General features: G+C 42.6%; 2 protein-coding genes across 6 annotated transcripts; both read left to right on the top strand.

Moving 5' to 3' along the window:
• Nucleotides 1-1,232: 1,232 nt before the first annotated feature.
• bola3 (bolA family member 3) lies at nucleotides 1,233-7,849 on the top strand. Its single transcript, XM_048605837.1, has 3 exons — nucleotides 1,233-1,464; nucleotides 5,051-5,139; nucleotides 7,541-7,849. The coding sequence occupies exons 1-3, from the start codon at nucleotides 1,356-1,358 to the stop codon at nucleotides 7,625-7,627; spliced, it is 285 nt and encodes a 94-aa protein (XP_048461794.1). The 5' UTR covers nucleotides 1,233-1,355; the 3' UTR covers nucleotides 7,628-7,849.
• Nucleotides 7,850-7,948: 99 nt separating this feature from the next.
• Nucleotides 7,949-32,959, top strand: nudt7 (nudix (nucleoside diphosphate linked moiety X)-type motif 7). Of its 5 annotated transcripts, none has more exons than XM_048605833.1 (4): nucleotides 20,257-20,384; nucleotides 22,400-22,553; nucleotides 30,928-31,086; nucleotides 32,256-32,959. In XM_048605833.1, exons 1-4 carry the CDS (start codon nucleotides 20,269-20,271, stop codon nucleotides 32,607-32,609), a joined length of 783 nt encoding a protein of 260 aa, XP_048461790.1. In that variant the 5' UTR covers nucleotides 20,257-20,268; the 3' UTR covers nucleotides 32,610-32,959. The 5 variants fall into 5 exon arrangements, with proteins under 5 accessions (XP_048461793.1, XP_048461790.1, XP_048461791.1 ...); XM_020516186.2 differs by having other exon boundaries at nucleotides 20,258-20,389; XM_048605836.1 differs by lacking the exons at nucleotides 20,257-20,384; nucleotides 22,400-22,553 and adding an exon at nucleotides 7,949-8,102.
• The last annotated feature ends 22,914 nt before the right edge of the window (nucleotides 32,960-55,873 follow it).

The raw sequence follows: 55,873 nt of genomic DNA on the forward strand, positions 1-55,873 counted from the left end.
GGTGTGGGGGCTGTGCGAGGGGGACCGGGGAGGTGGGGTGGCAACGTGGGTCTGTATCCTTCATGCTGCTCCCTCTTGTTAAAGTCTGGAGTTAATGACAGGTGTCTTCAATAGGATGGGGAATTTCAAGACAGGGTGCACGTTTGTAAGGTTAGAGGGGAGAGATTTAACAAAGACTGAAGATAATTAAAGGAAATGTTAGGGTGGATAAGAGAAACTTTCTTTTGGTCAGAAAATGCGAAACAAGGAGAAGTGATTTTAGAGTTGGGAGTTAAAATGTTCAGGGATGATCATCAGGAAGGACTCCTTCAACAGCTAATAATGGGTTGTGTGTAATAGCAGACCATGTGATAGCAAGGCCTCTCACTTCAGCACACCACCTTGCTCCCTGGCCAACGTCTATCTCAGGCTTGCTGTAGTGCTCCAGCAAAGCGCACCACAAGTTGGAAGAACAGCACTGCATTTTCTGCGTGGGAACTCTCCAGTCTTCTGGACTCGACATCAAGTTCAACAATTTCAGGGCTTGAGGCACCTCCTCCCATGCCCTTACCCCCAACTCCCTCTTAACCAGAGATAACAAGGTGTAGAGCTGGATGAACACAGCAGGCCAGCTCTACACCTTGTTATCTCAGATTCTCCAGCACCTGCAGTTCCTACTATCTCTTCCTCTCAACCAGGCCTTGTTATCACATGAACTCTTATACCTACAACCCATTGCTAGCCACTAATAGTCCCCATTATTCTCCCAAGCTGATCATTGTCCATTCCTTTATCTGTCTAACTGTTCTTCTCTCTCTTTAGGCTCTATCTCTACCTGTCATTTACTCTTTACCTTTACCCCCACCTTATCTTCTATTTAAAAAAAAAAAAAAATTGCTGGAAAAGCTCAGCAGGTCTGGCAGCATCTGTGGACAGAAATTAGAGTTAACGTTTTGGGTGAAGTGACCTTTCCTCAGAACTTATGGTAGCTAAGAAAATGTTAGTTTTTATCTGATTTCCGGCATCTGGAGTTCTTTCGTTTTGTTTTTATTTTCTTCAATCGAAAAGTTGTGCAATTCTGGAATTCTTTCCCGAAGAATTTTGGAAGCTGCCATGAGCTGGAAGTGAAATTGGTCAATTCTGGTCAATGTGGGCATTCAGGATGACAAAGCTAAGATAAGAAAATTTAATGGTGATGCTGATCTTTCTCACACTAGCTAAATAGCGAGACAGACTCAAGAAGCTGAATCACTTGTTCCTAATGTTTCTAGATCATCCTTTTACTGATGGGTGCGTGCTCAATGAGTGCTCTAGAATCTCTGAACAGAACTTGTTAACTGCTGTTCCTTTGCTGTCAGACACTGGCGCTCTCCAACATGCTAAGAAGAAGTTTGTCAGCACAGACCAATGGCGAGGCCCGGATTACAGACATCTTAAGAAGCAAATTTCCACGTGCTTCGGCGATTAAAGTTGTGGATATATCAGGCAAGTGCAGCAAACTTGGACAGCGTGTGCTAACTTTCTGGGAGTGAACAGATAATTGGAAAAATGTGCTGGCAATGCTTTTTACCGAAGTGAGATTTGGGGATAAAAACGCAGTCTAAGTTCAAAAGAATAGGAGGGAATCGGGGTGTTGGGGTGGGGGGGCGCAGGTGGTGGGAATCTTAGCACAGGGTTTGGGGTGTCTCTGTGTGATCAGTTTTAGTTTTGCCCTGAATATGACCTCTTGAAGGGCTGGTGCTATTGCTGTTAACACCAATCGTGGATAAGGCAGCAGACTGCGATGAGGTTTTGATCTGCAGTCTCTGTGCGATTGCTGCACTAGTCCCTACCCAAAAGGCAGTTAGGAGGCCACATTTGGGCTGCGATCCTGAATTGACCTCAGTCACCATGGAGAACTGCAGAAATTTTCCAGGGAACTTACTCCCAATCTAGGGTTGACTGGATTAGAAATTACAAGGGCACAGGGGAGGGGTCTCGGGCCAGATTTGTGTGTTTTCTTGTCTCTTTCATGTTCTGCCAGCATTCTTCTACTCTGTATGTGGACAACAGAGGCCTTAAGTGATATAGTGCAGAGCCTTCTCTTCAGTTAGAAGCCTAACAGAGCTGCATTCATATTTTGAGCAGATGAGCTGGAACAGGCGGGAAGAGTGTAGCTGCTGTTTCATTGCTTTGGGGCGGGGTTGCTATGAGGAGAAAGAACTGTTGAGGGTGTCAGTTTTGGGAGGAATTGCATCTGAGGCACTGTCTAACAGTGATAAATGTGAGCACAGACTATGGTCGGGTGTGCAGGGAAACGATTGACCCTAGAATGTATTTTGCCTTTGTTTCTTACTGTAATTCACTGAGCAACCTCTATAATGAAAACCTGAAAAGATCGTTAAAATAAAGGATGGATTGAAATGACAATTGAAAACAGCCTGTGACAAGACAGTTATTGCAAAATGTAACCAGATTCAGCTTTGTTGTGCAGTTTGAAATTTACTCCGTGTTATTCCTGCCTCAGCATCAGCTGCATGTTAAGTGTATATACTTGTAACATCCTTACCAATAGCAAGAATTAACAGCTGGTTGACGATCAAAGGGAGTTAACTGACTTTGTAACCAAACTATGAGCATTCGGCATTAGAAAGGTACCTGGATGAATCCCCACCTGGGTGGTGGTCACAGGTTCACAGACCTGGACTCTAAGATGTCCTTGAAAGTCTAGTAGCAACCCTCCACCTCCAAATACATTCTGTAGAATAGAATCCGTACAGTATGGAAATGGGCCATTTGGCCCAACTAGTTTTCTCCGACCCTACGAAGAGCATCCCACTCAGACCCATTCCCCCTACCCTATATTTCCCATGGCCAATCCACCTAACTTGCACATTTTTGGACAGTGGGAGGAAACCAGAGCACTGGAGGAAACCCACACACACACAGGAAGAATGTGCAAACTCTGCATAGACAGTCACCCGACGATGGAATCGAACCCGGGTCCCTGGTACAGAGGCAGCGGTGCTAACTGCTGAGCCACTGTGTGACCATTGTTTATTTATTTTTTTGATCCCACCCAGACCCTGCATTTCCCAAAGCTAATCCACCTAGCCTGTACATCCCTATGGGCAATTTAGCGTGGCCAGTCCACCTAACCTGCACATCTTTGGACTGTGGGAGAAACCAGAGCACCCAGAGGAAATCCACGCAGACACGGGGAGAATGTGCAAACTCCATGCAGACAGTCGCCTAAGTGTGGAATCAAACCCAGGTCCCTGACACTGTAAGGCAGCAGTGCTAACTACTGAGCCACTGTACTAAACATACACACATTCAAGGTCCCTCATAGCGCAATGTGACAAATGTCCAACAGATTTGCTTGAGGGGTGCTGGTTTAATGGTAAATGCTGGCTTCCATGTGTTTTCTCCATTGTCGCTGCAGGACCTTAGACATCCACGTAATCAGACAGAATTAACATTGTATCTGAGTAACATTGAAATGAAACATTTTGCTGAAAAGGTACATTGCAGTCTTCCAGTAATCCTTAATTTCCATATTTGGCATTTCAGAAAATGTCTGAACTTTAAGCATTTGTTTAGAATTCGCCTGCAGTGAGATTGTAATATTGCATTTCAAATTTGTACAATGGGCTATTCCAAGTAAAATTTCTAGTCTGCTCTTGCTACAAAGCAAAGACCCAATTGAGGAAAAAAATGAGTAAGTGAATGAAGTGGCTTCCCTTTCCAGCAACTAACATTACACAGTTCTGCAGAAGGATATGTTTTTACCTTTGGGAACAATTTCCTCGAGTATCAGCAATATGTCATTGTGGTCATGAGGTAACGAGAGAGAATGGAATTAGTTCTTTATTTACTCTTCTGATGTGTACAAAGAGGGCTATCCTTTCCTCAAAATATGCTTTCACCAAGTTAAACTTACTGCACCATTCCAAGTATTCAAAGGTACTCAACAGTATTCATTTTCTGTTATACAGTTGAGAAATGATGCTCCCACTCACAGCAGGCATGTTCCAAGGAATGTCATTTTCCCTGTACACAAGTTTAATGTTCCCATTCAGTTAACAACACTACAATTTTTAAATTCTGGCATACCCAATACCATCCGTTTCAAAATCATCAGCAACATTTGATCCATTCCTGATGAAGAAGTTGGACCTCAGATTATTTACAGGTCAGAGCGGTTCACCTGTAACATTATAGTTTGAGAGTTGACAGGACAGTTCTTGAATTTAAAAACTGATAAAGGTCTTCAGGTGCCGTTTGAGAATTTGTAGCCCTTGCTCTTCCCCCATACCCGTGTATTTTTCTCCTTAAAATCATGGTATCCAGCCAGGTTGCAATCCCAAGACAGCTGTAAATGGCTGTTGTTGGTGGCACAATGTTCTGTCTCAACTATCTGCATGTTTGGAGAGAGACTGTGATGTTTGTCTTTTTAACTTTGCTTCCTGTTTTTCTGACCCATGGTTATGCTGTGTATAGCTGTAATGTCACTTGTTTTTCTTCAAGTCTGTAACTAAGGATTGTACCTAGGTACTTTGTACTTAATATGGCCCTTTAAGTGGTGGCTTATAAACTTTTCACTGTACTCATCTGAGTACACATGACAAAAGAGCTAATTCAATTCAATTCAATGTTAAATGTTCAATCCTTGACACAAGCCCAGCAATTTATTGCACTGCAGCAACTTGCCACGGCTACTTTAGCAGTTTCTTAAGAACCTCTGACCTCTACCATCTGCACGAACCAGGGTAATAGATACACCAACCCCTGATCTTGTGCACCTTCCTGACTTGTCACAAAGTCAGAATCTCAGCTCTCTGATTGTCTTTTAGAGCTGAGCACAATGAGTGATGGACAACAGTTGCAGAATTTGCCAGTGGCTTTTGTTTTTGAAAGGCACAGGTTTGTGTATGTGTAGGATTGAAGGCGCCCACAGTCACACTGTTATTTGTGTAACTCCAGTTATACTGAGTGATGAGGCCTTGCCTAAAACTCTCTTTTTGTTCTCTTTGTTAAGGCCCTTGTGGTGATCTCTGAGCCACTAAATATGACGCTTTCTCTCCCATAGGAGGTTGTGGGGCCATGTATGAAGTGAATGTGGAATCAGTGGAGTTTAAAGGAAAACGCGTTGTCCAACAACACCAGATGATTAATCAGGTATTGGCAGCTTTGCCCTACTCTGCGAAATGGGGCAGAGACAAGAGCAGTCTAGCTTAGCACAAAACCACATTAGTTTCCTATTCAACCTAAATTCAGTGGCAAACTGCACTCTCCTCGCAAGACATGAAAATTTCCAAATGCATGTAAAACCGTTTTAATCAACCCTTGCTTTGGCCTCATTTCTGCACAGTGCAGAGTACCACAGTAGTGCTGCTAACCGATTTTATTGCTCGCATCTGAGTCGCAAAAGGTTTTTTTTTTCCCCCCACTCTTCTCTTCCTTCCCACATCAACCCTCTTACTCCCATCCCACACCCTTGTGTTTACCAGAGGCAGCCCACCTTTGCATGAGGGGTAAAGATCAGCTCATCTAAGGGTGTTCCATTGTAGACTCAGTGAAGCATTGTGGTAGACAGACAATACAAACTAGCAGAACAATCTTAAGGGAATGCAGGAGCAGAGGGGCCTAGATGTATATATGTGCAGGTCACTGAAGGTAGCAGGACTGGTGGAGAGAACCATTAATAAAGCACACAGTATCCTGGGCTTTATTCTTAGAGGCATAGAGCACAAGAACAAGGAGGTTATACTGAACTTATATAACACTTATTAGATCTCAGCTAGAGTAGTGTGTACAGTCCTGGACACCATGTTATGGGAAGGATATGAACTCATGGGTGAAAGATTTGAAAGAATGTTTCCAAGTTTGAAAAATTTCAGTTGTGGATAGATTGGAGATGTTGGGACTGTTCTCCTTAAAGGGGAAGAAGGCTGAGAGGAGATTTGCTAGTTTCAAAATTGCTGAGGGATCTGGATAGAGTAGATAGGGAGGAACTGTTTCCGCTTGTAAAATGTCATGACTGAGACTAAAAGTGATTTGCAAACATAGCAAATGAGATATGAGGTAATGCTGGTTTCACACAACTGTTTTGGGTCTAGGGTTTACTGACAGTGGAAGTATGGAGGCACAGTAAACTGAGGGTTCAGGAGGGCATTGGACAATGTGTATAGATAGAATGTGCAAGGATCTAGGGAGAAGTCAGGAGAATGGCACTAAGTCCTTATGGCCTCCTCTCGCATTGTACCAATTCCCTGATTCTGAGAAATGGCTGAAGGATATATGAAGTTGTTGCAATTACTGATCTAGTCAATGTCGGTAAAGACTTGAGGTATTGTTTTTTAGTTAGTGATGCCAATGAGCAACAAATTTTCGCTGAATCAGGAACTCCTGTTTAAATCCTACTCCAGATGCTTAACAGCACACAATCCAGGCTGATACTCCAATGTACTTCTGAGGATGTGCTGTGCTGCACTGTCCTACACAGTCTTTCAAATGAGAGATTATATTAATGCCCTGTCTAATTTATTAAGTGGATGTTAGAAATCTGGCATTGTTTTGAGGAAGAGATGGGGAGTTAACCCCAGTCTCCTACCTACTATTTATTCTTCCATCAGTTGAGTTCTAACCATTGCTATTTCTACTCTCCCTATGTACTGATTTGACTGATTCTCTGAGCCAGGATTCTTTCTCACTGCTACTCCTATGTCACCCTTTCTTATTAGGGCTGCCGTGCCTCCTTTTCCATTTTTACCTCACTTTTACAAAATTATCTGTCTGTCCATCCAAGCACATTGCAGATGTGTACATTTTGGAGTCTTTGTTCTGCACAAACTACAATGAAAACCTAACTCCATTCTGCTGCTTTCAGGGGATTTGAATTACAGGCAGTACAGGGCTGCAGGACTCTTCCCTTTAGTGATCTCATCTGACACTGTTCTGTACGTTACTCATGTCACATTGGGGGAGGCAAAGGTCACTGACATTGAGGTTGGACATGCATTGCTGCAGACCTTTGGACAGTATTGTTCTGTGCCTGGATTGGAGAATCCCATCCACTTTGTTCCCTCTGTTAAATTAGGGAATGGATGAAAAGGATGTCCTACTTTAGATAAAGCCCAGTTTTGTTCCCTGACACTGCTACCTTTACAGTGTCGACTGTGGCTCAGTTAATAGCACGCTTGCTTATGAGTCAGAAAGTTATTGGTCCAGTTTCAAGACTTGAGCGTAGCCTCTGGGTTGGCCCTCCCAGCACAGTAGATGAGATCTACACTGTCAGAGATGCTGGGATATTAAGCTGAAGGCCCATCAGCTCCTGTTAGTGCCTCAGGATCTTGCATCCAGCTATTTTGAAGACAACTGTCTGTGGCATCTTGGATGATAACTATCTCCCAGCACCATAAAAACAGACTATCTGGTCATCTTCATGTTGCAGTTTGTGTGTCCTCATTATGTCCATATTCACTATCGTGTTTACTTACATGACTCCATGTCAAATGTGCTTTGTTGGCTGTGAAAGATAACTGTAAGTTCCCCTTTTCTCACTTTCACTTAAATATAGGCATTAAAAGATGAAATCCAAGCCATGCACGGCCTGAGGATATTTACTGCAGTTCCAAAGGTATGTGATGGAGAGGATTCTCAGTAAAATGAAGCAGACAACGGACAAACAAGCACTCGGATTATGCACCAAACGCACAACATATAAGGAAGAGACCTCGTGCTGGGGAATCTCCCGAGCTGCTGAATACCCCAAGATTACCTCAACCCATCGAATTTTCCTGTCTTCAATCTTGAATGCTGTTAAAGAGACCCTCAGGATTTTGATACTGAATAATTCCAGATGTATTAAAGCAGCCTTTTAAAAGTATTGTAAGAGAATGAAGTCTTTATGGTGAATGAGTCATGACCTTTGTGCTGACTATGAAAGATTTCAAGTTAAGAGTGCCAGGAAGTGTTAGCAATACCCAGTAGGCGAGTTCGTTTTTGAGAAGGGAAAACACCAGGTGAGGTCATCTTTTATAGAACTGGCTGAAACAAAGTGGACGCAGCTCATTTTGGAAAAGACATGAACGAAGCTGATGATCAGTGTCACAGAACTGAATATTCCACAGACCAGGCTGGTAAGCCCATTAGAAGGAGCCAGTGCTCCTGACTCCTTGCCTTGTACTGCTTTCTCCTCTTCCACACTGTGCTTTCCTCCCCCTCTAAAACGACTGCCGACCTCGTAGCTAACCCCAACTTCTCCCCTTCCTGGGTTTGAATCCCACTACAGCAGATGGTGGAATTTGAATTTGATGAAAATCTGGAATTGGGAGCCTAATGATCATGAAATATTGGAATACGCCATCTGGTTCACTACTGTCCTTTGGAGAAGGTAACTGCTGTCCTTATCTGGTCTGGCCTACATGTGACTGTAGACTCAGAGCAATGTGGTGGATTCTTAACTGCCCTCTGGGCAATTAGGGATGGGCAATAAATGCTGGCCTAGCCAGTGACACCCTCATCCTGTGAACGAGTAAAAAAGAAACTGTTGGACCTGCTGGTAGCAATTGCTCTTCTGCAGAATCCAGAGTTGCTGTCGCAATGGTTGACGACTTTCAGTGGATTGCATTGGTGCTGTATTGGACTCTGACCAATGTACCTTGTAAGCTGCATGTGTGCAGCTGTTCTCATGTTGTGCACATGGTGATGGTGATCATGGTATTGGTTTCCGGTTTCTTTTCTCTATTCATTTGTGGGATGTGGGTGTCGCTGGCTGGCCAGCATTTCGTGCCCTTGAGAAGGTGGTGGTGAGCTGCCTTCTTGAACCGCTGCATTCCTCCTGCTGTGGGTTGACCTGCAATGTTATTAGGGAGGGAATTCCAGGATTTTGACCCAGCGACAGTGAAGGAACGGCGATATATTTCAATGTCAGGATGGCAAGTGACTTGAAAAGGAAGTTGGAGGTGATGGTGTCCCCATATATCTGCTGCCCTTGTCCTTCTGGATGGAAGTGGTCGTGGGTTTGGAAGGTCTGAGACAACAAGGTGCAGAGCTGGATGAACACAGCAGGCCGAGCAGTAAGGCTGACATTTCGGGCTGAGACCCTTCATCATAAATGGGGGAGGGGAAGGGGGTTCTGAAATAAATAGGGAGAGAGGGGGAGGCGGATAGAAGATCGATAAAGGAGCAGATAAGTGGAGAGGAAACAGACAGGTCAAAGAGGCGGGGATGGAACCAGTAAAGGTGAGTGTAGGTGGGGAGGTAGGGAGGAGATAGGTCAGTCCAGGGAGGACGGACAGGTCAAGGGGGCGGGATGAGGTTAGTAGGTAGGAGAGGGGGGTGGGGCTTGAGGTGGGAGGAGGGGATAGGTGGGAGGAAGAACAGGTTAGGGAGGCGGGTACGAGCTGGCTGGTTTTGGGATGTGGTAGGGGGAGGGGAGATTTTGAAGCTCGTGAAATCCACATTGATACCATTGGGCTGCAGGGTTCCCAAGCGGAATATGAGTTGCTGTTCCTGCAACCTTCGGGTGGCATCGTTGTGGCACTGCAGGAGGCCCAGGATGGACATGTCATCTGAGGAATGGGAGGGGGAGTTGAAATGGTTCGCGACTGGGAGGTGCAGTTGTTTATTGCGAACCGAGCGTAGGTGAATTTCTGCAGTGCATCTTGTAGATAGTACACACAGCAGCTACTGAGCGTTGGTGGCGGAGGAAGTGAATGCTTGTGGATGTAGTGCCAATCAAGCGGGCTGCTTTGTTTTGGACGGTGTTAAGCTTCTTGAGTGTTGTTGGGGCTGCATCCATCCAGGAAGTTGTTGCCGTTTCCGAGCCTCAGAGGCCTGCACAACCAGTAAGAGTGTTAGAGGGAACGTTGGCTGTGACCCTGAGGCGTGCCTGCTGCCTTCACTACTTTCACTGGGAAGGTGGCATTGCGGGGAAATGTACCTTGTTCTGGTGCTCGCCGTCCCTCAAACCCCAGCGGAGAGTCAGCAGCTGATCGCCTGCCTTCCTGTCAGATGGGAAAGCCTCTTAGACTGTCATCATGGGCTGCTTCTGCAGCCTCAGTTACTGTTGAGGAGATGCTGGCATATCTGTACTGTCTTTGGCCTAAGTGTGCAGAGACACAGGTTTGTGGTTTGGGGACATGGGTTCAAATCCTAACAAGCCAGCCAAAGAAATTGAAAGTCGGTCTTTGTACTGGTTTCCACCTAACTATCATCAGTTGTAAAACCTGATCCGCTTCACTAATGTTCTGGAGGGCAGGGAAGGGGAGCCTAGCACACTTGCCTGGTCTGGCCTACGTTTTGCTGCAGAGCATGGCTTAGCAAGCTACTCAGTTCAAGGGCAGTTAGGGATGGGTATCAAATTCTGACCTTAGCATCGATACCACGAGGTAAATATGAATATGAAAGAAGAGTAGCTACCTCACGGAGTCGGTAGCATTCAGAGTCTGCTGGAGATGGTAAAAATTAGAAACCATGTTAACTTCTGAATTGTTCAGACCTGGGTCAATTTTCTAGATGGCTGCAGCAATCTTTAATTTGGTGCAAACATTAATAATAATCTGCTAAATGCCAACGCTATCGGTGCATGACTCCCGTTTCGGTTTAAGATAGGAATTAGTACACATGACAAATGATTCCTGATACTAGGGTGATTTTAAAGTCCATGGTATTGCAACATAGGAAAAGCATTCTGCTTTGAAAGCTGGTGGTAAATGCATCAGCTCGTCTGCAACAGCCAAATCTCTCAAAGAGCAGGGAGCTGAATGTCCCATTCATCTGTTTCTGAATTGAAGAAATAAGGTCTGTCCCAGACAAAAGCAATAGGGTATCACTGCTAAAACATGACCACTGTGATTCAACTGTACACGAACAGATGCACTCGCATATTGTTGTAGTTTCTGCATTGGCCTTCGAGTCATAGAGATGTACAGCATAGGAATGGGCCCTTCAGCCCGTCGCAACCATGCTGGTCAAAAACAACCACCCGCCTATTCTAATCCCACGTTCCAGCACTTGGCCTATAGCCATTTATGCCTTGGCCTTCCCAGATTTGTTAAAGTAATGAGGGTGCAAATAGATTTGTCATTCTGAGGTAGTCATTTTTTAAGAAAGCAGTTTTTTTCCTCCCCCAGCCTTTCCAGTACACCTTGCAGTAACGTAAATCAGCTAATGCTTCTACAATCAGAGGGAACTCCTAGTTATTGCAGGTGAGATTGCAAATCACCTCTTTGTACACTAAGCGCAACAGCTAGATGTTCACTGCAGAGGTAGGATAGGTCCTGTCACTTCAGATATTTTGGAGAAGTCCTGCTTTTCGATTAAAACTGTGGATGATGTAAATTAGAAACAACAAATTGCTGGAAAACCTCAGCAGGTCTGGCAGTATCTGTGGAGAAAAATCATTGAACGTTTTGGGTTCAATGACCCTTCTTCACTGGACCCAAAGCGTTAACTCTGATTTCTCTCCACAAGACCTGCTGTGCTTTTCCAGCAATTTCGGTTTTTGTTCCTGCTTTTAGATGTTGAGTTTTGACTGACATGTTTCCTGCTCTGGCTGGAGGTGGAATTGCTGATAAACGCAGCCAAGTAACAACAGTGACCAGGACACCTTAGTTCAGAGAGTATCGAGGGGTTGCATAAAAACAACAGAGCTGGAGTGGGCAATTCAGCCTCTTGAACTTGCTCCGCCATTTAATATGATTGTGGCTGATCTCTTCTCGGCCTTAATTCACTTTCCTTTCTGCTCCCCGTGATCCTTTAACCCGTTAGTAATTAAAAATGTCTCCATGCTCCTCATTTATTCAATGTCCCAGTGTCCACCACACTCTGGGGTCATGAATTCCACAGGTTCATGATCCTTTAGAACTAATTCCTCTGTTTTGAATCTGCCATCCCTTTTGCCTAAAATTATGACTTCTCATTCTGGGTTGGCCCAGAAGGGGAAACGTCTGCTCTCCATCTAATTTGTCAATCCCTACTAGCATCTTGTGTACCTCAGTTAGATTTCTTTTATTTCTAGTGAGTGTAGGCCTAAGCTGCTCAATCATTCAACATTCATCTTCATGAGATACAAGTTTCACGTCTCATCAATGGAATAGCATCTCCCAGCCCAAGTTCTTGAGGCTTTGCAATGTCTGGTTAAAGTTCAATAAATGAAAAGCCACATGCTTGATTTTCATGCCGAAGAAAGCTTTATTAGTTAGCGAGGTACGGACCTCGCTCTGAGTCTGAGGTTTAAACCTGTGTATGTGTTTTCCATTCATATCTTTGTGTGGTGGTGTTACCAGTCTTCGCTAGTGCAGGAGTTTGTTTTAATTATTCATAGAATGAGTGTTTCACAGGCTGGGCCAGTGTTTATTGCCCAGAGGGCAGTTAAGAGTCAACCACATTGCTGTGGATCTACAGTCATATGTAGGCCAGACCAGGTAAAGATGGTAGTTTCCTTCCCTAAAGGACGATAGTGAACCAGATGGTTCTTCCTGGCAATCGACAATGATTTCATGGTCATCATTAGCCTCTTAATTCAAGATGTTTTATTGAATTCAAATTCCATCATCTGCTGTGGCGGGGTTTGAACCTACGTCACCAGAACATTATCTGGCTCTCTGAAGTAATAGACTAATGATATTACCACACAGCCATCACCTCAGAGATGGACAGAAATTTATCTTCTTAGCATATGTCTCCCAAAGGGACGGCACGGCGGCTCAGTGGTTAGCACTGCTGCCTCACTGCGCCACGGACCCGGGTTAGATTCCACCCGCGGGCAACTGTGTGGGTTTCCTCCCACAATCCAAAGATGTGCAGGCTAGGTGGATTGGCCTTGCTAAATTGCCTGTAGTGTGTAGGGATGTGTAGATTAGGTGGGTTATGGGGGAATGGGTCTGGTTGGGATGCTCTGAGGGCCAGTGTGGACTTGTTGGGCTGAAGGGCCTGTTTCCGCTCTGTAGGGAGGGATTCTATAAGAATCTTATTTAAATTTATACTTCAATTTAGGAAAGGAATACCTTGTGCAGTGCTGGTACTCAGCAGAGGCTGCTATTGCTAAACAGCTGAACAAGATTTACATATCCAGATCATGTTTCTGTATAATCTTCACTTCTTATACAGGAAAGTTTATAAATCAACAACAAACATACTTCGGTTGAAGAGTCAACGACTGTCTGTCACTTGCAACAACATGACATTTTAAACCATTTCTACGACAAAGCTGTTTTTGTAGTTGCAACCCAGTGTGTAGGGATAGACAGATTCTGCAATGACTTGCATAATCTATTGATGAGATTAAATCTAGCATTGATTAATGGAATGAACAACGCTTTACTGGCTTTTAACAGTCAAGATTAGTTTGGGATACTCTCAGTAAATTGAGTGAAGGTTGGAAGTCCACAACTTGAGGACAATTGCCCATAATTTAGTACAGCAGATGACTAACTTGATATGGGAGGAGAAGCTTCACACTTTTCTCTTCCCTGCTCGGTTTTATGAGGGGATCACATGATTACCAGATTCAGCCCTGTCCTGGATATTAATATGGCTGATTCGTTCAGATGCTGATCTGAGCTGCAGCATTCACTGTTATTAGTCGAATGTTCACCAGGAAACAGACTCTCAAAATTAAGTTTGTACAGTATTGAGGCTAATAATATAATCAGGTTCACTTGTGTGTGCCATGATGATGTAGTTGGGCCATAGATGAGTTCATTTACCTGGTGATGTTGTTCCATCCTGCTGTATGTTTGGATGCCGGCATATGTTACAAGTCCATATTAAATTGTACTGGTATATTTGATGGTTCCGTTATCCCATTACAAGACCTCCTCCTCCCCCCACCCCCACCCCCACCCCCACCACACTCCATTCCCAGAATTCTAACAGTCAGGTCTGACTTCTTGGACCCAGCATTGTTCTAGGCTGTAAGAGGTCAACTAATCACTCATCATACTGTGGGATCTTGCTGTGTGTTGATCATCTGCTTTTTATGATAACATCGCTTCAAAATAGTTCACTGGACTGTTCTGAAGCCATGACAAAGCACCAAATAAACACAGGCTCTCTAATTCAGCTCTGCTAATGAATGCATGGAAATGTAAGTTGTACACATTACATAAATATATCATTTATACAGAAGTCAGTGAAGAGTGACAAAAAAATTATGGAAAATAAAGAATGATTTATTCAATTCCCTATTCCTAGTGATTACTCATGATTTTCCCCAATGTTTTCCCTTGGGTTCTGAACTTTAACCAATCCTAACTGTGTGGATTGTTCATTCATCATGAGCCATTAAGGTAATAAATTCTCCTAAGGTTATAGAAGAAGTATAATTAGGCATTAAGCCACATGTGGCAATGTTGGGGCAGATAACCAAAAGCTCAGTGAAAGAGGGCTTTCAATGTATTAGTGGTAGAGGGAGAGGCTTAAGAAGGGATTTCTAGAGCTTGGGCTCGTGCAGCTGAAGGCATATCTGCCTATAGTGGAGCAATTACAATTGGAAGTACACAAGAGAGCAGAATTAGATGAGAGCAAGAATGGAGGCGGTTACAGAGACAGGGAGTCAAAATATTTGTAAACAATGAGCATTTTAACATCAGAGTATTGCTTGACCGTGGGCCACTATAGGTCAGCCAGCTTAGGTGACTGGGATATGGCATGAGTAAAGACATGGGAAGCACAGTTTGGGGTGACCTCAAGTTTAGGGAGGATGGAACATGGAATACCAATGTGTATCAATGACTTGGGTGAAGAGACTGAATGTACAATTTCTCAAGTTTCAGATGACCCCCAAAGATGCATAGGAAAGTCACTTGTGAAGAGGATACAAGGGGTCTGCAAAAATGATTGGGTAAAAACATTGACACATGGAGTATAATATAGGAAGATGTGAACTTGTCCACGTTTTAGCAGGAAGAATAAAAATGTGTTATATCCAGGTGCATAAATCATAAAATGTTAGTATGCAGGTTCAACACATGATTAGGAAGCAGTTGAAATGTTGTTTATTGCAAGGGGTACAGATTTGTATTACACTGGTGAGACCAGACATATTATTTACTGTTTTAGTCTCCTAATTTGTAAAAGGGCATAACTGCATTATAAGCAGTTCAGAGAAAGTTCACTCAACTCATTCCTGAGGTGAGGGGATTATGATAAAGCTTGGACAGATTTGGAGTTTAGATGAATGAGATGTGATCTTACTGAGACATAAAAGATCCTTAGAGGATTTTTTTAGTGATGCTGGAAGGATATTTCCCGTAGCAGGGGAGGCAAGAGTTAGAGGACAATTTATAAATAAGGATTCCCCTTTTAAGATGGAGATGAGAATTTTTTTTTTTTTGCTGTGAGTAAGTTGTAAGTCGATGGAATTCTTTTCCCCAGAGCGTATGGAGGTAGGGTCCTTTGATATTTTTAAGGCAGCGTTCAATAGATTCTTAATTAACACGAGTGTTAAAAAGGTAGGCAGTAAAATGAAGTGGAGGTCACAATCAGATCTTGAGGCACTGAAATGGTATTGTTCTGCTCTTAATTCTTATTTTTAAATCAGCCGGGAGTGAGTCGAATGCTAAGAGGTGGAAATTGGCAGTGAGACTGTTGGTGTTGTTGAAGCTACCTTGGGGTGTAATATGACAGCAGTGGGTGGTTGGGCTTGGGACTCACCAGTGGAAATGTGGCAAAAACAGAAGCTTGAATTTGGGTATTCACTTGAAGGTCTGTAACCTATAAGACACTGTACCAAGAGCTCAAAGTCAGATTTGGTTGAATAACTCTCTTTTTATCTGGCACAGACGCAATGGGCCGAATGTGCCTTAATTTCCTTTGACTCTATGATATTGAGAAGTTCTGGTCCCCCGGTTCCGTTTCCTTGCAACCAGTCTTACTGGGAACTGTCCAGCAGAGGGGGCACATACTATGATTCAGCTCCAACTGTTGCACCAAATCCTTAAAACAAACCTTTGGCATCAGCTGTCACACCAAGATGAGAATTCAGTGTTAAAAATGGAATTGTATGATCATTTTAATGACATTTCTGAATGTAGGTTTCAGGCTTAGCCAGTGGGTCAATCTCTGAATTCACAAAACTGAGTTCCCTGACACTGGAGTACCAATAGACCAAGGTTATCAGTGAGACACTGCTGTATTGTCAGAGGTACTGTACATCCTTTGAATAAGGTATTAAATCGAGGCCCTTCTCTCGAGGTGAACGTGCAAGGTCCTCCAAACTCGTAAATCTTGTTTGTTGTTGAATAGAGTTTGGAGGGACTCAGACCCAGGTAGACCCATGTTTTTGTTTGTTTCAGATCTCCAGCATCTGTGGTATCTTGCCATTATTTGCATTATTGTCCTGCATCGTTACAGCTTAAGGATCAAAGTTAGGTCAGACGAGGCAATTGAGTCAAACCCGGACACCTTTACAGACCGCACTCTCAGAAATGTATCCTAAAATTTCAGGACACTTGATCAAAAGGTAGAATGTTGAGTTGGAAATAGAGAAACTTTAATAGAGGTGTCTAAAGGTCGAGTGAAGGATTTTTTTTTTTTTGGCAGACCATGTTGAACATAGGGAGAGTCCGAACTGAGTCAGCGAAGGGGAAAAATATTCTTTAAGTCAAGACCACAGTGAATGACTGGCCTCTACCGAAGAAGTTGAAGGACAAGAAAGAACACCAAAAATAGAACTCGAAGTGGATCGTTCAGCCCATCAAGCCTGCTGAACTACTAAATTCAATCATGACTGACCTTGGGCTTCAACTCCGCTTTTCCTGCTCACTCCCCAAATCCTTTGATTCCCTGAAAGACCAAAATCCTGCCTCTCTTAGACGTGCTCAACAATGGAGCATCCACTATTCTCTGGAGTAGAGATTCCAATGATTCATAGGCCTTAGACTGAATGTAATTTCTCCTCATCTCAACTCTAAACGATTGGTCCCTCGTGCATTAGATTCTGTGACTGAATGGGTAAATGATCTCAGTGTCTTCCCTGTCAAGCTCCTTCACAGTGTCTTAATGACATAATTCTGGTTTCCAGTGGTGAGGGAAGGAAGAGTGGAAGATGTACACTGTGATCTGGCTCAAGCTGGTTGCTCAAATTGAATGCTGTGAGCACTGTGCACAGTGCTGGTTTCCAATTTACAGAGATGATGTAGATGCACCGGAGAAGATGCACAATAATTAAAAGATTCCTAAGAAAACACTGCAGTGGTTCAAGAAGACGGTACATCACCATCTTCCCCAGAGCAATTAGAGATGGGCAATAACTACTGTCCAAACCAATTGATCCCATGAATGAATAAAATGTCTACTAAAACCAAAAGGAAAGGATAGAACTATCAGGAGAAACTGAGTCTTAACAAGTTAGTGTACCCAGGCCTGAAATCTGGACAGAGAACAAGTGTGTTTGGCATTCTATTTTTCAGATACTATTATCCACAAACATCCACTCTCTCCGCCACCGATGCTCAGTAGCAGCAGTATGGACTATCTGTAAGGTGCACTGTAGAAATTCATCAAAGAGACTTAGACAGCATCTTCCAAACACATTGTTTCTTCCACCTGGAAGGACAAGGTCAATAGATACATGGAGAGCAAGTTCCCCTCCACGCCGCTCGTAATTCTGACTTGAAAATATATCCCCATTCCTTCAGTGTTGCTGGGTCAAAATCTTGGAATTCCCTCCCTAATGACATTATGGGTCTACCACAACACATGGACTGCAGCAGTTCAAGAAGGCAGCTCACCACCACCTTCTCAAGGGCAACTATCGATGAGTAATAAGTGCTAGTCCAGATGGCGCTGTCCTTTGTCCCATTAGTGAATAACAAAAAACTATTCTAGTGTAGAGAAATGCATTAACCAAACTTAGCACAGAACAATTCCAGAAGCAGCAATTTGATCAATGGTGGTCTGTTTTATCATCTAGTGTCGGCTAAGTGTTGTTTGCTGAATTGTTGACAGATTTGTGCTATTCTTTGAATGGAGCCATTACGTATCTTATATCTACCTGAGAGAGCAGGCAATGCCTTGGTTCAAAGCCTCAACACAAAGGTTGCACATTGGCCAGTATAGAACACCCTCAGTCAGCCTAGATTTTGCACTGAAAACACTGGACAGGTACGAGGCTTGGAATCGAAACTATTTTTGAATTTTTCGGAGGCAAAAGTACATCTATTACACAAAGGCTGAAATCCATTCCAGTGCCATTTTTCAGGCCAGACGTTAAGCAGAGGCACTTAGTGACAGTGAAACTGTGGTAGTGGCCCTAGCTCTAAGCTAGGGGCTCAGGTTCAATTCCCACCTGCACCAGTGGTTTGTCATAATATCGCCAAATAGGTTAATCGGAAAATATTTGCAAGTGGATGACAAAAACTCAGTGCCTTTATTTCAGAGGATTTCTGGCTGCCAGTACTTATTTTCTGAACCAATATCAGTAAATCAGATCACCAGATAATTAGAGATAGTAGGAACTGCAGATGCTGGAGAATCCGAGACAGCAAGGTGCAGGGCTGGATGAACACAGTAGGCCAAGCAGCATCATAGGAGCAGAGAGGCTGACGTTTCGGGCCTAGACCCTTTATCAGAAAAGGGGGAGGGGAAGGGGGTTTTGAAATAAATAGGGAGAGAGTGGGAGGCGGATAGAAGAGGGATAGAGGAGAGGAGAGGATAGGTGGAGAGGAAACAAACAGGTCGAAGAGGCGGGGATGGAGCCAGTAAAGGTGAGTGTACGTAGGGAGTTAGGAAGGGGATAGGTCAGTCCAGGGAGGACGGACAGGTCAAGGGGGCGGGATGCGGTTGGTCGATAGGAGATGGAGGTGCGGCTTGAGGTGGGAGGAGGGGATAGGTGGGAGGAAGAACAAGTTAGGGAGGCAGGGACGAGCTGCACTGGTTTTGGGATGCGGTAGGGGGAGGGGAGATTTTGAAACTTGTGAAATCCACATTGATACCATTGGGCTGCAGGGTTCCCAAGCGGAATATGAGTTGCTGTTCCTGCAACCTTCGGGTGGCATCGTTGTGGCACTGCAGGAGGCCCAGGATGGACATGTCGTCTGAGGAATGGGAGGGGGAGTTGAAATGGTTCGCGACTGGGAGGTGCAGTTGTTTATTGCGAACCGAGCGTAGGTGTTCTGCAAAGCGGTCCCCGAGTCTCCGCTTGGTTTCCCCGATGTAGAGGTAGCCACACCGGGTACAGCGGATGCAGTATACCACATTGGCAGATGTGCAGGTGAACATCTGCTTGATGTGGAAAGTCTTCTTGGGGCCTGGGATGGGGGCGAGGGAGGAGGTATGGGGGCAGGTGTAGCACTTCCTGCGGTTGCAGGGAAAAGTGCCGGGTGTGGTGGAGCTGGAGGGGAGTGTGGAGCGGACAAGGGAGTCACGGAGAGAGTTGTCCCTCCGGAAAGCAGATAAGGGTGGGGAGGGAAAGATGTCTTTGGTGGTGGGGTCGGATTGCAGATGGCGGAAGTGTCGGAGGATGATGCGTTGGATCCGGAGGTTGGTGGGGTGGTACGTGAGGACGAGGGGGATTCTTTTTTGGTTCTTATTGCGTGGACGGGGTGTGAGGGATGAGGTGCGGGAGATGTGGGAGACACGGTTGAGGGCGTTCTCGACCACCGAGGGGAGGAAGTTACGGTCCTTGAAAAACGAGGACAACTGAGATGTACGGGAGTGGAATGCCTGGACTGACCTATCCCCTTCCTAACTCCCTACCTACACTCACCTTTACTGGCTCCATCCCCGCCTCTTCGACCTGTTTGTTTCCTTTCCACCTATCCTCTCCTCTATCCCTCTTCTATCCGCCTCCCACTCTCTCCCTATTTATTTCAGAACCCTCTTCCCCTCCCCCTTTTTTGATGAAGGGTCTAGGCCCGAAACGTCAGCCTCTCTGCTCCTATGATGCTGCTTGGCCTGCTGTGTTCATCCAGCCCTGCACCTTGCTGTCACCAGATAATTATCTCACTGCAGTTTTTGGCAGCTTGCTGTGAGCAAATTGGTTGTTGCATTCCCTACATTGCAACAATGGTTACATCTCGAAAGGTACTTTATCAGCTGTAAAGCCACTGGGGGCACTCTTTTCCAATTAAAGACTGGCCTGTTTGCATAACACTCTACATGGTAAATCAAAATAAATGGGAAGGAGCAGCTCAGCCGGAAGGCCAGATGGCGCTGCATTGGGAGGTTGATAGCAGCACTCCTAAGCGCCAGGGGGCACCGCTTCGGAAGGTGGTAGAACAACTCCGCGATGCGAGGTGGCGCTGCTCGGGGAGGTTGATATTATTACTCCAGGACACCAGAGGGCGCCGCTTTGGGATGTTGGTAGCATTACACCGAGCCGCTCGAGCTCCCTGCCGCGTGGCATTCGGTTGGTCCGTTCGCTGGTCGTTAGCCCGTGTGGAAAACAGCTCGGCGGTGGCATGGCACAACAGGGAAGGTCGCTCTCTCTCTCTTATGTCTCCCGATATAAGACTGCGGCAGGTTTGACCGGGATGGGGTAGGGGACAATGCGGGACGAGAGCCCAGAAATTCGATGGGAGGTGCCAGGCTGGGCGACTCGAACGGAAGGACGAGCAGGCGGCATGGTGGGCGCCCCGAAAGTTATTGCCATCCCACCTCCCTTCCCCAGCCCCTCTCATCCCCACCTCTTTGACCTGTCTGTCTTCTCTCCCACCTATCTGCACCTCCAACGTCACTGCCAATACCCACCACTACCTACCTGCACTCACCTATCACCATCCCACCTACCTTCCCCCGCCCCACCCCCCCCCCCCTATTTTTTTCAGCCCCCCCTTCCCCTTGCCCTCCCCCATTTCTGAAGAAGGGTCCCGACCCGAAACGTCAGCTTTCCTGCTCCTCTGATGCTGCCTGGCCTGCTGTGTTCCTCCAGCTCCATGCTGCGTTACCTCTATCAATGTGATGCTCCTTCAATATAACTCTAAAATACCAGACAAGATTGTATGTTATAATCCCTGGAGTGAAACATGAATCCACAGCTTTCAGACTGAAAGGTAATAGTGCTAATCACTGAGCCACATTAATCACTTCCAACAATTTCAAAAAAAAAAGTATATACAAGGCACAGTTGCAAAAATTTGAAAATGGAAACTGGTATTGTGGGAGTGGTTAATTACTGGGTTTAGGGCTGTGCTCCTTGCTGTGGGCTTCTTGTGATTCTTGAAGTGATGTAAAGGGTACTTGCACTACTTTGTGTTTGAAGTTTGGGCTACTTGTGAAAGGAGCACCGTGGTGCTGATGGGTGTAAGGCTCAGTTAGTTTGAGAACATTTCCTGATAACTATTTATTTATAATGTGTTTTTTTGTTTTTGAGCATTCTGCGTTTGTTGCCACTGCTGCATTGTAACTGATAATTTACATTTTGTCATTGATTTATAATGATATTCAGTCAAAAAGATTAATGATAATGGGGTCATTACTTCAATGTAAGAAGAAGTTGTGTGCAATTCAAATTCTAGGAGATTTTAGCTCATTGTCGTTAAAATCTTTGTAAATCATATCAACATTTCTGCTGGAGAAAATGCCAAGAATGCCAAAACTACAGCTGTGCTGTCTGTGTATCTTTACAATACTAGAAAACTGCAGGGTGATTGTAATACTGTAATTAACTGAGGAGTTTATTTGAAGATAAATGATTCAATGAGAGTGTGTGCACTTTGGATCAATTAGCTAAACATCCTCTCTCCAAGTTAATATTGTTGTTACAAAAGCACAGGTTTCTGTCCAGCTGAACATACTTGACTCACACTTCAGGTTTTTTACTTCTCCAGTTTATATTTGTGAAATGTTGTGCTAATGTTTACCTAAAATCACTAAATGACTTTTCTCAGTAAATAAGCGGAAGGATGGCTCAGTGGTTAGCACTGCTGCTTCACAGCACCAGGGACCCAGGTTCAATGCCACCTTGGGCAGCTGTCTGTGTGGGGTTTGCACATTCTTCCTATGTATGCATGGGTTTCCTCTGGATGCTCCGATTTCCTCCCGAAGTCTAAAGATGTGTAGGTTAGGTGGATTGGCCATGCTAAATTGCCCATACTGTTCCAGGGATGTGCAGGCTACGTGTATTAGTCATGGGAAATGCAGGGTTACAAGGATAGGGTAGGGTGAATAGGTCTGGGTGGGATGCTCTTCAGAGGGTCGGTGTGGATTCTAAAATTCTGTGATTCTATGATTAGAAACATGACTCCACACTTTATAATTGCCTCTCCTGTGTTGTGAATCTGACCTTGAATTAAAACATGGCTGTCGCTGGAACCAAATAGGAGATAACTTTACTTTTTTCTTTGACTCATTTTCATCTTTAAGGTGCCAAGTCACAATTCTGAGGCAGATTGCAATATCTACAGGCAGTTGCAGCAAATGCTGTCACAAGTCTTCAAACTGGAACTCTGTTTCAGCCTGTGATATTTCTTATTTTGTTTCTTATTAGCTCATCAATTAAAGAGAACGTGAAGCACGTGCTGAAGACACATGATGTAGGAAATAAATACTCAGACTTGACCCTTCCCAGAGCATCAGTGCTAGTGCCCCTGTTCATAAAAAACGAGGAGCTGCATGTACTTCTTACAGTCAGATCCATGAAGGTACAGTACTGAGAAATAGAGAGTACAGCGGTATTCATCTTAGTTTGTATCAGAATGGGGAGCTTTGCCCATTGAACTCTTGGATCCAGAATTTTCATTCACACAGTCCTCAGCTTTTCTATCAGTTTCAGTTGGCATGAAGTTATAGAGTCGTAAAGCACGAAAACAAACCCTTTGGTCTTCCTAAACTAATATTGTTAAAGAGCATACTTTTAGCTCATGAGAGCTGCCCCTTGTAAGATTACATTCTATTTGTAATTAGGTTTTGATTGTTTAAACGTTTTTTTTAATGTTTAATCAACTTCATATCACAGGGCAGACTGCCTTTTAAGATCATGGGGAATTGATGCCTCAAGAGAAGTCAACTACTTCACTGCCAGGCACTGTCCATGGGAAGCATTTACCGTCAGGTGTTTTCCAGTTAGCAACATCTAATTTTCATTAGATTTTAGAAGTATTCCCGTTTGTATCATGCTACAATATGCATGCCAACTACTCATGATTCGTATGGGCATCCAACACAGGTTGGAATCTGCTTGTCGAAGTTCGCTGATAAAAATGAATGTGAATAATGCTCCCCACCAGCACCCTACAATGTTGTACTGCCAACATAGTGCTGCTCCATGTTTCTCACAATTTAGCAAGATTGGGTCCCTAGACCAGTTGGACTCAACTAGTGGAGAATTAATACTGAGAGAGAAGAAGAGAACCCCCATGTGAATTGAAGGCTGTGGAAAGGGTGGGATCTTGTTGGGGATAAGGGATGAGATAGCTCCTAGTGTAAGTTGTGATGTGGGAGAAAAGGTTAGTCATAAGGATATGGTACTACAATGAGATGTGGTCTTGGTGACAATGCCAGCATTTGTTGGTTATTCCCAAGAGAGCATTATTGTGCATCTGGAGTCATATGTGGACCAGACCTAGTTAGGACAGCACATTCTCTTCTGTAAAGGACATTAGTGAATGACGTAAGTTTTTACTAGAATTAGTGATTGTTGTCATAGTCGCATCGCCACTGAGATTGACTTGCATTGAATTCAAATTCCACCAACTGCCATGGTGGGATTTGAAGTCATTTCCCCAGAGGATAAACAACAGCACTACTGTGTTATTATCTTCCCTAGATAGGAGGCAGAGGAGTTTGTAGTGAGATCTGGCATGGTAAGTTGAGAGAAGAGTACCTCAGTAAATTTGTACAGTATTGCATTGTTTATAGTATTCAGTTATTCATAATTGAAGCCTCAACTAGTAACCCATAGAATGCAAGTTCGAATCTCACCGGAGGAGTTTGAGAAATTGAACTTATCTTTAAAAACAAGTTGGAAATAAAAAGTGGCTGTAAAGTTCTCAGAATGAGCAGTAAATCTGATTGGTTCACCCAAATGTCGTGAAGGAAATGACCATCCTTACATGAACTGGTCAACATACGTATGGAGTAGTAGCAAGCAGAGAGTAATAGTGGAAAAATGCTTGTTGGACTGGAGGCCTGTGACTAGTGGTGTGCCTCAGGGGTCAGAGCTGGGCCCATTGCTGTTTGTTATCCATATCAGTGATTTGAATGAGAATGTACAAGGCATGATTAGTAAGTTTGCAGATGACACTAAAATAGATGGTATCGTGGACAGTGAGGAAGGTTATCAGAATTTGCAGCAGGATCTTGATCAGCTGGAGAAGTGGGCCGAGAAACAGCAAATGGAGTTTAATATAGATAAGCGTGAGGTGTTGCATTTTGGAAAGTCAAATCAAGGTAGGAGTTTCATGGTGAATGGTAGGGCCTGAAGGAGTGTAGTGGGACAGGGGGACCTTGGAGTTCAGGTGCACAGTTCTCTGAAAATGGAGTCACAGGTAGACAGGGCAGTGAAGAATGCTTTTGGCACACTGGCCTTCATCAGTCAGGGCATTGAGTAAAGAAGTTGGGAAGTTATGATGCAGCTGTACAGTATGTTGGTGAGGTTGCACTCGGAGTGTTGTGTTCAGTTTTGGTCATTTTGCTGTAGGAAGGATGTTATTAAACTGGAAAAAGTGCAAAAGAAATTTACAAGGATGTTGCCAGGACTCAAGGCACTGACTTACAGGGAGAGGTTGGACAAGCCAGGACTTTTTTCCTTTAGAGCATAGGAAACTGAGGGGGGAATCTTACAGAATTGTACAAGATGATGAGAGACATAGATAGAGTGGATAGCCAGAGACTTTTTCCCAGGGTGGAAATGACTATTACAAGGGGGCATAATTTTAAGGTGTTTGGAGGAAAGTATAGGGGAGATGTCAGAGGTAGGTTCTTTACACAGAGAGTGGTGTGCATGTGGAATGCGCTGCCGGGCAGTGGTAGTAGAGTCAGATACTTTAGAGACTTTTAAGTGACTCTTGGATAGGCACATGGATGATAGTATAATGTAGGGTGTACAGAGTAGTTTGATCTTAGTCGGATAACAAGTCGGCACAACATTGTGGGCCGAAGGGCCTGCACTGTGCTGTACTGTTCGATGTTCTATGTATAAGATTATGAGAGGCATGGATAGGGTGAATGCATTCAGTTTTTTTCCTAGGATTGGGGAATCGAGGACGAGAGGGCAGCAGTTTAAGGTAAGAGGGGAAAGAATAAGTGGGAACCTGAGGGGCAACTTTTTTTACACCGAGGGTGGTACACATTTGGAATGAGCTGCTAGCGGAAGTGTTTGAGGCGGGTACATTAACAACATTTAAAAGGCATTTGCATGAATACATGGATAGGGAAGGATGTGGGCCAAGTGCAGGGAAATGGGGTTAGTGTGGATGGACATTTTGGTCAACATGGACCAGTTTGGGCTGAAGGGCCTGCCTCTATGCTGTAGGACTGTGTGTATTCTGAAATAGTTGAGGAAGGCATCCAGTTGTATCAAATCTCTGTGTTTCAACAAAAGGTCTTTCCCAATGCAACCAGAGATAAACCAGCAAGTTGCACGTGCGTGGTGCCAAATTTCTGCACAAGCGCAGGCAGAGTCATACATCATAGAAACAAGCCCTTCATCAAAAAATACTAATCTCTGTTACCCACACGTGGTCCATAGCCTACTATGTCCCTGGCGTCGTAAATCCCTGTCCAGATGCTTCTTAAATATTGTGAGGGTACCTGCCCCCACCACCCTCTCATGCAGCCCATTCCATATTTCTACCACCCTCTGGGTGAAAAATGTTTTCCTCAGGTCCCCTCTAAACCACTTACTCCTCACCTTAAACTTATGCCGTCTGGTCTTAGACATGTCTGCCATGGGAGAAAGATTCAACAATATACCCTATCTATGCTTCAGATAATTTTATATGCTTCCTGCAAATCTACGCATGCGTAGCTGATAGGAATGCTGGCTGTCACTAGATGATGGCATATTTTAAAACCTCTAAAGAGTACAGATAAGGCATCAGTTTAACACCTCCAGTAGTGCAGTACTCATTCAGTGCATCAGTGAAATGTCAGGCTAGATTAACTGCTTCAATCTTTAGCATGGGGTTTGAACAACCTAACCAAGGCTCACACCTGCAGGACTAGGTCAAAGGCCTTTTGCACTAAATGCATGCTCTCCTCCCTGCAATATTAATCCTTCACTATAAGGGGAGGTGATGACCTAGTGGTATTTTCACTGGACTGTTAATTCAAGAATGTTGATAGTTCAGATTACGTGATTGGAATGTGGAATGGCAGAACAATGGTGTGTCTAACTGTCAGACAGGAAAGAACAGACAGTCCCATTGGAGTGGGGGAAAGGGAGAGGGGTGACAGAGAATGTAACAAGAAAAGCTAAAAGAAAGGGAATCCATTCCTTCCTTTTGACACACCATAGTTCTACCATTCTCACATTCTGATGACTTAATCTGAACTATCCGCCTCCCCCCCACCCTATTTATTTCAGAACTCCCTTCGCCTCCCCCATTTCTGAAGAAGGGTCTAGGCCCGAAACGTCAGCTTTCCTGCTCCTCTGATGCTGTTTGGCCTGCTGTGTTCATCCAGCTCTACAGCTTGTTATCTCTTTATCGACATCCTTTCTCCCCCAACACTCCAACTACCCCTCCTACTATTGCATAAATGCTACCCCCTGCACACTTCATTTCAGCTCTGATGAAGAGTCATTTGACTTGAAATATTAGCTTGCTTTCTCTCCATGAATGCTGCCTGACCCACTGTGACCTCCAGTACTTTTTGTTTTCTGTTCAGATTCCAGCATCTGCAGTAATTTGCTCCTACTCTTAGCTGCCCTCTAGCCAATTAGTATTGGGCAATAAATGCTAGCCTAGCTAGTGACATCTTCACCCTGTGAATAAAAAAAAAAAATCACCTGCTGAAATTGCAGCAATACTCTTTTTACTGTCTGGTCGAAAGAATGATTAACTAACCATTCAAACCAATTCTACTCTGATTCACAGAGTTATTGTCATGCAAATTAGATCAAAGTAAAAGATGAGGTAGTGTTCAGTTATATCTGAAAGCTAATTAATATTAAAAAAATTGAATGCCACAATACAGATAGATATTATCTTAATCTGCAAGCTGCAGGTAATTAGCCGCTATTTACAACGAATAAGATAATGGAAAGACTAGTTTGTTAAAAGCTTTGAAATGGAATGTTATTTTATTTAAAATTTCCCTGGGGTAATTGTGGCATGATTTTTTTAAAACTCCCAAGTGACATACCTGAGAAATTTTAAAAGTATTGGAATATCATTTGCATGAGAAATAGAAAGAAGACATAAAAGATTAGATACTCAGCAGCAGATGCCATTCAGTAAATAAAGCCATAAGATGTAGCAGCAGAATTAGGCCATTCACCCCATTGAATCTGCTCTACACTTCGAACATGGTTGATACGATTCTCAGTCCTATTCCCCTGCCTTCTGCCCATAACCTTTGATCGCCTTCCTAACCAAGCACCTATTTATCTCTGTTTTAAATACACTCAATAACTTGGCAATGAGTTCCGCAGATTAACCATCCTCTGGCTGAAGAAATTCATCCTCATCTCAATTCTCACGGTCGCCCCTTCACTCTTAGGCTGTGCTACTGGATCCTAGTCTGTCCCCCCAGTTTGTGATATAACCGTCCTGGATGCAGAACTTCCATGGTGAAGTACTGCTAGATTATTGGGGACTCTGCCTGTGATGACAGAATAGAGTAGCCATGTAACATGGAGCTAAGAAGTCAAATGTACTTTTCTGTGGTTTCTATTGTATTTTTTTCCCTACTTGTAGCTTGTGCATTTTTCTTTTCGAAGGGCTCGGTTAAACGTTGAATGGGCTTTGTCTTCCCAACACTGGAAATTTGGGACAAAAAGCTTTTACTGCAGTAGCCAGCAATAAAACTTAGTATCACCTCATTTAATCAGTCAGGCAGCACATGTAACCTCAGTTCACATTCAATCATATGCCCCTGCTATTCCTGTTTACCTAGAAAACACTACCTTCAACACAAAGAAGCCTTCCCAAATGTAACCCTCTTGCCTACCCAATATAAAGCATCTGAGACATAACAGACATTGCAGTTCAGACATCATCTGACCCACGCAAAGTATTGCTGTGTATAAAAGACTCCAATCTGTGAATCATTTAGTTTGTACTAATTCATATTTCCCTGTAACTGGATGTGAATTCAATATAATTGCAGCTTTTATATCAAGATTGGAAACTTGCACCTCAACTAACTACCTTTATCAGTTCTGAAATCCACAGAGGCATCTTCTCTTTACAAAATTTAAAGAAAAACCTGAAAGGGAGCCTCTGCCACACAAGAGTATATAGCATTTTCCAAAAATGCATTTGTTTCATGTTACTGGGTTCTGTAATGTCAACTCAAGGTGGTGCAGAAACCAGTTCCACCAAGACTGCACCGACACATGATGACTTTCTAAACTAAAAACCTTTCTTCTTTCCACAGTCTGTATCCCTCTATTCCCTGTCTATTCATGTATCTGTCAAGGTGCCTCTTAAACATTACTCCTGTATTTGCCTCTACCACCTCCTTTACCAGCCCATTCCAGGCACTCAACACCTGCTTTTCATATCTCCTTTAAACTTACCCCTTTTACCTTAAACCCTTATCCCCTAGTAACTGACATTTATACCCTGGGAAAAAGACTCTGACTATCCATTCAATCCATGCCTCTCATAATTTTGTAAACTTCTACCAGGTTGCCTCTCATTGTTCGACGTTCAAGTGCAAACAAACCATGATTGTCTAATCTCTCCTCATAACATATACCCTCCAAACCAGACAGTATCCTGGCAAACCATTTCTGTACCCTCTCCAAAGGCTTCACATCCTTCTGGTAGTGTGGCAACCAGAATTGTACACAGTATTCCAAAAGTAGCCTAACTAAAGCTCTATATATCTGCAATATGACCTGCTGATTTTTATACACCATGCCCCAACCAATGAAAGCAAGCATGCCACATGCCTTCTTGACCACCTTATCCACTCCTATTGCTACTTGTAGGGAACTATGGACCTGTACACCTAGATCCTTCTGTTTTTGATGCTACATATATTTTCATTTACATATATTTCCTTCCTGCATTAGATCACCCAAAATGCATCACCTCGCATTTGGCTGGATTAAACTCCTACCATTTCTTCTTCCAAATCGTTAACTTATTTATATTCTGCTGTATCTTCCTCATTAAATCAGTTCCCCCAATCTTTGTGTCATCTGCAAACTTACTAATCAGGCCACCTATGTTGTCCTCCAAAGCATTTATATATATTACAGACAACAAGTGTCCTATCCCTGCAGAACACCATTGGTCACAGATCTCCAGTCAAAAAAGCACCCTTCCACCACATCAATCTTCTTTATTACTTCCTCAAAAAACTCAAGTTTGTGAGGCATGACCTTCCAAGCACAAAGCCATGCTGCCTGTCGCTAATAAATCCATATTTTTCCAAATGTGAGTAAATCCTATCCCTAAGAATCTTCTCCCATAATTTACCTACCACTGACATATGGCTCATTGGCCTGTAATTTATAATATTCGTGTTGCCTTTCTTGAACAAAGGAACAGAGTTGTCTGTTCTCCAGTCCTCTGGCACCTCTCCTTTGACTGAAGAAGAGACAAATGTTTCACATAAGACCCCCACAATTTCATCACCTGCCTCCCTCAGCCTTCTGGGATAGATCCCATTAGGCCCTGGGGATTTGTCTACCTTAATGCTTTTCAAAACACCCAACATTTTTTTTATACTGACATTTCCTAGAAAATCAACATACACCTCCTGAGACACACCATCCACCATGTCTTCCTTCTTTGTGAATACTGATGCAAATTGTTTGTTAAGGACCTCACCCACTTCCTTGAGCTCCATCGTAAATTTCCTCCTTTCTCCTTGAGTGGACCTACCCTTTCTCTAGCTGCCTTCTTGGTTCTTAAACATGTATAAAATGCCTTGGGATTTTCTTTAATCCTATTTGCCTTTCAGCCCTTCCAATTCCTTGTTTGAGTTCTTTCCTACTATCTTTGTGTTCTTCAAGGGTTCTGTCTTCAGTTTTCAAAACCTTTTGTATGCTTCCTTTTTCTTTTTGAATAAAAATGTGGGATATGGATATAAAGTGGATAATTAGACTTATGTTGCCTATTGGCCATGATCTATTTGAATGACAAAGCAGACTCCAGGGACTTAGTGAGGTACTAACGTTCCTAAGGTCTTACTTCTGCAACTGCTACTAAATCAATGCACACAATCCTCTCATCTCGTACGTGAGATAGTGGCTGCCTGCTATAGAATGGAATCAATTCTTTTTAGTTTTTAATCAACCTGTTCAAACATGGTACGACACATCTCAGGTGAGACTCGAGCCTGTGTCTTCTAGCTCAGAGGTACAAGCATCGCTACTGAACCATGAGAGTCCAATGAAGTGGAGTCACAGTCACCAGAAAGATTCCACTTTATTCCTGGTATGACCGAACAGCCATTCAGCAATGGGTAACAACTATCTAATCTTCTGACCTCAGTGACTGCGGGGCTGAAGAAAGAGATAAATCAATTCCTGTGTCTCTATCCAGGTAGGTAGCTACTCTTAACTGAAAGTGCACAGGTATGAACACTAGAAGAGGACATTATTGAGCTTGCCTTGCCTTGTCTTCTCAGAGTTCAGATTTAAAAGAATAGCCTCTCAGTCAAGGCACTGAAAGGAACTTATCGCCAACATGAGCTAGTGAACTTTGGAGAAGGGTGACAGAAAGAAAGTGCATGGCTGACCATGTGTCTAACACAAGGAGGGATTTAAGCCCAGTGCTGTAATCCAAAACTTAAACTGTAGGTGAAAATCTGCAATACCATTTCTTTACATTGTAAAGAGAAATTCTCATAATTCAACTTTGCTCAATAATATTTCTCATGATTTTGGTTTTATAGTTGCACAGCAGCCGTGGAGAGGTTTGCTTTCCTGGTGGGAAACAAGACATGAAGGATAGAAATGATATAGATACAGCTCTTCGTGAAGCCCAAGAAGAAATTGGCCTTCCCCCAGATCAAGTGGAAGTAGTCTGCAAACTGGTCCCTATCATCAACAAGGTACATGATTGCAGGTATTTCTTCAGTCAGCTATCCGCACCAGGCTATTGAGTACTCAAATCAAGTCAATACCTAAATCAGCTTTTTTACAAATTCATTCATGAGGTGTAGGCTTCCTGGCTGACCCAGCATTTATTGCCAATCCCTAATTCTCCTTGAGATTTTTAGCCTCTTTCTGCAGTCTGTGACAAATCCAGAATGCTGTTAAGGAGGTAGTTCCAGGTGTTTGACCCAGAATTACTGAAGGAACGGTGATACATTTCCATTTGAGAATGGTGAGTGGCTTGGAGGGAAACTTGCAGAGGGTGGTATTCCGATGTATCTACAGGCCTTGTCCTCCCAGATGGTGTTGGTCGTGTGTTTGGAAGTTGCTAACTAAGAAGATTTGGTGAATTTATGCAGTGCATCTTGTTGATGGCACACATTGCTTCTATTGAGTGTCAGGAGTGAATCTGGATGTGGCATCAGTCAATTGGGCTGCTTCATCCTGTATGCAGATGAGCTTCTTAAATGTTGTCGGAGTTGTACTCATCCAGGCAAGTGGAGGGTATTCTGCCACAGTCCTGACTTGTAGATGGTGGACAGGTTTTGAGGATGTGACATTGACATATTGTACCAAGCTGTTTCATGCAATCAGTCAGGCTTTGGTTTTGTGCCTGCTGTGTCCCAGTTCCTATTTTGGAGGCCAGATCCTTCTCTTATAGGGAAAGAAGGAACGCCTGGGAGGCTAAGCCAAACACTTCCATTGTCTGTCCACTTCCCTGATGCCATGGCAAACATGCTATTTTGAAGCCTGAGTACAGATACTTCACATAGGATAGTGGATCCTAGAAAGGATGAAGGGGAATAGAAAGCTGTTTGTACACAGCAAACACTGCAAACTGCTGTATGGCAATTCACTAAGTTTGTACTTAATTACTGCAGAACATCTGTCAGAATAAACATAAATAACTCTTTTTATGCTTAAGTTGCCACTTTTAGATGGGATAATTACTAATGATTGACTTTTTCAAAAAAGGGAATTAAATCCTGGAAGAGCTATCGAAAATTTTACACATTAATTTCACTGTAAATCTCCCACTGTCAAACCTCAAGACAGTCTTTATGGCGCCTCTGTTGTGTCTTATTTTTTATCCTAATATTTACTTTGTACTCACCCCCATTCACAGGATGGTATTCTGGTGACACCGGTGGTGGCATTTATTGAAGAAACATTTCAACCACAGCCCAATGCTGATGAAGTGAGCGACGTGTTTGTCCTGCCATTGTACCACTTCTTAAAGTCAGAAGAGCACTCTTCAACACCTTACGACATGAGCATGTTGATACACTTCTTCACGTTTAAGGACCGGCATTTACACAAGTCATTCACAATCTGGGGCCTCACTGCACAAGTTTGTATTATTGTGGCTTATGTAGCTCTAGGCCAGAAGCCTTTGTTTAAGGTTGATTTTGACATTGATGACCCCTTTGCAAGTATGGATAAGTATCTCATGGCAAAATATGCTACTAGTAAATTATGAGTTTTACTGATGCACTTCCTTGTTCTGTCTTTAATTGGTTAAACACTAATATTTTGATAAAGTCTAAAATCCTGTTTTAGGTTAGCGTATTACCTGCTATTTTATTTCTTTACTTCAGTGTTTAATTTATGTACAGTCTTGTCAGTTTCTTCATTTTTAATTTGCCATACTAGTGCCTTAATAAAGCAGCAGCTAATTAAGTTGAGCATTTTCTGATGTTGCCACAGTGTTTGTTATGATCTCATGCTGTGGACTGATGTGAAACCTCAGCAGAGTATGTGTGGCTTAAACAAGCACATGTAATGAATTGATAATTATAAAGAGAGATAATAAATTATTTTACTCACTGATATATGCTTGAATGGGCTATCCTACAGGACGTGTATGCATGCTTTCCATTCTGTTATTCAGTCATCCTTGGAGAACTGCGTCAAGAGTGGTCAGGATGTCATATCTGCTGAGTTGTTCTAACCTGTTGGGATTCAGCTTCATCCAGTGACGCGGTGATAATTCTAAATGGGTTAATGGATTTGATGATGTAGCACACAAAATCTCTCAGGCAGAGAAGATTCTGGGGAAACATCTTCCGGATGTCTTTTAACGCCATTGTCACCTATAAAATTCAACTTAAAAATCCAATGTCACGGGTAGCACATGATCCTCTGCTCAGTTTTTAAAAGAAATAATTCTCATACTCTTTTTCTTGCTGCTTTGTCAACTGTGTTCCCCTCTTGCTTTATTCTGAGCTGATGTGCAGTTTATGCTGGATGAGTTTTCAACAGTGTGACACACTGTGTAAGAAAATGTGTCTACTGCAAATAGCAGGTTCGAAAGATTATCTTGCATACTGAGCAGCTATTTGCTGTAAGAAACTTCCAGGGTAGGGGGAGCTTTGGACTTTGCAACATTTATCATTTTTAAATTCCTAGACCCATCAGTGTTATCCGCATCAAATTTCTAAACCTTAGCATTTGTTAAAACAAGTTGCATACCTTATTAACAACTGAAGTCAATGGAATTCGCTACAGATCTTTTTATAGGATATACTTTCAAGCACAGGAAAGGATTAACTAATGTGTCTCTGCCTAGAGAGAATCTGAACTACACATTGCAACACTGAAGACTTTATTCATTCAGTGAAGAGTTTAAGTGCTGGAATGCACAGTGGTGGTAGGGAGCTTGTTATGTAGCTTAAATCTACTTTAGGAGAAATGAGTAAATGTATTGAAGTAGGCTGGGGAATGATTTGATTTGACTGTTTTTTTGTTGCATCTGAGGTTCATTAGTTTGGAAGGACGTAATTTGGCCTATACTGCCTGTGTTGAATCTTTCTTATAGTATACGATTAGTCTCTGTTGTTTCACCATAGCCATTTTGTCCTTGGAATTGTACTGTTAAATCTTCTTCCATCTTTGAGACAGTGCATTTTAGCAGCGCAACAACACTCTGCCCAATTTTATCTCCTCTTTTCCCCTATAGCTGTTTTGTTCATTATCTTAAAACCGTGTCTCTTGTTATTGACCCTTCTCCACGTCAAAACACTTTCTCCTGGTCTACTCTATCAAAGCGTCCAATATGTTTTGAACATCTCTGCCTAATCTTCCTTTCAACCACCCTGTTGTTAGAACAGTCTCCACACTCTTGAAATTTTAACAAATTTAGACAGTGCCCATCTTTAAATTTCCAGGGCCATTTCCAGTTCCATGTTGTGATACTGTTATTGAAAGAAGGTTTCAAACTGATACCAGGGATGCGGTGCAAAATCTTAACTATCCCACCCTTAATAGATAAATGGAACCAAAATATAGCTCCCTGGATCTGTAACATTTCCTGCATAATAAAACCCTTGCTCCTACCTGTAGTAAAGTCTACCCCATAAATAGAATTCTGGCAGATAAATAAAACAATGTATTTTGAATTTAACAACGATCACATTTTAAAAATAGTTTTTAAGTCACAACAGGAATTCCTTTACATCTGTCACATGCTAGGTGATGGCTATATCCAAGAAGAGGAAATATGATCATCTTCGCATGAAAGTCAATTGCAATACTATCACTGAATCCCCCACTATCAACAGTCTGGGGGAATTGACCAGAAACTGTACTGGACCAGCCAAATACATATTATGATAGCGGGTCAGAGAGGTGCTCACCATCTCCAAGGTACAATGTAGGAGATTAATAGAATTCTCCCCAGTTGCCTAGATGAGTGCACCTCCAACAACACTCAAGAAGTTTGACACCAGCAGGGCAATGCAACCTGCCTGATTTGCATTCTCACCACCTTCACTCTCTCCAACACTGATGCGCTACTGCAATTCACCAAGGCCCCTCCAACAGTGCCTTCCAAATCTGTGACCTCCACCAATCTCTCTCTAAATCTTAACCCAACAGAGGAATTTGAGAACCAGATGGGTCAACATCCAGTCTACAACAAAATTAGGGCTATGATGGATATACAGCATCAATCCAGGCCATAGATTCCAACCATTCCACATTGGTTCATTTCAACCCCCTCTATTTTCCCTCATATAACTCAGTAACCATCTAATGTACTTTACGGCTTCCATATAAATGTATTAATTCTAGTCACTTCAGCTACTCCCTATGGTACTGAATTCTATGGCCTCTGGTTATATTTTTACCATAAGAGCAAATGTTTTTTTTTGTATCCATTCTATCACAGCATTTCATAATTTAAAAGAGCTCCATTCGGTCACCCTTCAATCTTCTTTATTCAAGAGGAAAGAGATATAGTCTCTCAATCCTTTCCCGAAATGTTGATATGAAGATGGATTATTCAAATTTTTCATTAATGATATCTTCAATTGGACAGATATTTGGATATCTTGAACGTTCTTTGAAAGAACAGTTTGTAAAGCAGATGTCACAGGGTACAGTGTCACTGATGATACATTTGAAAAGAGTTACTGCTTGAATGGAGTTATCAAGTTTTCAGGGCTTTCAGAGGGAGAGAACACATGAGCCAGTTTGTCGGTGAAGATAAGTTTTTCTATTCTTTTCCAAGTGTTGTGTGTTTGTTTTTAAAGAAGTGTTGTACACATTTGTTAACAATCTTTATATCTTTGATGAAGTAAGTTTTGTTTGCAGTAAACCAGCTCTTTCAATATTATGTAATTCCACATATGAACCACTCTCCATGTTTAAAAAAAAGTTGCCCCTCATGTCCTTTTAAAATCTTTCTCATCTCACCTTAAAAATATGCCCCCTAGTCTTGAAATCCCCAACCCTAGGGAAAAGACAGCTGCTATTCACCTTATCTATAGCCCTCCTGATTTTATAAAGTCACCGCTCAACCTCCTATGCTAGTTGATTTGCTTCTGATACTGAGTTACATACAGTCTGATATTTATGTAATTAGCAATATTACCTCCCTTTTTAAATTCAAACTTTGTTGTGACCAGTGGACAAATGGGATAAGGAAAGCAATCAGTTTGCACTTCCAAACAGGATTATAATGATGTATAGCCACACGTTTCATGCATTGTTCTTGTGAACCTGCTCTGGACTCTCTCCAAGGTTTCAATATTCTCTGTATAGAGTTGACCTGAGAGCGACGCCTGTCATAGGACTGGGGACAATCATCTGCTAATGACCACTAGAAGAAAGTGAATATAAAAAGCTAAAGTCTCCATAGTCTTGCTGGACCATAGGCTGCTGTTTCTTTAGAAGGAGAGAGAGAGAAAGATGACTGACAGTGGTTTAACCTGAGGGTCAACAGGCAAGTGGAGAGGATGAGAAGGAGAGTTCATCTTAGTAACCTGAGTCAGTGCGGGAATTGAACCCACGTTGTTGATGCCACTCTGCATTACAAGCCAGCCATCCAGCCAATGGAGTACATGTAACTGTGGTGGTAACACCATCAATTCTGATGATTATGCTCCCATGGTAGCATCTAGGCTTAATAGAGTCATAGATTCATACAGCGCGGAAACAGACCCTTTGCTCCATACCGACCATGTTCCCAAACTAAACTAGTCCCATTTGCCTGCATTTGGCCCATAACCTTTTAAATATTTCCTATTCATGTCTCTGCCCAAAATATCTTTTAAATGTTGTAACTGTGCCTGCATCCACCTCTTCCACTGGCAGTTCATTCTATATATGCACCACCCTCTGTGTGAAGATGTTGCTCCTCGTGTCCCTTTTAAATCTTTGCCCTCTCACCTTAAAACTGTGCCCTCTAGTTTTGAACTTCCTTACCCTAGGGAAAAATAAACTTTTGCTATTCATCTTATCTATGCCCCTCATGGTTTACAAACCTCGATAAGGTCATCCTTTTACCTCCAATGTACCAGTGGAAAAAAGGTCCCAGAATATCCACCCTCTCCTTGTAACTTTTGTAAAACTTGTAGAAGTTTTATGCCCCCTTTCTAATTTAATAATGTCATTCCTAAAGCAGAGCAACCGGAACTGTATACAGTACTCCAAAAGTGGCTTCATCAATACCCAGAATATTCATTTGGGAAAGGTACAGAATATCTGTGGGACCTCACTGAAATAAAAATGATCATTTTTGAAAGAAGAAGAGAAAGTGGATCAGAACACACAAAAGGAAGGGTGGCCTGAGGTTTTTAACTTTGCCGATTAACTTGATTTCTATAGATCATTTCCAAGGACAACTTTCTACATTGAAAGCGTGCTGGTGTCTGATGACCCATGGTTTGAATATTCATTAATCCAGGGTTTGTTAGAACTTCATACTTACATGGTTCTCCAGGGAAATCTGTGTACAAAAGAAAAGCCAATCTATCACTGTAAATCCTGTTAAGTATTGCAAGAAGCTATCCTATGGGCCCTACGCTTAATCTTGTCTGCAGCATCATCCCACATTCTTTGTCTTCCCACTGATTAAATCTCTTTATCTGGATTGCCACTAATCCGCACATGTGGCTCTACAGAATTGCATAAGGTTGTCCTTGCTGACTTGTGTTCATACATTACAAGGAGGGGGTGGGGGGATTGCACGGTTGGTGGGTAAGGCAGAGACTTAGGTAGTAGTCACTGAAAAGCTTTGAAATTCTTCAGTCCTGTATTCAAATCTAGATCTGCAACTGCATCCTCAAAACAGTTCTCTCCTTCAGTAAACTGTGAGAATTTTATATAATATAAGGATTACATGAAAATTGTATCACAGATATATTCAGCACAACTCATCCAAACTGATGCTTACGCTCCATGTGAACCTCCTTCGACCTTATGTCATCATATTCCTTCCTTCCTATTAACGTATCCACCTTCCTCTTATCAGCGCTATTTGTCTCTATGTATTATTTACTTCATATGACCCAAAGCAAGGAAAGCTGAATCTGCAGAAGGGATTGACAGCTGACCACATTTTTAATAAAGCCAGGAAATAAATAGTAGGGGAAGTACCTATCAAAATAATTTCACCAATAGTTCAAATTGGGCTGCTTGAAAGAGGTAAACAAGTGCCTAGTGGTATGATTGCTCGACTATTAATCCAGAGACCCAGGGAATATTCTGGAGACCTGGGTTCGAATCCTCCCACGGTAGATGGTGGAATTTGAATTCGATAAATATCTGGAAATAAGAGTTTAATGATGACTATGAAGCCATTGCTAGTTGTCAGGAAAAACATATCTGGCTCACTAATGTCCTTTAGGGAAGAAAATCTGTCATCTTCACTGATCTGGCCTACATGTGACTCCTGACCCAAACAATGTGGTTGACTCTTATCTTGCGCTCTGGGCAATTAGGGATGGATAATAAAAGCTGGTCCAGCAGTGACACCCACATCCAGTCAATGAATAATAATGAAATAATCAACTGGAAGAATGGAAAATGCAATTACAAGATCACTTCTTGATTCAGACTCCCATGAACTACTTGGAATTCAATATTTGCTTCAATGATCACAATTCTATCAGAGGAGTTTTCTTTTAGCATTATGTATCTGAGATGTTGTATATTGCAATGATCATATATTCTTTGAAAATCCTGCTTCTACCATTTTACAGCTTTAGTTTTCCAATAGATTGAAATCAAATTGAAATTGAGGTGCTTATGCATTGATTTTTAAAGTTTTGCTCAATGCTCTACTTCACCTAATAACCTATTGGGAGAAGCTGACTTTATTTGTACTGCAACACCAGAGGGAGTAGTTTCTGTACAGATGCAGAAACAGTGTCAGAGTCTGAATATCATTTACATTAATGACTCAGGCAGCGGAATCTATTAAACACTAACTCAATTGGGAATGGGGCATAAAGGTAGCTTGTTCACTGTTAGGGTGTTTCCCAGTATAGTAATTGTCCCAGCTTAATTGCTTTCATAACTGGTTGTTGGCACAGACATTTGGACCTTGGCATAAGATTTACGAGCAGAATTAGGCTGTTCGGCCCATTCAGTCAGCTCTGCCATTTAATCAATTCTCGACCCCATTCTCCTGCTTTCTTCCCATAACACTTGATCCCATTGCTGATCAAGAACCTATTTGTTCTGAAGAAGGGTCACTGGACTCAAAACATTAACTCAGCTTTCTCTTCACAGGTACTGCCAAATCTGCTGAACTTTTCTAGCAGTATCCATTTTTGTTTCTGATTTCTAGCATCTGCTTTGTTTGTTCAGTGCAAGAACCCATCTGTCTCTGGCTTAAATACACTCACTGACTTGGCTTCCACAGTCCTCTGGTAATGAATCCCACAGATTCACCACCTTCTCGCTGAAGAAGTTCCTCCTCATCTCAGCTCTAAAAGGTCATCCCTTCACTCCAAAGCTGTGCCCTTGGGTCCTAGTCTCTCCTACAAATGGAAACATGTTCTCCACGTCCACTCTATCCAGGCCCCCTCTCAGTATTCTGTAAGTGTCAATGAAATCCCCCCCTCATTCTTCTAAATTCCATCGAACACGGACCCAGAGTCGTCAACCGTTGCTCATATGACAAGCCCTTCATCCTGGGGATCATTCTTATAAACTGCCTTTGGACCCCATCTAATGCCAGCACATTCTTCCCAAGATACAGGGCCCAAAATTGCACACAATATTCCAATTCCCAGAGACTTACACAGCCTCAGCAGTACATCTCTGCTCTTGTATTCTAAACCAATACAGGTATGTAAAGAGGAAAAAAACTGGTAAAGAGGAAAATAGCTCCCCTACAGTCAGAAACTGGGGAATTTATAATGATTTGATTTATTACTAGCTGCTTCATTTTGCTGACATTGATGGGGATATTGTTGTCTTTACACCAATAGCACTCTATTTCCTTCCAGTATGCCATCTCATTGTTGTTTGAGATCTGACCTACAACAGCGGTGTCTTCAGTAAGCTTGTAAATGGAGTTGGTGTAGAATTTCGCCACACAGTCATGTGTGTATAAGGAGTATAATCATGGGCTATATTGGAGAACAAAGAAATGGCAAACCAATCAAGACAAATAATATCCCAGAACTATGGGTGAAACACAAGTCCTAATGGGAAGGAGGAATTGAAAGAAATTAATGTTAGTAAGGAATTCACGTTGGGGAAACTAATGAGATTAAAGGCAGATAAGTCCCCAGAGCCTGATCAACTTCATCTCAGAGTACTTAAGGAAGTGGCCCTAGAAATAGCAGATGCACTAGTGGTCATCTTCCAAAATTCTACTGACTGTAGGACAGTTTTTATGGATTGGAGGATAGCTAATGTGACTTCACTGTTTAAGAAGTGGAGCAGAGAGAAAAAAAGCACGTTATAGACTGATTAGTTTTGCACTGGTAGTGGGAATTATGCTAGAATCTATTTTAAAAAATACAATAGCTGTGTATTTTGAAGACAGTGGCAGGCCCGAACAGAATCAGCAGGGATTTATGAAGGGGATGTTATTCTTGACAAATCTGCTGGAATTTTTTTGGGGATGTAACCAGTCGATTAGATAAGGCTTACAGGAAGGTCATTTTTTTGATTAGTTGCCTTTCTTCCATAGGGTGTTTCTGCCCACTGTGGAAAGAGCCCTCTCCATTGCCTTCTAAATGCAGAGCCTCTGTGCTGCCCTCTCTGTTGGGAATTATGTAAATAAAGTTAATTGATCAATATTTGGCCGCAGACACTGAGTCTAAATGTTGATCTTCCGCAGTGTGATACATAATAGAAAAATGGTGACAAGACTGAGATTGAATTTTCTTTTACAGTTCATTTGAGAAATTAAAGACTAAAGAATATTGTGTTTGGCATATGTTTGGAATTCCTAAAGTTGATTTTGAGGATGTTTTGGAATATTTCTCTATGTACCCATTATATTCAGGTCCACAATGAATCAGTGTGATGTGTAATTGAAAAAAGAAATGGGACTGCAGGCATACTTAGAGACAATGGGGAAATTCAACCCTAACAAAGAGGGACTGGTGGAATTATGAATGAAAATTGTGTATTTGGCTCAAAGCCATGAAAATAGGAGATGTAAATAAAGTAAATGTATCCCTCACAGTGATGAGTGTTTTGAAGTAGGTTTTAATCAGCATTGTCCAAGAGACCCAGTTTGAAGGAATATGCTGAAATTACTGACATTCTGGAACATTTAACAATGAGATTTCATTAAGAGCTGCAGTCTGTAAAAGAGAGCAATTGCCAAGTGAGACTGTTGCAGACTGCACCTCGAATTAGAGAAGCTCTCTCGTCAGTGTGAGTATGGTACTAACTCAGGACTCAATCTCACAGCCGCATTTGTCAGAGGCCTTAGGAACAATAAAATCCAGGCCAAAACTCACAAGCAGGAGTGAAAGGGGACCTGAAGTGAGACAACAGGCCATGGAGAAGCCAGAAAGAGATAGTTGCAAATTGAAAGGGAATTCTTTTCTAGAATGGTCTGGGGAAGATTAAGGCCAAGGCAGTCAGGTTCGCAGTCACACAGTCAGGAATTTAGATGCCACCATCAATGCTCCCACTGATTATTTTTTACTGCTGAATTCTGCTCTGAGGGCCACGCATGGTGGTGGATTTTGGGAGCAGAAGCCAATGCATTGCCACTGGTGTGCACAGATCCTCCCCAGCACCCATACAGCCTAGAGGGAATATTGGCCAAGATCGCCAAAAAGCATTTAAATGCTCACCTTACCAGTTAAAGTGCTTTGCAAATCATGCCCAGGAGCATGCAAGAGCAAGGAAAATGACAACAATCCAAGCTGCATATTACATTGCAGCCATGCACCAGGTCGAGTTCATGGCAAATCTAAAAGCAGGTGGCATGGTGGCTCAGGGGTTAGAACTGCTGCCTCACAGTGCCAGGGACCCAGGTTCGATTCCACCTTTGGACAACTGTCTGTGTGGAGTTCACACTGTGAGTTTCAGCCGGGTGCTCCAGTTTCCTCCCACAGTTCAAAGATGTGCAGGTTAGGTGGTTTGGCCATGGGAAATGCAGGGTTACAGAGATAGGGTAGGGAGTGGGATGCTCTTAGAGGGTTGGTATGGACTTGATGGGCCAAATAGCCTGCTTCCACACTGTAGGGTTTCTGTGATTCTATAGTTCAGTAGTCTGCAAAGCCTGAAATGTATATCGTATGGATATAGAAACAGGCATTGATTTAATCAAGGAGTTGTACTCAGCAAAATCATCAGCACATGGAAGTTGAGAATAGCTGGGATGAAGGAATGATTCCAGCACACACATGGTGAAAAATGGAAGTTAAAGCTTTGCAACTTACTTTCATCATTGATACAGCTCTGAAGCTGCGTCTCAGAGAGTGCAGGAGGTCCCCAAGTCGCATTCCCTTCCACAAAACTGCCATGAAAATGCCTCACTATTGCAATGATGTGGAGATATCGGTCTTGGACCGGGGTGGACAAGGTCAATTATTGCAATGTTATTATAGTCCAATGACAGCTGAAGTTAGTGTCAGACTGGAATATGCTGACACATCCTATTACTTTCCATTGGTAGTGGCAAAGGCAAAGGGAATGATGGTAGTCAAAAGATTAAACCAGAATAGATATTGGATTTCCAGCATCTGCAGTACTTTGGGTCTTGTCTGAGAAATCACAAAGGTCGTAATGCAAGGAGGGCCAAATGATAACATTTGGGATCACAAGGTCAAAGTCAAGATAAAAGACCATGTGCAACTGACATTCGGTCAGCAAAGTCAGTGTCTTATGCACAATTAGAAGTACATAGAGAGCTGGCTAGATTAAAAAGAACATGTTTAAACACAAGAAAAACGTGGGAATTAGTGTTTGTTAATTTCTTTGAAATGGAATGGAATATTTTGAACAATAGCTACAGAAAGTTGGTCAATGTTGAGTCCACCCAATGTCATATAATTGTCTACAGTTTATATCAGAAGAGTTAGAATTGTTTCTAAGGACAGAATCAATACACTGTCATCCCAAAATATCACGCAGCATCAAAAGGCGCTACAGAAAAAAGTCTAAAGATTGCAAAGGGGTCTTTGCAGATATACTTGCTTTGCGACAAGCTTGTCAATCAATTCCATATTTCTCATTGTGATAATTTTATTTTCTGTTACAGAATAATCTCACATTCAATAACAGGCTGCTCAACTCATGAGCTGGTGTTTAAACACATTCTTAGGAACAGTTTCCTTTGCTTAAGGCTGATGTTAAAAGCAAAGTGAGACAAAAGCAAGACAATGTAAAGATGAATCATCATACACTGTTTATGAAACTAAGAGAGTTTAGTACTAATCAAAAATTCATGGTGAAAAGCCATTGCAGTGATAAGGAACAATTGTACAGTCCACGTCTGAACCACCCCATTTGGCAGGACCCTGTTTGCAAAGCAGGGCATCGTTTCTACCCCATCTGCCACATCTGGGGCAAATGTCAGAAACTGTAACTACAATAATATTTAAAAGGCATCTGGGTGGGTACATGAGTAGGAAGGGTTTAGAGAGATATGGGCCAAATGCTGGCAAATTGAACCAGATTAATTTAGGATGTCTGGTCGGCATGGACGGGTTGGATCAAACAGTTTGTTCCCATGCTGTACAGCTCTATGATTCCATAACTGCAGATGCTGGAAACCTAATACAAAAACAGAAATTGAGTTCTGCTTGCTGACCCGGCAGCCTTCAGGACTCGGTATCAAGTTCAATAATTTTAGGGTCTGAGCACCTTCTTCCATGTTCTTTACCCACCCGCACACCCCTGTCTGCTTTCATCACAGCCAACCCATTCTCACCCACTAATGATCCCTGTTATCAGCTCTTCTTTCTCCGTGGCTCACCATTACCCACCCCTTTGCTGTCTTCTCTCATCTGGGCTCCATCTCCAAATATTATTTGCTTCTTTTATGTACCCCACCCCCAACCCCAACCCCAACCCCAACCCCATCCCCAACCCCATCCCCAACCCATCCCTTCTCCAGCATACATACCATATTTTGCTGGTTCCAATCAGTTCTGAAGAAGGGTCACTGGACCTGAAACATTAAGTCTGCACAGATACTGGCAGACCTGTTGAGTTTCTCAAGCAATTTCTGGACCGATAATGCTTGTCCAGGGGGCCAGTGGGCATTTCATTATGCAGCCACAAGGGATCTGGTGAATTCCAGAAAGATGGGGTGAAAATAGGATGTGAGAGATGCCATAGGGCTGACAGATCATTAATGAAGGGGATTGGTAGGTACTTAATGAGGCAAGTTTGGTAAGATGCAGTGAGAGAACTCACAAGGCCTTGCAGCTACAAACCCCAGAGAAAGCTCAATGAGCTTTGGACTGAGCCAAAGAAGAAGTAAGATTCAGCCCATAGGATGGGTTCTGCATTGAGAAAATACCATAGTGCTACAGTGGTGAGGGCACGATAGGATCAGATAGGAGAGAGGGAGCACCAACTGGGGACGGAGGAGAATTCCTGAATGAGCGAGAGGATGGAAGGTGAAGAAGGTAAGTCCCAGGATCAAGCCATGATGAAGGTAACACCTTTGATAATTTACATCATAATTTACTAATCAGACTAAGCGGCAGGAAATAAGTGACTACAATATGTTAAAAAAAAGATGAGAAGTCCCCAGATTTTTCCTACGAGTTGGGTAAAGATGCAACTCAGGTAGACCACAAGACCAATACCTTGTGGCATGGTGTAACGGTGTCCCTACAACTAGGTCAGAAGCTCCAGGTTCAAGTCCCACCTCAGGTCTTGATGGCCACTTGCACTGACTATTAATCTGTAAGCCCTTCTGTTTGCCTATGGCAGGGGATGACAGTGAAAGAGTTTTGTAGAACCACATGGTAGCTGCAACACAACAGCTTCCGGATGGGTAGAGATTCCACGTGGTCTTCCTGAGAGCAAATGTGACCTTCATTCTAAGGGGCACCCTCAATATAACTATGTGCTTTAGGCCTGTTTGAGGAATAATTGGAAAATTAATGAGGAAATGCTGAGGGGTGAGACTAGTTTTGAGTTGTCAGCTTCTTTTTGGACCCTCTTGATCAGTTCTTTTGAGAGCAGTTCTGTTGTTTTGTACAAGTTGACAGAAACTATTGCCTAATAGTAAATAGATGTGTGTGTCCAGTTCTGGTCGCCTCATTACAGGAAAGATGTGGAAGCGTTGGAAAAGGTGCAGAGGAGATTTACCAGGATGTTGCCTGGAATGGAGGGAGGGTCTTACAAGGAAAGGTTGAGAGAGCTAGGGCTTTTCCCTTTAGAACCACGAAGGATGAAAGTGACTTGATAGAGGTGTACAAAATGATCACATGTATAGATAGAGTGGACAGCCAGAGACTTTTTCCTAGGGTGGAGGTAGCTATTATGAGGGGGCATAGTTTTAAAGTGAGTGGAGGTAGATATAGGGATGATGTCAGAGGTAAGTTCTTTACTCAGAGAGTGGTAGGGGCGTGGAATGCATTGCCGGAGAGGGTAGTGGATTCGGCCACATTAGGGGCATTTAAGCGGCTATTAGATAGGCATATGGATGATAGTATAAGGTAGGGCTGGAGGTTAGATAGACCTTAGGTTTAGGGTAAAAGTTCGGCACAACATCGTGGGCCGAAGGGCCTGTACTGTGCTGTACTGGTCTATGTTCTATGTTCTATGTTCTAATAAATTATACCAGCACCAATACAATCAATATACAGTTGGAAAACAATACTTTGTTAACACTTAGTACAAGCTGAATCAGAAAATTATAAATCTATATGCATTGCACACCATCATTTCATAAACTGTGTTTGCAACAGTTTTGTCAGTGGAATCAAAACTGTAGTGCTAACACCTTGTTAGTAAATGGAGCGTTCTTCAGCAAAAACATGCCCTCGAGCTTTTATTACTAGTTTTGCATCTTGAATTAAAGACTTAAAGGAATTAAAGCATGATCATGACAATGGAAAGAGAGATACCACCTGAAAGACCTCTATTAAACTTGAAAAGGCAGAAATGACATAAAGTACCACTTAGCGGGGCATCAACCATAATGAGACACTGAGAGAGGCTAAGCCAACTGCTGGGAGTCCAAGTTCGATTTTCCCCTCGGGCAACTGTCTGTGTGGAGTTTGCACATTCTCCCCATGTCTGCATGAGTTTCCTCTGGGTGCTCTGGTTTCCTCCCACAATCCAAAGATGTGCAGACTAGGTGTATTGGCCATGATAAGTTACCCATACTGCCCAGGATGTACAGGTTAGGTGGATTAGCCATGGGAAATGCAGGCTTACAGGGATAGGGGAGGTGGGGTGGTCTGGGTCGGATGCTCTTTGGGGTGTCGATGTGGCTTGCTCCCACACTGTAAGGATTCTATGATTCTATGTATCAGAATTTACTGGCCAATGCATCTTGCTGGGAGTATGTGAATCAGGAAATTGGAATATGTTTGTGCCTAACCATCATTTGCTTTTTAACAGTTTCCTTTGACACTTTTGACATTCAGGTTTGACATTTTGCTTCATAATTCCAATGGATTTGTGCTAATTTGTTTACTTCTAACAACCTCAAAAGGCACCTGACCTCTCTCAAAGGGCAGCTTATCTCCACGAAATGAGTCCTCCCTTTCTTCAAATCCTTCTTATACTTGACATAACTCATGCTTTTTGTTGGTACTTAAATAGTCCTTTGTTGTTATTCAATTGTGGTGTTTTGTTTGATTATAAGCAATAGAATTTTATGTTGTTCATTATTCAATGTCCTAATTTTGCCTGGTGGTATATTTCTGTTGAAATTGCAGTATCTGAAACTAAATGCTTTAAAGGGATTAATTTGAGATTTCAATTAGACCTGCAGAACTGACTTGGACTAACTTAAATTAACTTAACATCTTTTTATTAACTTACCACAAGAGGTCAGAAATGGAGAGGCACAGATATATCAGGAAATTGTAGGCCTGGAAGTGTTACAGAGTGAGTTATGAGGGCACGAGGAGTTTTGAAATCAAGGCTAAATCAGTCTTGAACAGCCTCATCAACGGAGAATCCATAACTCGACTGGACAATTCAGAAGACTTGCAACCATCTGAGATTGTTCACAGCCAAGGAATAGCTCAAGTCATATTATTATAAAATGCATACCATAGCTACTACTCAATTTGTGTTAAACTTCAAATAGCCATCATTTCACCAGTGAATTAATTGGAATCCTATCCGTCAATGCCATTGTACTGCCAGTGAAATGACTTAAATAATGGCTTTGAAAAGTTCCAGTAGTGTAAACTATAGTACTCTTTTCAAAACTGACTATTAGAAATTCTTCACAATACTACTTAATTTCTTTCTAAATAAATTATTATGGCAGGACACAATTGTGTAATTTTTGAGTTGGATACTTTGCTACATATTTATATAATTTGTACAATGATAGGGTATTGTGCATTGCTCTTTCTCCCGATCTGTTTATAGTTACAGCGAGTATTGTCACTGTCAATAATATCAGAATGCATTAGATTCTTTCTCAAATTCACAAAGCATTTTGTGAATTCCTGAAAAAAACTGAAAAGATATAAGCTAACAGATAGAGATAAACTGCTAGATAAACCAGTGAGGGTGCAGAGGAGATTTACCAGCATGTTGCTTTGTCTGGAGAGTTTCAGATATGAAAATAAATTGGACAGACTGGGTTGATTTTAGGCCAGAAGAGACTGAAGGGGGAACATGATTGAGTTATATAAAATTATGAGGGGTACTGACAGGGTAAACAGGAAGGAAATCTACCCCTTGGTGGAGGGATCGATGACCAGGGCCATTCATTTAAGGAAAAGTTTAGAGAGGATGTGAGAAAAAAATTTTCACCCAGAGGGTGAAAGAGCAGTAGAGACAGAAACGTTCATATCATTTAAAAAAGCATTTCGATGGACACTTACAATGCCAAGATCTACAAAACTATGGGTCAAATGCTAGACAATGGGGTTAGAACAGTTAAGTCCTTGTTTTTGACTGGTGTAGACTTGATGGGACGAAGGGCCTTTTTCTGTGTCATAGATCACTAAGATCTCTGACCTCTAGTAGCAACATCAAGAACGAAGGCAAATTATCTCAAAATTAGAGTGAAGTCTTATAAAAATAAAATCTAGGCACAATTTTGCCAGACAGGATTTACTAGAAATCTGGACTTGCCAAAAGTCACTGGACACTGGCGAACAACTGCTTTTTGTTGGGGAAGGCTATCAAGATATATAAAGCTAATAACAGCAAATGGAACTGAGTGTGAATCTCCCATGGTTTGATTGAATGGCAGAACAGGAACAAATGGCTGAATAGCCTCCTCCTGTTCTGATGATTGGTAATGACAGTGCTGCACCGTTGCACTGGGGAGTAACGTTAGATTAAGGATGGAGACTGTTTTTTGAGAGTGTAGCAAGAGCATTAATCTTCAACAGTCAACACAATTTCTTACTGGAGTGTGTTTGATGGCTTAGTGCAGAAGATTAAATCTGCATCGATTGCATGCTCTTTTTCCATTCAAGTTCTTAATGTCGGTACTACCGAAAAATTAGAATTAGAATTAGATTTATTGTCATGTGTACTCAGCAGGAGTACAGTGAAAAGTTCACAATGTTGCCCCTCTCAGTGCAATCTTAGGTACTAAGTACCTAGGTACAAATCTTAGATACAAAGTCGAGAAATAAAGAAAAAGTTACATTACCTCACGGTGATTCATAGTATAAGTTAGAAAGTAAGAAATAAAGTTGAAAGGGCACAGCGCCAGGGACCCGGGTTCGATCTCACCCTCGGGCGACTGTCTGTGTGGAGTTTGCACGTTCTCCCCGTGTATGCGTGAGTTTCCTCAGGGTGCTCCGATTTCCTCCCACAGTCCAAAGATGTGCAGGCTAGGTGGATTGGCCATGCTAAATTGCTCCATAGTGATCAGGGATGCGTAAGTTAAGTGGGTTATAGGGGGATGGGTCTGGGTGGGATGCCCTGAGGGTCAGTGTGGCCGAAGGGCCTGTTTCCACACTGTAGGGATTCTATGATGACCTATGATGATTCATGGTCCCACTGTCAGCTTCCTTGCTTGCTCTATTCAATGATAAACATTACGGTCAGATAAACTGATTACAGATAAACATTACATTGCATTAGATCAGTGCAGGGGTCTTCCACATATGGTCTGACTGGGCTTGTGAGCTGCTGACAGCTCAAGCTAGTCTTGTCCACTGTTTCCTCCAATCTGCACAGGCACATAGCTGCTTTGAGGTTCCCCTGAGGTTCTGTGCATGTTGATCAGTGTGCCAACACATTTACTTCTGGTTTCAGAAATCACTGCTGAACACCAGACATCAAGGGTCTGTGCACCGAAAATAAAATTTGAGGAAGTATTGGTCCCATCTATTCCATTGGCAGATACAGAATACAATTGTAGTGCGAAGGGCATGATCTTTTGTGAAGGAGGAAATGATTAATTGTTTTGCATGCTAGTTAGAAAGCTAGTTTCGTAGCTGAGTTAAGAGTACAACATCTCCTCATTCCTTTTAAACATTTTTTGGAAAAAAGTGTTGTATGATAACAGGAAGCAATTTGATGAATTAAAGACATTAGCAGTACAGGAAAAGGCCATGGGTGTTCAGGGAGGTTTATTAATCATCACAGTTAGTAACCTTGCTGAACTTGAGGCCAGATAAATCAATTGTTTTCTATCCTTACTGCCTATTCATCATTAGAAACATGATTGTTCCATTTAAGGGTTTCTTTATCTTCACTGCTCATTACTCCAGACAATAAATTGTCTGCTATTTTATTGTATGTTCTCCTTGTAGTTCTCTAAAGTTTTTTTTTGCTGTCTTTTGACGTGTGACTTGTTGAATATAGGCATTTTAAACAAGAAAGGGTGTCATTTAACAAACTCCAGGGTCTTTGATTTGCTTGGGTTGATGCCATACAATGAGTTTTGGGTTCTTTATAGACATTTTCTCAATAATCTGTTCAGAAATGTTATTATACACTTCTGGAGTAAGTGCGACTTGAAACCATGTTTCCTGGTTCAGAGGTATGGACGCTACGACTGCACATGCTGTTTTTTTCCTGAAATGCTCTTAAACACAACTGGGTGGCATGGGCAAGTTGGGCCATGTAGTAAACTAAAGTACTAAACCTCCCACAGTGTCAACCTCTCTCTAAGGGCATCCAGAGCATTGATGGATTCCTGGTGCTCCCTCTCTAAGGACATCCATTCACAATCTTAACCGGGTAAGAGGGACAGACAGTCAACAGAGATGATCCCCTCCACAGCCAGCTGCTTGGACCTGTTTATAGCCAACCTGGGATCAGTCCTTTAAATCCTAATGCATGGAGCTTATCTCATTCTTACCAATTATCTCTTTCATGCACTAACTTACCTGTATGACATATACATAGGGAAGGACATAGTGGCAGTGGAAGTGATACAGTAAATATTCACTGGGTTTTTTTGTTTGGTTGGGATGGGGTTATTCTCTTGTGTTGAGATAGCGAGAGTTGTTTTTGAAACCTCAAGTGATACTTAAGAGTAAGTGCACATTACTGCGAGTGAAACATTCAGGTAAGGTAAAGGTAAAGTTGCCATAGACCTAGTGGATCATAGGGCTACTCTCTTTAGAGTGAGATCACTGGTAGCCATTTAGCCTGAAGGTCACCATGCCTCAGATGAGGGAGAGTTTGAGAAGGAGAATTCTTCATGGTCACCTCAGCCCTTTTGGGAATTGAACCCACTCTGTTGGTGTTACTCTGCATTGCAAACCAGCTGTCTCAGCTAACCAACCATCCCCAGGCACACAGTGAGGGACAACAAACAACTGAACACCAGTTAACTGCTTTTGGGACCAGTCCTTTATATCCTGATGGGTGAAGATCATTTTGTGTTGTTAGTTAATCCTTACAGGTACCAACTGCCTCAACATCCACCAGAACCAAGTGATGCTAATTTAGCATCTTACCTGTAGGACAATAGAGTACTCTGTCAGTACTTCACTGTCAAATTCACGCGCCTAAATCTTTAGAGAGTATAATGAAGCCATGGACCCTGAGACAGCAGTGCCACTCTGTATCACTGTGCTGTATTCTTGGTGATCCTCACTGGAATATGAAAAAACCCATTACCCACCAAGTTGAATCATTGCACAGGGCAGAGTGAAATCTCTTGCATTGTGATTCCAATGGAATGGAGTCAGCTAATGGCCAATAAATCTTCTAATGTATTAAACTCTTTGGAATAACTCCCCAGCTGGGCCTAGTAATCAAACACAAATAGGAAATCAGGAAGCTTTGTGCCCTACATTAATTTACGCTTCATCTATTGTGCTTTACAGATGCTATTTCTATCATCTGAGTCTCCTGTCCTGTCGAGATTTTGATTATGTTGCAAATTTTGATTATGGGCCAAATGTTGCAAAACAAATAACACTGTGTGAACAATCCATGCCATGTGGTGATAGAGAGATGCCTCGCAAATTACAAATTGCCCAAGTTCAGTCTGATTTGTGTGTATCTCTGTCCATAATCTTCTATAAATAGCAACACATGCTTAACCTTCTAGTGAGCTTAATGAAGTTGCTGTATTTGTGTCTTAATTTCTGATTAATTTTGCACAGAAATTAAGTCTAACAATTAACAGTACAAGTGATTATTAGTAATGCAAATTAAACTCTGACCCAGAAATGAAACAAATTAAATTGTGGTGATGCATTCCTTTAGGTAATTAATCGTTTAAGAAAATTTATAAGATTACATTTTAAAATATTTTTCCTTTTTTTTGTTTCTCCCAATCCAACTGTCTATCTCACTCTTTTTCTGTTTCTGTACCTTATGAGGCCTTGAGTTCACCTTTAGTCCTTCCTCTATTTGTTTCTCAATCCTTATAATCACTAATTTGGGAGATACACTATGAGTTTCCCTGGCAGGGTTGGGTTTATCTGATTTTCTAGACAGAACATACCTGGGCAATTTTCTACATTATTGTGCAGTATTGCAGCTGTACTGGGACAGCTTGTCTAGGCTTGTGGCAAGTTCTGGATCACACGTCTAGTGGCCAGAATGTTGTCAGAACCCATAGCCTTTGCAGGATCCACCGCCTTCAGCCATTTCTTGATATCACGTACAGTGGATTGAATTGGTTGAAGACTGTTAACTATGACAGGACACTTCTGGAGGAGGCTGAGTTGTGTCAGTCATTTGATATGTCTGGCTGAAGATTGTTACAAATACTTTAGTCTTATTTTTTGCACTGATGTGCTGGTGTCCTCCATCACTGGGGATAGAAATATTTTAGGGTTTCCTCCTCTAATGAGTTATTTAACACCACTGTTTATGACTAGATATGCCTGGACTGCAGAACTTAGATATCAATCATTGGTCATGAAATTGCTTATTCCTGCCTATTACCCTTTATTCATTCATGGGATGAGGGCATCACTGGCTAGGCAGCATTTATTACCCATCCCTAATTGCCCAGAGGGCAGTTAAGAGTCAACCACATTTCTGTGGGTCTAGAGTCACATGTAGGCCAGACCAGGTAAGGATGGCAGTTTCCTTCCCTAAAGGACATTAGTGAACCAGATGGATTTTTCCTGACAATTGACAATGGATTCATGGTCATCATTAGATTCCTAAACCCAGATATTTATTGAATTCAAATTCCATCATCCGCCATGGTGGGATTCGAACCTGGGTCCCTAGAATGTTATCTGGGTCTCTGGATTAACAGTCCAGCGATAATACCACTGGCCCATCGCCTCCCCTTGTTGTTTACATTGGCTGGGACACAAGTAATGCCATTTTGTAGCTTCACCGGTTTGATACACTTTTTAGGTATTCCTGCTCCTGGTATGCCCTCCTGCACTGTCCATTGAAGCAGGGTTGATCCCCTGGCTTGATGATAGTGGCAGAGTAGGAGATTTTTGGGCAATGTGATTTTGTTAGAGAATAATTCTCTGCTGCTTATGGCCCGCAGCACCCCCTGGATAGGGGAGACAATGGCCTAGTTATCAGTAGATTATTAATCCAGGAGACCCAGGGTGGTGTTCATAAGACCTGGGTTTGAATCTCACCATGGTAAATGGTGAAAATTTTAATTCAATGAAAAGCTGGAATTAAGAGTGTAAAGATGACCATGAAAATGTTGTTGATTGTTGGGGGAAAACTCATCTGGTTCACTAACGTTCTGTAGCGAAGGAAGCTGCCATCCTTATCCAGTCTGGCACTCCAGACCCACAGCAATGTGGTTGACTCTTAACTGCCTTCTGGGTAATCAAGGATAGACAGTAAGTGCTGGCCCAGACAGTGATGCTCACATCCAATAAGTGAATAAAAAGAAGTCTTCAGTTGCTGGATCAGTTGAAGTCTATCCCATTTAGCACAATGATGGTACCAGATAATATGACAGAGGCAAGATGTACCCCAGAGCAGCAGCTCACAGTTCTGCTCTACCAATGCATTGAAATCCAGTTCTAGTAGCCACCGTGTCGAAAGGACCTCCAGGAAGTGCCTCCAAAATTTACAAAGAGCCAAGGAGGAGATGTATCTGTAACAGACAGATTGGTGAGGATGACGTCAAATACACTTTCAGAACCCCCTTCCCCTCCCCCATTTCTGAAGACGGGTCTGGGCCCGAAACGTCAGCCTTCCTGCTCCTCTGATGCTGCTTGGCCTGCTGTGTTCATCCAGCCCTGCACCTTGTTGTCTCAGATTCTCCAGCATCTGCAGTTCCTACTATCTCTGAGACACTTTCACTCTTGTTGTTGTTTTCCTGACCACTTGGTGCCATCCCTGCCTAGCAGCCGTGTGTTATAGGACTTGAACAGCCCAGTCGGTCGTGGTGCTGCCAAGCCGCTCATCGTGGAGGACAATGATGTTTTCTTGCCTCAGGGTGCATTCTGCAAACAAAGCCACCTAGGTGTTTCCTCCAAGTGGATTTCAATATGGAGGAGCCCTGATTCATCAGACGAGAGAGAGAGAAGAGCGTGTGTGTGGTGGGGGGTAATCAGCAAGATGTTTCCTTGCCCATATTTGACCTGGTGCCATGAGACTTCATGGAGTTCAGTGTCAATGTTGACAAGGTCTAGAGCAGCTCCCTCCCACCTGTATACCATTGTATTACCACCTCGACTGGGCCTGCCCTGGATGAACACACCCAGGGATGATGAGGGCGTTGTCTGGGATATAGTGTATCAGGTATGATTCCATGAGTATGACTGTGTCAGGCTGATGCTTGACTAGTCAGTGAGACAGCTCTCCCAATCTTGGCACTCGCCCCCAGATGCTAGTAAGGAGGGTCAACAGGGCTGTATTTAACATTGTTGTTTCCAGTGAATGGATCGATGGTAGGTGGTGCATGCAGTTTCATTCCTCTCTTTCGTTGATATGACAGAATGGCTTGGAAGGCTATTTCAGAGAAGATGTTAAATCTCAGTATGTTGCTGTGGGACTGGAGTCAGTCAGGAAGTTTCCTCCCCTCAAGGGTATTAGCAATCTAAATGGGTTGTTATGACAATCAGTTCCTGGTTATCATGTACCTCTTAATTTCAGACTTGACTTAATTCAAGTTCTATCATCTGCCATTGAGCAGTTCAAACCCCGATCCCCAGAGCATTACTTGAGTAATGGATTAAAAATCCAGCTACACTACCATTACACCATCACCTCTCAATTAAAGACATGGTACACATACAACACCAACTTCTTGGGAGATACAAAAGTCACTCTTAGAAGCCTGAGTATGGGTCATATGATCTTGAATGTAAAGCCATGTATGATATTATTGAAATCACAGTCGTCCCAGACAGCTATGCGGCTGCTCTCTTTTTAGCGGGAGATGATTGGTGCTGAGTTTAACATGATGGGCTCCATGGCTCAGATAAGAGGTGAGATTGAGAAGGTGGAATCTTTATGGTAACCTCAGCCAGTGCGATAACATACATTGGTTCAACATTAATTACCATTGAACAGAAACTCAACTAGACTAGCCACATAAACACAATTGTTCCAAAAAAGACAGAGGCTAGGAATACTGCAGTGAGTAACTCACTTGACTCCCCAAAGCCCACACACCAAGAATGAGGCACAAGTCAGAATATGATGGAATACTCTGAACTTGCCTGGATGACTAGCAGCTCTAACAACACTCAAGAAACTGGAAATCCATCCAGGACAAAGTTGCCCGCTTGATTGGCACCACATCCACAAACATTCACTCCCTCTGCTACCGACACTCAGTAGCAGCAATGCGTATCATCCACAAGGTGCATTGCTGAAATTTACCAAAGATCCTTAGTCAGCACCTTCCAAACTCACAGCCACTTCCATCTGGAAGATCAAGTGTAGCAGGTAAATGGGAACACTATCATCTGAAAGTTCCCTCCAAACCACTCACCATCCCGTCTTTTAATGTCAAAACCCTGGAATTCCATCTCTAATGACATTGTAGGTCTACTAACAGCACAAGACTACAACGGTTTCAGAAGGCATCTCATCACCACCTTCTCAAGGACAGTTAGGGATTGGCAATAAACACTGGTGATCCAGTCACACCCATAAGCCATGAGTGAGTTTTAAAAAAGCGCTTCAACATAAGCCAAATAACGTAGTGATGGACCATGTTTCACTGACTACTTATGATTAAGTGTTATTAAGGTGAATCACATTATCTTTTTCAATACAGCTACAACAAAAGCATTGTTGCAACAAATCACAAAACTGCCCCAGTGCAGAGCAGGATAAATTAGATCCAGCCAATTACTGCTTCATAAATCCAGTCTCAAACATTAGCAAAATGATGGACATGTGCCATAAAGTGACAACAAGGTGCAGGGCTGGATGAACACAGCAGGCCAAGCAGCATCATAGGAGCAGAGAGGCTGACGTTTCGGGCCTAGACCCTTCATCAGAAGGGTCTAGGCC

Source organism: Rhincodon typus, chromosome 15 (assembly GCF_021869965.1).
Source record: "Rhincodon typus isolate 14 chromosome 15, sRhiTyp1.1, whole genome shotgun sequence".
In the NCBI taxonomy this organism is placed as follows: domain Eukaryota; kingdom Metazoa; phylum Chordata; class Chondrichthyes; order Orectolobiformes; family Rhincodontidae; genus Rhincodon; species Rhincodon typus.

Bases quoted from the DNA above. Each gene is read 5' to 3' on its own strand.
- bola3 (XM_048605837.1), top strand. From the start codon at position 1,356: ATGCTAAGAAGAAGTTTGTCAGCACAGACCAATGGCGAGGCCCGGATT. The intron at 1,465-5,050 runs GCAAGTGCAGCA...TCTCTCCCATAG, and splicing joins TAAAGTTGTGGATATATCAG to GAGGTTGTGGGGCCATGTAT. The intron at 5,140-7,540 runs GTATTGGCAGCT...ACTTAAATATAG, and splicing joins AACACCAGATGATTAATCAG to GCATTAAAAGATGAAATCCA.
- nudt7 (XM_048605833.1), top strand. From the start codon at position 20,269: ATGTTGGTAGCATTACACCGAGCCGCTCGAGCTCCCTGCCGCGTGGCA. The intron at 20,385-22,399 runs GGAAGGTCGCTC...GTTTCTTATTAG, and splicing joins GCGGTGGCATGGCACAACAG to CTCATCAATTAAAGAGAACG. The intron at 22,554-30,927 runs GTACAGTACTGA...TTGGTTTTATAG, and splicing joins TTACAGTCAGATCCATGAAG to TTGCACAGCAGCCGTGGAGA.